At 39.5% G+C, this 72,089-nt stretch overlaps 2 protein-coding genes and 3 long non-coding RNA genes across 5 annotated transcripts; 2 read left to right on the top strand and 3 right to left on the bottom strand.

The window, feature by feature from the left end:
- Nucleotides 1–18,372: 18,372 nt before the first annotated feature.
- LOC127085287 (uncharacterized) lies at nt 18,373–19,392 on the bottom strand. The gene is made up of 3 exons (XR_007789071.1): nt 19,270–19,392; nt 19,042–19,180; nt 18,373–18,882 (listed from the first exon to the last, which is right to left on the bottom strand). It is a non-coding gene; the product is annotated as an uncharacterized LOC127085287 (long non-coding RNA).
- Nucleotides 19,393–48,766: 29,374 nt separating this feature from the next.
- On the bottom strand, nt 48,767–51,054 carry LOC127085286 (uncharacterized). Its single transcript, XR_007789070.1, has 3 exons — nt 49,664–51,054; nt 49,436–49,574; nt 48,767–49,276 (listed from the first exon to the last, which is right to left on the bottom strand). It is a non-coding gene; the product is annotated as an uncharacterized LOC127085286 (long non-coding RNA).
- Nucleotides 51,055–52,780: 1,726 nt separating this feature from the next.
- Nucleotides 52,781–61,191, bottom strand: LOC127085284 (uncharacterized). The gene is made up of 3 exons (XR_007789068.1): nt 60,627–61,191; nt 59,899–60,078; nt 52,781–59,636 (listed from the first exon to the last, which is right to left on the bottom strand). It is a non-coding gene; the product is annotated as an uncharacterized LOC127085284 (long non-coding RNA).
- A 2,848-nt stretch (nt 61,192–64,039) lies between these two features.
- On the top strand, nt 64,040–64,933 carry LOC127081216 (uncharacterized). The gene has a single exon (XM_051021498.1). It carries the CDS (start codon nt 64,040–64,042, stop codon nt 64,931–64,933), a length of 894 nt encoding a protein of 297 aa, XP_050877455.1.
- Nucleotides 64,934–67,210: 2,277 nt separating this feature from the next.
- Nucleotides 67,211–68,425, top strand: LOC127081215 (uncharacterized). The gene has a single exon (XM_051021497.1). It carries the CDS (start codon nt 67,211–67,213, stop codon nt 68,423–68,425), a length of 1,215 nt encoding a protein of 404 aa, XP_050877454.1.
- Nucleotides 68,426–72,089: the final 3,664 nt, after the last annotated feature.

Genomic DNA, 72,089 nt, shown 5'->3' with positions numbered 1-72,089 from the left:
CTATGGGTTACTGTACCGATTATTTCCCTCCAAAATTGTTGGAAGGTGCGTTGCCAACCCTCAGTATCTGGGACCTTACTTACTAAACCATCCCCATGGGGAAAATGTAGCAGGTCTGCTAATTGGGAAAATGTAAGGGCGTATTCGACGTTAAATAAGCGAAACTGGACAGTCCACCTGGAGCAGTTTATATTGGGTGTGGGACTAAAAATTAATGAGCTTAGGAATTTTAATGTTAGTTGAGCATAAACATGGTCCTTGAGAGATAGAAAATAATTTAAATTTAAAATTTCTAGCATATAGTTAACATTATCTTGAATTCCTAAGGCATATAAACAGTGTTCATCGGCATACCTTGTCGATTCGATCTTTCTGGCGCTTAGAGACGTGTACATCTCCTCTTGTAATTCGCCCGGCTCGCCGTTTCTGAACACTATTTCTTATTCCATCATCTGTGCCACAATGGATTTTACACCCCCTTGTGTAATATAGTGAGAATAGAGCAAGAGAGGAGAGAAATATGTGAATGAGAGTTGTGAATTATTTAGGTAATGTGGGTGGTTTATATAGAGGTGAAGGTGGCTAGAAAATTAATTGGTAGATAAATAGCATTAATCATGTTCAATGCCTTGGTCCACGAGATTTGAAAATTGGTTGAATGGCATTAAGCATTGTCTACATGCAAGGAACATTTCATTAAAGGTGAGTTGAATGGACCAAAGCACACAGTCTGCGCGTGCAGGCTTGTGTAGTGGCCTGCGCCACTTTTGGTGTGTGTGGCGGGCGCCATTAGGGCCCTGTGGCGGGCGCCACAGCCCTCACATGGGCACCATAACTGTGTTTGGCAGGTGCCACATGCAGTGTGATTTCCCATGCGTGTGCTTTTATTTTTTTCTTTAACCATGCAATTTTTAATTTACTAATAAATATAGTGTATGGGAATAGAAAAATATGACACATTGGAATGGAATTTAATCGCAACATTGACGGGTAAAAGAATCGGGTAGACGGGAAAAGATGAAATAATCTGTCTACTGAAATAAAAGGAAATGAAATAATTAAATAAATTCCAATGTATAAAATTAAACAACAATAAAATTCGAACATGAAAATAAAGTAAAAGGAAAGTTAGTAAATCGGTAACTCTATAATAAATCAGCTATTACGGCGACTGCTGGTAGGAGGAGTGAACGAGTAGTATTGCTGGTAAATGTGATCCAGGTTCTCTGTCACTACATCCATAAAGTTATGGAATTCCTTGTGGAGGGTGCTCAACTTGCCTCTCAGATTGGCGACATCTATTTGAACAACTTCGATGGCAGTAGCATGATCGGTGAGAGATGCAGCAGGTATAACAGGGGCATGTGATTCAGCATCAGAGAGATAATTGTCAGGGTGAGCATGGATTTGGGGTGGTGGTCCATTCAAATCATAAAGCCAGTTGTTCCTATCATGTACACTCGTCCTAGGGTCTGGCAGGGTAAACAGGTGTACTGGTTGGTTGTTAATGAAGAATTCAAACACATCCGGACCTAGGTTTCTAATGATACCGGTGTTGACACAAAATCGGATGTTCATAGGTCGTATAACCCTGAATACTGGGTAGTGTAGTCCCATTGCATGCGTTATCATGGCCACTAAGCCTCCCACTGAGATTGGTCCATAATCTTCCTATGATATACGGTATAGATTAGCTATCATGAATGTAGTAGCGTTAACAGGTCGGGCCTGTGATGCACAGTACATTATAAATAGTTCGTCTCTAGACACTAAGGTTTTGTTCTTTTCCTTTCCAAATAGGGTATGAGCTAGGATCTTATGAAAGTAATGAATAGAAGGGTTATGGATGTTCTCTGATTGCATAAGGTCTGGCTCGGGATAGTTGTTTCCAGTGATGCTACCCCAAAAGAGGTCTAATTGATTGTCCATAAGTATGTCTTCCTGGGTAATGGTAAAGGTATCAGGGCCACTAGGACATCCTAGGAATTCAGCCATTTCTCTGTGGGTGTAGCGATAGTCTTTTTCAAACAACCTAAAGGTGATTAGGCCTCTGTTAAATCCCATACCATGGTTTGGTAGGTACACTATGGAGCTTAGGAATTCTAGAGTCAACCTAGTGATGGAACTAAATTTCCTCTTGATAGCAAAGGTGTCCCAGCCTAGTTGGTTGATTAGGAACATGACATTGTCTATTATACCTAATTTGGTCATGGTTAGTTCATCTGGGTATAAGGTTATTGTCATTTCTCTCTGAAATAGAGTCTCAAAATGTCTCCTTTGAGCTCTTCCTCTGAAGACTATATCCATGTAATCTACTTGTTGCATTGTGATAGTCAGTAGCTAGATAAAATCAAGTAGATGATAGCATTAAGTTAGTAATGGTCAATAATACAGAAATGTACCGATTAACTTTGTGAAAAATAAATAAAGAAGAAAAAAAAGAAATGAAGATTAAGCAATAGTAGTAATTATAAATTTATGATGAAATTAAATAGTTAAAGACAGAGTGTGGGTTGTCTCCCACCAAGCGCTTTGTTTATTGTCATAAGCTCGACAAAAATGGGATAGGTGATATTCTTTCGAATGAGCGTGAGGCTCTGTAAACTTAAGATTCACAATGAAATCGTTGTTATCACTGTTGTGGTAATGTTTCAAACGTTGGTCATTTACTCTGAATGGTTCGCTCGTTTTTCCTGTTATTTATATTGCTCCATTCAGAAAGGTATTGGTAATTTCGAAGGGACCAGACCATCTAGAACGAAGTTTTCCGGGAAAGAGTCTGAGGCGGGAATTAAATAGGAGTACTTTGTCGCCTTCCTTAAACTCTTTCCTTAATATGCGGTTGTCATGCCATTTTTTTTGTTCTTTCTTTATAGATTTAGGCATTCTCATACGTATTTAACCTAAGTTCTTCTAGCTCGTGGATATCTAATATTCTCTTCTCGCCTGCGGCAGTATAATTGAGATTAAGGGTCTTAATGGCCCAATATGCTTTATGTTCTAATTCTACCGACAGATGACATGATTTTCAATAAACTAGCTTAAAATGTGTGGTTCCTATTGGGGTCTTATAAGCTGTCCTATATGCCCACAGGGCTTCTGGTAATTTTGAGGACCAATCTTTCTTAGAGGTGGCAACTGTCTTTTCTAAGATTTGTTTGATTTCTCGATTTGAGACTTCTACTTGCCCACTCGTCTGTGGGTGGTAGGTTGTTGCTATGCGGTGTCGAACTCCATATTTCACTAATAGCTTTTCAAAGATTTTTGAAATAAAATGGGAGCCACCATCACTGATGACAAGTCTCGGTACTCCGAATCTAGGGAATATTATTCGCTTAAAGAATCTAATTACCACTCGTGTCTCGTTCGTTGGAGAGGCTATGGCCTCAATACATTTCGATACGTAATCAACCGCAACAAGGATGTATTTGTTACCAAAAGAAGATGGGAAAGGTCCGATAAAATCGATTCCCCAAACATCGAAGACTTCTACTTCCAAAATGCCTTTAAGCGGCATTTCATCGCGTCTAGATATGTTGCTAGTGCGTTGACACTGGTCGCAATTTGTGATCGCGATGTGGACATCTTTCCACGGAGTGGGCCAAAAGAGGCCGGCTTGCAAGATCTTAGCGCAAGTCTTTGAGGTGCTTGCGTGTCCTCCATAAGGAGCAGAATGACCGTGGGAAATTACGTTTTCTACCTCATCTTCTGGGACACATCGACGGAAAATGTCGTCGGTGCCTCTCTTGAAAAGTAGAGGCTCATCCCAATAGTAGTGTTTAAGATCGTGGAAGAATTTTTTCTTTTGTTGGTAGGTCATGTCTGGCGGAAGCACCCTAACTGCTAAGTAGGTGACGAAGTCAGCATACCATGGTAGTGTGGTTTGGGTGTAGACCACTTCCATTACTTCGTTTTTTTTAGTATCCTTATGGGTTAACGCATCTTTAGCTGTACGACTTTCCAATTGGGCTATGAGTCTTTCATACGGAAAGTCATCGTTTATAGGTACTTGTTCAGGTTCAACACCTTCCATTCTGGACAAGTGATCGACCATGATGTTTTCCGTGCCTCTTTTATCCTTGATTTCTAGGTCAAACTCTTGTAATAATAAGATCCACCTTAGGAGTCTTGGTTTGGCATCTTTTTTGTTTAACAGGTACCTAATTACAGCATGACCGGTATAGATAATTATATTTGCTTCTACTAGGTAGGAATGGAATTTATCCATAGCGAACACTATGGCTAAAAGTTCCTTTTCTGTGGTGGCATAGTTCATCTGTGCAGGGTTTAGGGTTCTACTTGCATAGTATATAGCATGAAGTTTCTTGTCCCTTCTTTGTCCTAAGACTGTGCCTACAACATAGTCACTAGCGTCACACATGATTTCAAACGGCAATCTCCAATCGGGCGGTTGCATGATAGGTGCGGTAATAAGATCCGTTTTCAGTTGTTCAAACGCGGCTAGGAATTTGTCGTCAAAGATGAATTCAGCGTCTTTCATCAATAGACCAGTCAGTGGTTTTGTGATTTTTGAGAAATCCTTAATGAATCGCCGATAGAAACCGGGGTGTCCTAAGAAGCTTCGTATTTCTCTTATGGTTTTCGGAGGCTGGAGGTTTTCTATGAATTCTATTTTGGCCTTGTCGACTTCAATCCCCTTGTCGGATACTATGTGTCCGAGCACGATTCCTTGTCGGACCATGAAATAGCATTTTTCCCAATTTAGCACGAGGTTCACTTTTACGCATCTTTCGAGGATGAATCCTCGGTCAAATTTTTCACTTTTCCTTGATTCCCATGGCTACTTATTAATCCATCTCTCATATCCATCACCTTTTCTTCTTTTTCATCTGCGAGGTGGTTTATCCTTCTGAACTTGTGGTGGTGGTTCTGGCTCTATCTTGAGAGCTAGCTTTTCAGGTTTAGGTTCAGTTTTTTCATCCACCACCTCAAAGTCTAATTTGCCCCTTTTTATACTAATGAGTTCCCTAGTTTCATGGTCTTCTAATTTTCTCTTCTTGTTCATGGTCTAAAATAAAGGTGCATTGGTGTGGATATTTTCCAATAGCTCCTCATATCTTTCGGATTTGGGGTCTACCTTGACTTCCACAGACCTTCACAAGAAAGGGATTTGTGATTTATAAGGAGGAGGGATAACACACAGTTCTTCCTTCTCTACCTCTTTGACAACCTCCCTCTCGGGTGGTGTCGGTGGTTCTTTCTCAATCTCTACTCTCTTCTCACCTGAATCCTCCTCATTATCACTCTCCTTAGAATTTTTGATAGATCTTTCACTAGTGATTGTTACAACATCCGCATGTTTCTCAGGGAATGGTCCTAGAGGTGTCTGCGCAAGCAGGGAGATTTGAGTCTCCAATGCCTCGTTGTGAGTGACGAGGGACTCGACCATTGTGTTCAGTTGTGTAAGGGTTTCATTGGTATAGAGACTTTGTTTTCTAAGTTCTTCATTCTGAAGAGTTTGTGTAGCCACAAAGCGTTCCATCATATATTCTATCCTAGAGTGAGTTTGCGTCTCAATGAAATCCTCCATTAATATTTCCAGGTTGGATTTATAGGAATCTTGCGATTCCTCAAAATACTGGGAGTGATAATCATAGAGAAAATTTAGGTGATACATAGTAATAGAGAGTGTCTTTGTCTATATTGGGCAACACTAGAGTTATGATATCGACTAAATTAGTTCCTGTCAACGGCGCCAAAAACTTTATCGCGACTTTGGTAAGTCTATGTGAATCGTGACTGCAAGTGCACAGTCCTATCGGGTGGTTTTAAAGATTATCGAACCCATAATGACTAATAATCGAACGTATCATGGTCTGAGGTTACTATGTAAATCTAAGGCGAATGATTGTTCTAAGATTGGAGGGATGAAAAAAATAACTATAGAATAGAATAGAGATAAAGATATAAGATATAGGGGATATCGATATGTAATACATCAATCCTCGGGGATTCGATAGATAGTTGGTGTAATCTTATTGGTTAAAATATTCTTCAGTAGAAATTATTTATAAAAAGGACTTAGCCTCACACTCTCATTTTATTGACTTCGACCATACTCCTAAACCAGAATGCTTGGCTCTCGCGGTCTCATTTTGAATTTAAAAGTACTTTTTGAATATAGATAAAGTCTAATTAATCCTAAAGCGCTCTCGCTGTATTTAGGATCAATGCCTAGTTTCAGCTATCTGGTTAAAATATCAAACTCTCGTTTTTATTGACCGTAACCTTAGTTTGTTTTGTACTCTCGTACGAAAAACACTTTCATTAAATTAAGAAACTAAAACCGGAAAAATAAGTCTTAATAAAAACTAACACCAATTATTTATAGAATCCCGTCGTTTTGAAGGTCTTTACATACCGATCCCTAAGGGTTTAGCCGGACATAACGGTGACAGACATGGCAATTAGGGAATTAAACATACAGTAAGGCATAAATAAATAAAACAGTAAACAATAATAAACCTGGATTACAATTTAAGAACTGGAATTGAATCTTGAATCTTCGATTAAAATAATTCCGACAGGCTTTGGCAATGAATACCTCTTACAAATTGAATCCCAAATGCGTGAAAAATAATAAACCGCAATAGTCCCCGATGTGGAGAAACTATCACTTTTACAGTGGTAAGAAACTGCCTAGAAAACTAAAAGAAAAATAAAGCAGAACAAAAATTAATCGTAAACTAAAAACTGGAAGAAGAGAAGGTTTGTTGATAGTCTGAATGGTCTCTTTTTATATCCTTTTCACATTCCTCAAATGTAGCAAGAGTGGTGGAAACTGTGGCTAAAAAGGGGGTGAAAAAGTAGGGATAGTTGGGAGAATTGGTTGTGGCGGTTGCCACAACCCTAAATCCATGATGAATGGCGAGCGCCACTCTTGTAGCAACTGCCACCCCACTTTTCAAGGGCTAGTGGTGGGTGCCACCTCTCTTGTGTCCCAATGTTGCGAGCGCCACATCCTTTGGGTAATGGGCACCACAAGCCCATGTGCTTCGGTGGCCCATTATCCCATTGGATGGTTCATTTTCTTCTCTTTTCTTGCCTTTTTCTTTCCTTTTTTCTATTTCCCATTTTTTTTGCGGTAAACCTTTTATTCGATGAATACCTGCAAATAAACATAAAATATTGTGTAATAAATAGTGTTAATCGAGTAAAAAGCAGTGCATATATGGCCAAAAATACGATACGTTTTCGCGTTATCAGTTAGTCTGGTGAATCCAGCAGGTTGAAGGTTAAAGATAATGATGATAAGGTTCTTTGATTAATCAAGAAGAGTGAGTTGAATGTTGTGGTGCAGCTGCTCCAAACACCATCCATGATTTTTGTCTTATGTTTATTGATGAACTCCAAAGCGCACCGAGAGGCGTTGCAAAAGGTGCTTGAGAAGGCATATGTGGAACATGTTGTCACAATGGATCAGTTTGATCATATTGTCGCCAATATCACTTCTTGCAATAATTTGAGTTTCTGTAGTGAAGAGCTTCCTGAGGAAGGCAGAAATCACAACTTAACCCTCCATATATCAATGAATTGTAAAGAAGATGCTTTGTCCAATGTTTTGGTAGATACTGGTTCATCATTACATGTTTTACCCAAATCTACTTTGGCAAGGTTATCATATCAGGGTGCACCCATGAGGTACAACGGTGTGGTTGTGAAAGCGTTTGACGGTTCCCGTAAAACTGTCATCGGAGAAGTGGACCTTCCAATTAAGATTGGTCTGAGTGAGTTTCAGATTACTTTTCAAGTAATGGACATTCACCTGAACTACATTTGTTTACTGGGAAGGCCATAGATTCACGAGGTTGGTGTTGTGACGTCTACTCTGCATCAGAAACTCAAATTCGTTAAAAATGGTAAGCTCATCATTGTGGGAGGAGAGAAAGCGATGTTGGTAAGCCATCTCTCGTATTTCACTTATGTTGAAGTTGAAGAAGAGGTTGGAACTCCATTCCAAGCTTTGTCTATAGCTAATGAGGTTCAGAAGACTGGGGCATCCATATCTTCTCTGAGAGATGCAAGGGAAGTTGTTCAGGCTGGTGGCACTGATAAGTGGGGTCATGTCATAGAAGTCGTTGAGAACAAGAACAGGGATGGTCTAGGATTTCTGCAAGGGCCATTCAAAGGAGATGTCAAGTCTATGCAACAAGTTTTCCACAGTGGAGGGTTCATTCATGAAGAAGAAGAACACTCAGCTGGTATCGTTGAAGATGAAAACGAAAGGAACAACATCAACTTTGTGACACACGGATAGACTTGCAACAATTGAGTTGCTATCGACATTCCTATTATAGTTCATCGTTCAAAGTAATATGTCTTATTGTTATTAAAAATCCTTCTCCTATGCCTAAGGGAGAAGTGAAACATTATTGGGTATTTTTCAAATTATCATCAATAAAATGCAATTTTATTCATCCACATTTTATGTTGTCTTTACTTTTTGCTTTTTCTGAAAATGGTAATCACAAAAAACATAAATAAGCAATAATTTTTCCCATACCTGCATAATATTTGTTTGCACTTCGGATTTCTAAAATTAAAATATCAAAATATTATGCAGGTTGTTTCTCAAACCAATTGAATATAATGATCCTACTCCCTCTCCAAACTTTGTTTCCCTGTGTTTAAAGCTGAGGAAGATAATGATGAAGACGTGTCTGATGAGTTGTCCTGTTTGCTTGAGCACGAGGAAAGAACCATCTAGCCGTTTGAAGAGCATATTGAATTGGTCAACTTGGGTTTCGGAGATGATGTCAAGGAAGTCAAGATTAGGTCATAACTTCGTCCAAATGTTAAGAGGTTGGTTGAGCTTCTCCGAGAATATGTGGATGTGTTTGCTTGGTCTTATCAAGATATGTCAGAACTTGCTACTGATATTATGGAGCATAGATTGCCGTTGAAGCCAGAATGCCCGCCAGTCAAGCAAAAATTGAGAAGAACTCATCTTCATATGGAAGTGAAGATCAAGGAGGAAGTGCAGAAGCAGATTGATGATGGTTTCCTTGCTACCTCTGAGTATTCATAGTGGGTGGCCTGTATTGTGCTTGTTCCTAAGAAAGATGGAAAAGTTCAGATGTGTGTTGATTATAGAGATTTCAATAAAGCTAGTCCGAAAGATTATTTTCCTCTTCCACACATTGATATGTTGGTAGACAATACAACTAAATTCAAAGTCTTCTCTTTTATGGACGGATTTTCTGGTTAAAATCAGATTAAGATGGCACCCAAAGATATGGAGAAGACCACATTCACTACACCTTGGGGAACATTCTTCTATAGAGTGATGCCTTTCGGTAAAAAATGTTGGTGCAACGTACCAAAGAGCTATGACCACTCTTTTCCATGATATGATGCATAAAGAGATCGAGGTCTATGTTGATGATATGATTGCTAAGTCAAGGACTGAAGAAGAGCATGTTGAGGATTTATTGAAGCTATTCCAACATTTGAGGAAATATAAACTCCGCTTGAATCCCAATAAGTGTACATTTGGTGTTCTCTCTGGTAAGTTGTTGGGCTTTATTGTCAGCGGAAAGGGTATTGAAGTAGATCCTACCAAGGTCAAAGTAATACAAGAGATGTCTGCATCCAAAACTGAGAAGCAAGTCAGAGGTTTTCTCGGCCGATTGAACTATATTTCAAGATTTATATCGCATATGACTGCCACATGTGCGCCTATATTCAAGCTCCTTCAAAAATATCAATCTCGTGATTGGACCTAGGATTGCTAGAAAGCTTTTCACAGTATCAAAGAATATCTGCTTGAACCTCTGATTCTGTCTCTTCCTATTGAAGGAAGACCTTTGATCATATACTTGACCGTGCTTGAAGAAAGTATGGGTTGTGTGTAAGACCCCAATTTTGACCCTAAGGTCCCTCATGTTATTCTCATCATATGCATTAGTATTGGGATCACACCTTGGCATTCTCTTTACCCCCTCATTCATTAGGTTTGCATTGGGAGAGATCACCAAGCACATTTGATTGTATCATACTTCATTTTTCATTATTTACTAACCAAAATGCCAAAAATGTGTCATTGTATAGTTTAACTCTTTTGTAGATAGTGTGCATGTTCACCTATGCTCTATCAAGCTCATATCTAGGGTTTAAGACCCTCAATGCAAGGAGCTCAATCAAGAATTTCTTTACTTTGGCTCTAAGTTTCATATATGGACCCCCATGATCTTAACATGTTATTTTATCAAGAAATCATCAAGAGTTTGAAGTTGGTTTGCCTTGGAAACCCTAATTCATCTAGGTATCTTATGTGACTTCTTCAACAAGTTTCCTCAACAATTGATCAAATATTTAAAGGGATACTTCACATTATATCATCTTATGCATATATGACCCTCCATGAGTCCCAAAAGTCAAGATAATGTCAAGCTAGCAAGTTGGTTCATGGTGGTTGACCAGAGAAAGTTAACTGGTCAAAACTGGGGTTCCCTAGACCCTATCTCCTACAATTTTTGACATATGAAAATGAATCCAAGATAAACGTTACTCTGAATGACATTCCAAACAACTTTCTTGTTAAGTTATAGAGCTAATTTTGCTTGGAAAGTCATTTTTTATGGTGAAAGATTATAGGTCATTCTTTCTAAACCCTAGCTTGGAAGTCAACTTCCCAAGACCATAACTTGCTCAAGTATTATGAGATAAAATCCATTCAAATTCAAGATGTCTACTTCAACTTTGATGTTTTGAGGAAGTGAAAATTCAACTTGCAAATGCATATTCCAAGAGGAAACATTATAGGTCATTTTGGACCAATGCCATTGAACAAGTGATTTTCCTCAACTTCTAAAATGCATAACTCCTTCATTCCAAATCCAAATGAGGTCAAATTTGTGACCAAATTTAATATGTTTTAAAGATATACAACTTTTATGAAGGAACTTTTCTCATTTGAAGTCCATAGAAAAAGTTATTTAAGGTGGAAGAAGTGAACATTTGACTTGGGACTTAGAATATTTTCAAATATGTTTGATTTCCCAAACTTCCACCTCAAAATTCATCATTATCCAAGCTTCAAATGAAAAAGTGTTCAACATGAAAGTTATTCCTCTTGATCTCACCTTTCCAAAACAGCCAATATCATCTCATTTGGACCAAAATTGAAGGACTTGCGCATGGCTTCATTATGGAAAGTGTTTTGGCAAGATTGAACTTCACATGCTCATTTCCATTTGCATGCTTGCACACAATGATTTCAGCAGATCTTGTACACGATTTGGAAGTGGATTGCATCACTCTTGAGGCCCAAATGATTTCCCATGCACCCATGCAAGTGAATTACTATTTTTGTCCAATTTTCAAATGGTGCAAATATCAAACACTTTGCCTATTTAAACAAGCTTAAGGCTTCAGGTTCATCATCAACACCTTGCTCAAGCTTTGTTAGACCTCTGCAAACCCTAACTTCCATAGAATTTTATGAGATTTCTCTTGAAATCGAGCTTGAACTTCACCTTCTGTTTGGAAGTTCAAACTCCAGAAATTCACTTCCATTTTCAGTTCATTTGGTTTCTGCAAGCAAGAGGAGGAGAAAGCAATCAAATCCAGATCAAGATCAAGTCAAATTGGATCAACTAGAAGGTGAATTTTCATAAACTTCAACTGTTCGATTCTCTCTTATTTCTCCACTATTCTTGTTGATTTTTGGTTGTCTTAAGTCCTACCAATGTAGGCAACAAGATTGAGTTGCTTTGAGGTCAAATCGAAGCAACTCAGTTCATGATCCTCAAAATTCAACTCCCTGTATCTTCTCATATACTTGGAGTTAGACAAAATTGAGGCCAGATTCGAGCTCCTGAGCATTTTTTCTTTAAATCCATGTCTTTCATTTTCATTTTGGGGATGGTTGAAGGTGGACCAGCCCGGTGAGGTCCACCGGAGAAGAAGACCGGAGCTTTGGCTCCGACGATGTGTTGGCAAGCTTCTCAACCACATGATCCATTTAAATTGTTTTACTCCTGAGCGTTGTTTGTGATTACCACGCGTGATGCTCAGTTGACTAAAGACCACATGGAACGCGCGCTTTAGACCATCTGATATGCCACCTCAATTAATGAGAGAGATCAGATGGTCCACGTATTTTTGAATTTCTGAATTTTCATTTTAATTGCTTTATTTTCATTAATTCATATTAATTTCATTATTGATCCAAAAATTATGGGACTTTCACCAAATATTTTCAAATATTTTCCTCTTTCATTTTCTGAATTAAAATCATTTTTTGGAACAATATTGATATTTTTCATGATTTTATTGTTTTTATGCATATTTTAAATTGTTTAAAAATACTTCTAACTTTTTAAAAATAGTGAAAATATTTCTCCAAGGTCCTTTGACCTGTGATAAATCTCTTGGCCATTTATTTGGTGTTTTGAAGAGGTTTTAGGTTTTTGATAAAACAAAATTTAATTTAATGCATTTTTAATTGATCTTTTTTATTTGTTTAAGTGAAATAATTTATGTTGAGCCATTTTTATTGACTTGTGGAGTTTGACTATTGTGTTTGGGCCTTGGTCAAGGTTAATTTGACTTTTGTCGTATTAAAATCATTGGATTTAGGGGATTGATGAAATGTACATTTCATCTCCCAAAATGAATGAATGATTTTAATTTGATTAAATTCCTCCCATGACCAATTTGTCTTTGTCTCCTTTCCCCTCCCTCTTCATATTCAATCCCTTTCTATCCCACTCCTCTCATTGGCCAATGACATCTCAATATCCTAAGGCTAATTGGTTCATGAACCAATACAAGTATGGATGAGATTAGGTCCACCCTTTGATCATTTTATTTTTGTGTGTGGTATGTTTTAGGAGTATGGTTCATTATACCATATCTCTAACATGCATTAACACCAAAAAATTTATTGCCCAAACTCAGATAGTTGTGACTTCTACATAAGTCCAAGTACGATTGCTTAACATAGCACTAAATCTTGACACAAAAGGCATAGCATTCTAGTAAGTGAGATTGTAAGTCTCCCCCTTTCATGGTATTGTATGGAAACTTGGCCTTTTTTCTTTCCTTTGGAAGATGTCTTGGTTCAAGGATTCATGCTTGTGAATAGAGGGTTGAGTGTTCTCCAAAGAATGACTTAAACAATTGAAAAGCAAAGTTCCACTAACTTCTAATCCACTAACTATTTGACTAACTTTTAATTTCAAGCCATTTACTTTTATGCACTTCAAGTTCAAGCCATTTATCATTTGTCATTATACATATCATTTAACTTGTTTATTTTAATGTCATTTTCACTTTGCTCACTTGAGACATATATTGTGATTATATTGTGATTGTATATACTTGTTTTGTATTTTATTTGTGTTTGTGGTCTTAGGACCTTAAAGTACATAATAAACAACTAAAACCCTAAAAAATATTTGTGTGGACTGTTGGATTTGATCTAAGACTTGGACTTAGAATTAGGCAACATTCCCTATGCAAAAGGACTTGGCCAATGCCAACGTTTCTGAAACCAAGTCATTATGAAGTGACCTTTCATCTGATGCAAGTATTGGGATCCACTAGAGTTCATCTGCTATATGGTCTTGATGCAAATGTTATTTTGAACTTGTGTCTAATGCCTTATTCTGAGCCATTCAAGGAGTATATCATCTGATACATGGGGAAGATTATGAAGAAGATTATGAAGTTTCTAGCTTGGATGTGGCTATCTTTATTTGATGCCTTGCTCTTCATCTTGCTACTTGTGTATTGATATTGCTTGATCCTAAAGTCCAAAGGGAAAAGTGGGTTTCTATATGACATTCTCGTCTATTAGATTACATCCCATTGTCCAGATCTTTTCAAATCTTAACTTTTAAATTTTTGCTTAGGATTAGTCTCTTCATCTCCTCCCACTTCTTAAACTTCAAATATCTCCCTCTTTTCAAAAACCTTCTTTGCTTGTGATTTCTAATTTTAGACTTTATTGAAAATTAGAAACTTTGGCCTTATGTCGTTGCATTTTTAACTCTTTTCTTAAATCAAACTTGCAAATGAATTTAACCATATTAGACTTAAAATTTCAAAAGACAAAAATAACTAACACTCATTCAAACTCTTTTAGGCCTTTTGTGCCTCTTTGAAACTTAATTTTTTGTTAAAAAGCAATCCACTCATTTTGAAATTGATACCACGAACTACGAGGTTTTGATCCCTCATTTTTAAGTTGGTACGTAGGCACAAGTCCGAAGGTCTTGTCAAACACAAAAATATAATTAATGAATGCTTTTCTCATCCCCTCACTCTATTTATTGCAAATATGATTTTATACTAAAACACATGCACACATAAAAAGGGCTCCCTTGGAGTACCTAGGACACTTTGGGTGCTAACACCTTCCCTCCGTGTAACCAACCCCCTTACCTGTGATCTATAGCATTTTATTAGTTTTGATTTGAAGACTTCTTATCTTTGGGTTTTGTTCGTACTTTTCCCTTTTCCTTTGGAAACAATAAAAGTGCGGTGGCGACTCTGGTTTTATTGACGTTAAGTTTATCCATAGCTTAATGGTCATGAATTTACCGCTACAGAAATTAAGTGGCGACTCTGCTAGGGAGTAGTCCTCAGTGGGTTTAGCCTACTTTTTATGTGTATATAATTGTATATTTGATGTTTGTATATTTGTATGTGTGATATAATCTACTTGTTGTGCTTGGTGATCTCTAAGTGGTGAGATAAGTTCTAACCCGAACTTGAGTGCGATTAAGATAGGAGGATGGTATAGTCATGTTCGACTTGTGTGGAGTAGTCCTTAACAAGTTGGCTTGAGACCCATCTACTCAGTGGAGACCCTTTTGGAGCTATTAATGTCACACAAGCTATTTGTGGTTAGGCAATACTTTCTCTGATATGGGGTCCGAGAAGCTGAGAACCGTAGAACATTTAACCCAACTTGGCTAGTTAGGACGTAGTGTGGAGACTGTTTAGGTGTAGACTTGATAACAGTTGTGACGCGATACTACACTCAGACGAGTTTCTCTTGAGAATATTATGGGTTGATGAGTCAATCATCCCAACCTATAATATCTGATAGATGGAATTATGCCTCTGGGAACTCTTTAGAACATTATCTACAGGTTTTTATACTTAGTACACTCCTTTGGGATGGTTCTTAACCCGACTCCATGCTCGTGACTCACAGTAAATCCTTGATTCTTGGTTGATCCAATCAAGTCTTGTCAATATCAATGGAACTTGGGTGTTGATAAGTTGAAAACCAATATCCACCAAAATGGATGATTGATCTTGACAATGACTTGATTCATACCATTACCTTTGTTTGTTTACCTTGTGTGTGATCCCTTATTTGTGATTGTTGCTTTCATGCATTCATGCGCATCATGACATTCATCACACGAAAATAACTTCAAGGAACTGAGGTTTTATTTGCAAATATTTTCAGACCATGGATTATGGACGAAGGAACACTAAGAAGTACAGTTTCAGATGTCCTGATTTGGAAGAGCTAAGGAAGTTATCATCTTTGGTATTAGATCCCTTGGACTTCAAGCAAAGTCATGGGAAGCTTCTATCTATATTATCTGCTGATGTGGTGGAAGGGCTCATGAGTGTGTTGGTTCAGTTTTATGATCCTCTCTACCGTTGCTTCACTTTTCCCGATTATCAGCTTGTGTCTATGTTGGAAGAGTATGCCCATCTCTTGGGAATACCTGTTTCTAGCAAGGTGCCTTTTAGTGGATTAGAGGAGATTCCCAGATCTCATCTTATAGCTGAAGCTCTTTATCTGAAGAAGTTTGAGATTGAGGCTCATTGGGTGAAGAAAGGAGGATTATTTGGGTTGCCTTCTAAATTCCTTATTGGGAAAGCTATTGCTTTTGCTCAAGCCGGTAGTGTGGATGCTTTTGAAGCTATCTTTGTGTTGCTCATCTATGGTTTGGCTTTGTTCCCTAACATTGACGGTTTTATTGATGTTAACGCCATTAGAATCTTCTTGATTGGGAATCATGTGCCTACTTTGTTGGGTGATATGTATTTATCTTTGAATTTGAGGAATTCTAAAGGTGGTGGGACTATTGTGTGTTCTGTTCCTCTTTTGTACAAGTGGTTTATTTCGCACTTGCCTCGGACGCCTTCTTTTATGGAGAATAAACAATATCTACGGATGTCTCAGAGACTTATGTCTCTCACTAATGATGATATAGTTTGGTACGGTTCTTCATTGAGTAGTTTGGATATTATTGATAGCTGTGGTAAATTCTCTAATGTGCCTCTCATTGGTACACAAGGAGGAATTAACTACAACCCTGCTTTAGCTCATCGTCAACTTGGGTTCCCCTTGAGAGACAAACCTAATAACACTAACTTAGAAGGTCTTTTCTATCAAGAGGGTAAAGATCCCCAACATTTAAAGCAAAAGATGGTACATGCTTGGCATAATGTGCATAGGAAAGGAAGATCAGAGCTTGGTCTGTGCAACTGTGTAGCTTTGGAAGCTTACACTACTTGGGTGAAGAAGAGAGCTTTCGAATTGAAGATGCCATATGCTTGTGAGATACCTATGTATATGGTTGTGGCTGAGCCATTAACTCTCCCTAACCAAGATGTAGAGGAGTTGGAAGACGCACTCGCCAAGATGAAGCAAGAGAAGGATATGTGGGAAGAACGGTTCCATGCTTTGAGCCGAAAGCATGAGGAGTTGCAGCTTGAGTCTAAGGACAAAGACGTGCTTATTGAACTTCTTGAAGACCGAGCAGTAAAGAGATAGAGATATCTAATGGGTCCATCTTCCTCTAGTATACCTCAGCCTTCCGGTGCTTGGAAGAAGATTGTTGATCAACTTGTCCTTGAGAAGGCTCGGATGAAGACCTCTTTTGAATCCAAGATCCGACGCATCTGAAGGAAGTACGCACCTGCAGCCAGATCATCTGACACTGTTGTTAGGAGATCCTTAGGATGATTAGTTTCCTTTTCTCTTGTATTTATATTTTGGTTTCTGAAATTGTACTCGGTGTAATCCTTCCAAATTATATGAATAAAAGATATTTTTATGGTTAATCAAATTGTTGTTGTTATATATTTGCAAATAAAATAGTATGTTCCTTGAAAATAAAACAATCAAAACATTGCATTTCATGCATCATTTGCATAGCAGGTTTTTCTTCCGCCAGATGTCTTATTGGTTATTCTTTTGTGCTTCAGTGAAGCTGACTCACCGATACAACACTCGCGCCAATCAACCGAAAACCATGGAACATTTGGAACAAGAGAATAGAGAGTTGAAGGACGAGATTGCCCGCTTGACTGCCATGATGGAGTCTGTTTTAGCTGCTCAGAGTCAGTCTTCTCCAACACCTGCAACTCCTCTGTCATACCCCAATTTTGTCCAGGCATATTTAAATTTTCACAGAATTGTTTTCATTTTATTTTTGCATCATATGCATAACAAATCATATATTCCAAATTCATACCAAATTCCTTCATTTACAAAAATTTCATTCAACTGACAATTAGATTACATTCCGTTGTCTATGTATAAAAAAGGTGCAAAATTTGGAAATTTTGATAAACTGTTGACTTTTGTTAACCGTTGACTTTTGGTCAACGGTGGACCATAGTCAATCATGTGGCTAAAAAAAGCCATTCCTGGTCATTCTCATGTTCTTTTCCAAATCACCTTAAACCAGACAATTTCATTATGTTGGACCTTGATCAATAAATCATTAGCCCACTGTTTTTTACACTACCATACATAAGACAATGTAAATCGTGTTCATTCCAAAAGCCAATTTACATTACATCAACCATTGAAAACCATTACATAAACCCTGTCCATTCTCATTACAACCAAAAACCAACTCACATGCTGAAATACACAAATACAATGAACAAAGTACATAACCTAAGCATCGTTACAACATATACAAAACTACACCGCAAATTCACCACGAGCCGTGAGTGTGAAACCACCATCAAGGCAGTTCTTGTCAAACCTTAATCCGCCGCAGAATCCGGTACTTTTCCTGTGTGGCTGCTAACAGAATGCAATAGAATCCCCCTGCGTTTTTCTTTCCATAGTCAGCATTGAGCATAACCTGTTGGAAAAACCAAAACAGCAGGATGCACCAAAATTAAGCGGTGACCTATCAGTGGAACGAACCAAAGGCATGGCAGTACACCCCTGTCATGAAAGCCGTCATATCCATTTCATGGATTAAACAAATAAGCCGGCATTATGTACCATGAACCAAACAACACAGGAAGGTTTGTTAAGCTACTTCACAGGCAAATGTCCAGAACCGGCATTATGTAACATGCACCAATCTACGAGATTGAAATTCATTCTAAATGTCCAAAACCAAAAAGTAATTGTTACCATGACAAAATTTCATTCAAATGCTAACACAATAGCTAATAATATCACATGTTCATACAATACAGCATGTTCATACAAACACAGCAACATTCCAAAACCGCAGAGTGGCCAAGCAAATAGCATAACGGTATAGTAAACCAGAATTGCTAACGGTAGTGTTCCAAGCAAAGCCGCAACATTGAGTTGGCTGCAAATGAAGACATCACAATGACGCCAAATGGTAGCCAATGCAACTCGAAGATAAAGGCATTTGTAAATCGAATAAAGAGTTTCAACGGTGTCCCCCATATGATTCCCCAAAGCTCCAAAGCTGTGACCAAAATAGCAATGACGGAAACAACAGAAACATGAATCAGCAGCAATTCACGGCATTTAAATCGATACATCGTCATCTTCAGTATTGTGCCTGCTGCACAAGAGGAAATAAAGCAAAGCCGATATTTGAGCCATCTCCGGGTTTGCAAATCACTCTCTAATCGCATTGCCGACATGTATACAACCTGCAAGGGAAAAACAAAGCATTGGCATTATAAGATAAATCCATTACATGAGCTTCCAAATGGCTATGCTGCGTATTTTCCATGACCAACTTGTAGCAGGAAACTAAACCATGATAAAGACATGACGCACGGATTAGGACGGCAAGACCTGTCACAAACCTGCTGCAGGACCTGATATACAAGCCAATGGGTGAGGAAATCTTCAGCAAGACAGCAGGATCGATAAAATTAGCAGGCCTAACTGTAAAACCCAACCTGCAACGTGAAGAACTAGGCAATGCATCAGCCGTAACGAGACCTGCGGTAGCCACATACCACGAATAAACCAAGGTACCTATTGTCAACTAATAAGTCACGCATTAAAGGAAGGTTCACACAAGTCCCAACCTGTGATCTAAAGACATGTTGGCATTACAAAAGAAATTACTCGAGATCTAAGCAGCATGCCCGTTAACCACGACAACTCCTTGTACGCTTTGTTTCCATATCCTAAGGAGCATATTGCAGCCTGCAGAAATTGAGAAAAACTAATCACGTGTGCATGAATCGCAAGTTACTGAATGAGAATCCAAGGATGAAGCTGCTACAGCAGCGAAAAAACAGAGTCAAAACAGAAGAAGCACAAGCCTTTTCAGCCAAGGAAATGCAACAATAAACAATACACAATGCAAGTTCAAGACAGGACGGTAAAAAATAGGATTTTTAACCACAATACATGAGTATTCCACATCAGTAAAATAGAGCTAATACAGGACCACACTTTTTGGTGGATTTCGCTACAGACAAATTGAGGAAATGACTCACATACCTTGGTCCCCACCAAATCCAGCCCAAAAATTCCTCTCTAACGGAATGATTCTGAATAGATTTGCCAGCTCATGAAGGATAAGGACGTATAAACCTCGTACCACCTCTATAAGAAGGGAGTGAAATCCACTGAAAAGGGATCCGAATTTCTGCGCCGTTACTCTGGAGAAATCATTCCAAAACCCTCATTAAAAAGCTCCATTTTGAACTTGTTGAGATTTTCACACCGAAGCTCAACAAGCTCGAGCTAAGCCCCTGTCAAAACCGAAACAAACCCAAATCGTTAAAGAGGAAGCGAAGAAGACGGAAAGTTCGAGAGGAAGAAAGGACCTTGAAGGACGCTAAGGATCATTTACCTCACCTTGCCGGAGTTGAAACGTCGGACTAGCTCCGATTTGGTATTTAATATTTCCCTTTGCGTGATTTGATGTAACCGCCTTGTTTATACCGCCTCATAGAACGCAAACCCCATGATTATTGCATAAAATTGTTGTTACCATGGTTTTGATTTTAAGCTGAAAACTCAGGTTTCTGATTGTGTTTGTTTTCCGAATCTGGCTCTTTGGATTTTGCTGTTTGTTTAGATTTGGGTTTAGGAACGATTGTTTGGTTAGGAGTTTTGATGTTGGTTTTAAGTACTCGCGACGGCGCCGCCCTGGTTGTATAGAGGTGCCGTCGTGGATTTATGTCGCTACTACCCTGTTTGCTTCAATGTTGAGGCTGAACAGAGGAAGAAAAAAACAAGGTTAAGAGAAGAGAATAAGCAGATTCGGTAAAGACTGAGAAAATATAGAGGATTTATCAAATACTATGGAAATTCCTTTTTTTTTTTTTTTTTAGGTTATTAATGAACATTAGCATTGGATTTTTAAAAGGTTTTACGTTTGTCTTCTCAAAGCCCATTATTCTTCCATTTAATGCTCATGAAGAGTATACTTGGAATATGGAAAAGCATTTTGAATCCTCATTGAACCGTTGCATTTTTAAAGGAGTATTAAAAGCCATTATTGATCTGTTGGCGTCTCTGTTTACCGCCCCAAGTGTTATGCATGCTATATTGCCACGTCGTGTTGGTTGGCCCACAATTTGGCCACTTGTTCCGCATGAGAGAGGTAGAGGCGCCGCCTCCCTCAATTCCCATTCTCCATTCTGAGCGCTAGAGCTTCCTAGGCAGAAAGGGTTTGGGCCTTTGGGCCCGACCTGAATGGATGAATAGATTGGCCATTATTGGGGCCTTGACCTACTATAGGGGTCCATTTCTAAGGGTACCTCTTCAGACTTTACACTGCTATCTTTTTCTTTATTTATTTACTAATTTATTTTCCATTTTTATATATTATCTAAGTAATCATATAGTATTTGTAATAATAATGTATTGGAAACAATTGTTTTTTCCTTTCCCAATATGACTTTGATCTTGTGCTTAATTTATCTATTTTTTTTTTAGAGTATGATATCTAAGAGAGTAATGAATTTATTGTTAGTAACAAATGAGCAAGTCATGATATATATTACCTTGGCTCAAAGCCAAATGATCTTCTTAAAATCCGATTAATTCTAAAAAATTTCAACATATTTAATTAATATACTCTCCAAAAATTATTCAAAATTAATCTTGAATGAAAAGGATAATAGTAAGCTTCCGCTTCACTATCTCTCGATTACCCGAATAATTGGCGTACGCCATATTGCTCGGATTTTCGTCATTCAATTAAAATCCTAAAAATCCATAAAATTAATATATTCCCCAAATTAATTAATTAAATTCTAAAAGTTTTTTTTATAATTAATATTTAAATAAAAAGGAGATTAATAAGCTTCCGCTTTATTATCTCTCGATTATTCGAATAATTGGCGTACGCCATATTGCTCGAATTTTTGTCATTTAATTAACACCTTAAAATCTCTATAAAATTAAAATTACTTTCTCAAATTAATTGCAAATTCTAAAAACCTTATTTTAAATTAATTTTGAATGAAAAGGAGATTAATGAGCATCCGCTTTATTATCTCTCGATTATTCGAATAATTGGCGTACGCCACATTACTCGAGTTTTCGTCATTTAAATTAAAACTCTAAAACTCTATTAAATTAATAGCTTCCTCAAGTTAATTATAAAATCTTAAAAGTTTCATTATTTAAATTAATGTTGAATGAAAAGGAGAATAGTAAGCTTCCGCTTTACTACCTCTCGACTATTCGAATAATTGGCGTACGCCATATTGCTCGAATTGTCGTCATTTAATTAAAACCTTAAAAAACTCTATAAAATTAAAATCATTTTCCCAATTTAACTATTCTAATATTCTCTTAAAATCATTTACAAATTATTATTTCTCAAATTAATTACAAATCCTAAAAGCATTATTTAAATTAATTTTGAATGAAAAGGAGAATAGTAAGCTTCCGCTTTACTACCTCTCGACTATTCGAATAATTGGCGTACGCCATATTGCTCGAATTGTCGTCATTTAATTAAAACCCTAAAAATTATATAAAATTAAAATCATTTCCCCAACTTAATTATTCTAAAAGTCTCTATTTTAAATAATTAATGTTTAAATGAAAAGGAGATTAATGAGCATCCGCTCCATTATCTCTCGATTATTCGAATAATTGGCGTACGCCATATTGCTCGAATTTTTGTCATTTAATTAAAACCCCAAAACTCCTTAAAACTAAAATTACTCCCTCAATTAATTATGAATTCTAAAAGCTTTATTTTAATAATTAATCTTTGAATGAAAAGGAGAATAGTGAGCATCCGCTTCATTATCTCTCGATTATTCGAATAATTGGCGTACGCCACATTGCTCGAATCTTCGTCATCAAATTAAAACACAATCGAATAAATTCAAAACACTTTCACAAATCAAATTTAATTCTTCGCCCCCGTGCGACCAACAACTTAAAAAAAATTCTTTTCAAAAGAACACTGTTAATCCTTTCTAATGCGCACAACAAACCAACGCTTAAGCCTCCGCCGAGAGTAGACAAGCCAGCGTTTAGCCTTTAGGACGCGATCTACACAGTCGTTCATTAAAAGACACCAACAAAACCGTAGTTTCCCGAACTACGATTGCTAGAGCTCCTCCATGAATATAACGATGTGTTTGCATGGTCATACCAAGATATGCCCGGATTAGACACTGATATCGTAACCCACAAGCTTCCCCTTAAAGAAGAATGCTCTGCCGTCAAGCAAAAGCTAAGAAGAACTCGACCGGATATGGCTCTCAAGATCAGAGAGGAGGTGAGAAAGCAGTTTGACGCAGGTTTCCTGGAAGTCGCTAAGTACCCACAATGGGTTGCCAATATTGTACCGGTACCAAAGAAAGATGGGAAAGTCCGCATGTGCGTAGATTACCGAGACTTAAATAGAGCTAGTCCCAAAGACGATTTCCCATTACCTCACATCGATGTATTGGTAGATAACACAGCCCAGTTCTCTGTATTTTCCTTCATGGATGGCTTCTCCGGATACAACCAAATTAAAATGGATCCCGAGGACATGGAGAAGACCACGTTCATTACCCCTTGGGGCACCTTTTGTTACAAGGTAATGCCGTTTGGGTTAAAGAACGCTGGGGCAACATATCAACGTGCTATGGTGACCCTCTTTCATGACATGATTCATAAAGAGATCGAAGTATATGTTGACGACATGATTGCCAAATCCCAGACAGAAGAGGAACATATCACTAATCTGGAGAAACTGTTTGCTCGATTGAGGAAGTTTAGGTTGAGACTCAATCCTAACAAATGCACATTTGGGGTTCGATCTGGGAAGCTTTTAGGCTTTATTGTAAGCCAAAAGGGAATTGAAGTAGATCCTGACAAAGTTCGAGCCATTCAGAACATGCCATCACCAAGGACTGAGAAGGAAGTCCGTGGTTTCTTGGGAAGACTGAGTTACATCGCCCGGTTTATCTCTCATCTTACTGCCACATGTAAACCAATATTCAAGCTTTTAAGGAAGAATCAAAGCGTGGAGTGGAACGATGACTGCCAAATAGCCTTCGACAAAATCAAAGAATACTTACAAGAGCCACCGATCCTGATGCCCCCTGCAGAAGGGAGACCCCTCATCATGTACTTAACAGTGCTCGACGAGTCCATGGGTTGTGTATTGGGACAACAAGATGAGACTGGTAGAAAGGAACATGCCATATATTATCTGAGCAAGAAGTTTAATGATTGCGAGACCAGATATTCCTTACTCGAGAAGACTTGTTGTGCACTCGCATGGGCCGCCAAACGTCTCAGACAGTACATGCTGACTCACACGACTTGGTTGGTATCTAAAATGGATCCCATCAAGTACATATTCGAGAAACCAGCTCTTACCGGTAGGATTGCTCGATGGCAGATGTTGTTATTAGAATATGATATTCAATATTTTGCACAAAAGGCAATCAAAGGAAGCGTACTGGCAGACCATCTTGCTCACCAACCGTTAGAGGATTACCAACCTTTGAAGTTTGACTTCCCAGATGAAGACATCATGGTTGTCAAGGATGATGAAGACTCTGAACAAGAGGAGAATCTCGAGCCAAAAGCAGGTTGGACTCTCATGTTCGATGGCGCCTCAAATGCAATAGGCCATGGAATTGGGGCAGTGTTGATGTCTCCCAAGAATTTCCATCTACCATTCACTGCAAAGCTCTGTTTTACCTGTACAAATAACATGGCTGAGTATGAAGCTTGCATACTAGGGTTGGAAGAAGCCATTGAGTTGAAGATTAAGGTGCTAGAAGTATTTGGGGATTCCGCCCTGGTGATACATCAGATTAGAGGTGATTGGGAAACAAGACATGCCAACTTAATTCCATATCGGGATTACGTGCTGAGGTTACTCCCAAAATTCGACAAAATCACTTTCTCTCACATTCCTCGGGAAGAGAATCAGATGGCAGATGCGTTAGCAACCTTGGCTTCCATGTACAAGTTAATATGGCCCAACCATCAGCCTCACATTGAAATTAGGCGTTTTGATGAACCCGCGCATTGCTTGACGACAGCAGAAGAGCCAGATGGTAAACCCTGGTTCTTTGACATTAAACGATATCTAGAGAAGCAGGAATACCCGGCAGAGGCCTCTAGCCTTGACAAAAGGACCCTCCGGAGACTGGCATCGAAGTTCCTCTTGAATGGGGAGGTATTGTACAAGCAGAATTATGACATGGTTTTGTTGAGGTGTGTGGACAAACACGAAGCTAATCAGCTTATGAAGGACATACATGAAGGGTCTTTCGGCACACATGCAAATGGGCACTCCATGGCGAAGAAGATCCTTATGGCAGGTTACTACTGGTTAACGATGGAAGCTGACTGTTATCATTACACCAGAGCATGCCACAAATGCCAGATTTATGCTGACAAAATACATGTACCGCCTACCCCGCTGAATGTTATAGCATCACCCTGGCCTTTCTCTATGTGGGGCATTGACATGATCGGGATGATAGAACCCAAAGCATCTAATGGGCATAGGTTTATCTTGGTGGCCATAGACTACTTTACCAAGTGGGTGGAAGCCGTATCTTATGCGAATGTCACAAAGCACGTAGTCGCCCGTTTCTTAAAGAACAACATCATATGCCGATATGGGGTTCCCAACAAAATCATCACTGATAATGGGTCCAATCTCAACAACAAGACCATGAAGGAATTATGCACAACGTTCAAGATCGAGCATCACAACTCGTCACCATATCGACCTAAGATGAATGGGGCTGTTGAAGCTGCGAACAAAAATATCAAGAAGATCATCCAGAAGATGGTAGTCACGTATAAGGATTGGCATGAGATGCTACCTTTTGCGTTACATGGTTATCGTACGTCGGTACGAACTTCAACAGGGGCAACCCCATACTCCTTGGTATACGGCATGGAAGCGGTTCTTCCCATGGAAGTGGAGATTCCCTCGATGAGAGTCTTAATGGAGGCTAAGTTAGACGAGGCAGAATGGGTTCAATCAAGGTACGACGAGCTCAACCTTATTGAGGAGAAACGCTTGAAAGCGTTAGGTCACGGTCAACTCTATCAGAGGCGTCTTAAGAAGGCATTTGATAAGAAAGTTCGTCCCAGGGTGTTTCAAGAGGGTGATTTGGTGCTAAAGAAAATCTTGCCCATTCACAAGGACTCTAGGGGGAAGTGGACACCGAATTATGAAGGTCCATTTGTGGTGGTTAGAGCCTTTTCCGGAGGCGCTCTAATCCTGGCAACTATGGATGGTGATGAATTGCCACTTCCCACCAATGCTGATGCTGTTAAAAAGTACTTTGCCTAGAAAAGTGGAATGATAAAAGGCCGCTAAATCGAAAACCTGAAAAGGCGATTTAGGCAAAAAATGGCTATCCCGGTGGATCGAAAACCCGAAAGGGCGATCCAGGCAAAAATTAGGGATAAAAAATAAAAAAAATTGACCCGCTGAGTTGAAAACCCGAAAGGGCGGCTCAGGCAAAAATGGGTATCCCGGTGGATCGAAAACCTGAAAGGGCGATCCAGGCAAAAATTAGGGATTAATTCCAAGGCAAAGAACTGTACTTTCAGGCATCTAGCATGTCCCTCGAAGACAAAAGAATCAATCCACCCGACTTTTTTCAAAGGCAAGGTGCTCGGACTATCAAAGACATAAGGATCATAGCAGTGTGGAGACTCAATAGGAACTCAGTTTTATTGCCACTTTGTTTCTATACACAACAATTACCTCATTAAGGAATTGCATCTTTATGTACAATCGCCCATTCAAGGGTCAAATCAATAAAAGAGAAATTTTCTCGACAAAAGTTGTGCCCAAATTATTTTGCATTTTTATCTGTTTGTTTGCAAAGCACCTTTATTTTTGATAAACATCACTCTTAAATATTTTGGAGAAAATAAAAACACATAATTGAATAAAGTAATAAAATTGCTTTTGAAATAATAAAAGGATGAACCTCTTAGTTTCCAAGTTTGCTCTTGTTGTTCATAGAGGTATAGGACTGTGTGCAGGCACCTATGTCCATTCCAATTCGCTAATCAGCACCTCTCAAAGATATACTCATGGTACAGCCAAACCGGGGCAAGTCTCTAATGCATTTCCAGCAGAAACATTAAATCGTAGTTGGAGTATCGCGTGTTGAGAAGTCTGAACCCTTCAGTGGTTTAGGGCACCCCCAGACATATTCCCAAAATCACCCAATGGGGCATCAAATTTTGATCTCCATCATAACCAAAAGTCCACACCGCTGGCACCATCACCCAAAGCAAAAAACGCCCTAATCAGGGCATATTCCAAATACCCAATTGCATTCCCACATGCATCAACATGCATCCATTACATACATGATTTTCCTACCAAATAGGAAAATTCACCCAGAAGAAATCATACCAATCATTGGCATACATATGCATAGCCTTACACGGTCCGCATTCCTATATGCACAGTTAAATATCCCCAGCAAATGCATAATGCATACACCTCAGGCATCCTCCCATGCATGGCATTTCCACCCAAAGTGGAACATCATACAAAAATCAAACATAATATGATAAGGATCTAAGGTCATTCATGTCTATCCTAGATTTTCCTCATTTCCCAAATACAGTTATTACCCTACGTACGCTCAAGGAATCATTTCCTGGCCAGTCATTTCTCTCAACTTCATGGTTGATAGTGATATTCCCAGCATTTTCTTTGCTACCACTGCTCCCCAAGCAGAAGTTACCATAAAGGTCTCTTGTGAGCTTCTTCCCTACAGAGCTTCTTCATCAGATTTCCTCCAAAAGGAATCTTTTCTAAAAATATCCCCCCAACAGACTTTCATTCTTTGAGATATTACTTCATTTATATGGAGAATCTCATTTTATTTACTGTTTGAGATACTGTCTCATCAATATGAGGAGTCTCATTCTAGTTTTTCTTTTGAGATACTGCTCTAGTATCCTCGGAGAGTCTCAGATTCAATTAAGGTATCATTCCCTTGTTCGGAATATCTTAATTCTATCATATGAGATGCTACTTCGACTCGATACAGAGAATCTCATCTTTCGCTGTTTGAGATGCTGTCTCATCAATATGAGGAGTCTCATTCTAGTTTTTCTTTTGAGATACTGCTCTAGTATCCTCGAAGAGTCTCAGATTCAATTAAGGTATCATTCCCTTGTTCGGAATATCTTAATTCTATCATATGAGATGCTGCTTCGACTCGATACAGAGAATCTCATCTTTCGCTGTTTGAGATGCTGTCTCATCAATATGAGGAGTCTCATTCTAGTTTTTCTTTTGAGATACTGCTCTAGTATCCTCGAAGAGTCTCAGATTCAATTAAGGTATCATTCCTTTGTTAGGAATATCTTAATTCTATCATATGAGATGCTGCTTCGACTCGATACAGAGAATCTCATCTTTCGCTGTTTGAGATGCTGTCTCATCAATATGAGGAGTCTCATTCTAGTTTTTCTTTTGAGATACTGCTCTAGTATCCTCGAAGAGTCTCAGATTCAATTAAGGTATCATTCCCTTGTTCGGAATATCTTAATTCTATCATATGAGATGCTGCTTCGACTCGATACAGAGAATCTCATCTTTCGCTGTTTGAGATGCTGTCTCATCAATATGAGGAGTCTCATTCTAGTTTTTCTTTTGAGATACTGCTCTAGTATCCTCGGAGAGTCTCAGATTCAATTAAGGTATCATTCCCTTGTTCGGAATATCTTAATTCTATCATATGAGATGCTGCTTCGATTCGATACAGAGAATCTCATCTTTCGCTGTTTGAGATGCTGTCTCATCAATATGAGGAGTCTCATTCTAGTTTTTTCTTTTGAGATACTGCTCTAGGTATCCTCGGAGAATCTTAGATACGGTTGAGGTATCATTCCCTTGTCGGAATATCTCAATTATATCATATAAGGTACTGCTTCGTTGATCCTCAGAGAATCTCGTGCGTTCAAATCGAGACATTGTTCTGCTAATTATCAGAAAATCTTAGATACAGTTGAGGTATCATTCCATTACTGGAATATCTCGATTATGACATCCAAGATACTGTTCTGATGATTCCCAGATAGTCTCGACTGTTTCATTTACCTCATTTTACCTTTCTTACTGTATTTCCCACTGCATTTTTCTTTCTGCATTTCTCCATTGCATTTCAAAGGACAAAATTCGGGTCTTTTAGTATTTAATTATCTTCCACCACGAATGTACGAAGCCTGTTGACATTCATACTTTCTGGTTCAAGGTAATTAAATAGGGGCAGCTGTCATACCCCAATTTTGTCCAGGCATATTTAAATTTTCACAGAATTGTTTTCATTTTATTTTTGCATCATATGCATAACAAATCATATATTCCAAATTCATACCAAATTCCTTCATTTACAAAAATTTCATTCAACTGACAATTAGATTACATTCCGTTGTCTATGTATAAAAAAGGTGCAAAATTTGGAAATTTTGATAAACTGTTGACTTTTGTTAACCGTTGACTTTTGGTCAACGGTGGACCATAGTCAATCATGTGGCTAAAAAAAGCCATTCCTGGTCATTCTCATGTTCTTTTCCAAATCACCTTAAACCAGACAATTTCATTATGTTGGACCTTGATCAATAAATCATTAGCCCACTGTTTTTTACACTACCATACATAAGACAATGTAAATCGTGTTCATTCCAAAAGCCAATTTACATTACATCAACCATTGAAAACCATTACATAAACCCTGTCCATTCTCATTACAACCAAAAACCAACTCACATGCTGAAATACACAAATACAATGAACAAAGTACATAACCTAAGCATCGTTACAACATATACAAAACTACACCGCAAATTCACCACGAGCCGTGAGTGTGAAACCACCATCAAGGCAGTTCTTGTCAAACCTTAATCCGCCGCAGAATCCGGTACTTTTCCTGTGTGGCTGCTAACAGAATGCAATAGAATCCCCCTGCGTTTTTCTTTCCATAGTCAGCATTGAGCATAACCTGTTGGAAAAACCAAAACAGCAGGATGCACCAAAATTAAGCGGTGACCTATCAGTGGAACGAACCAAAGGCATGGCAGTACACCCCTGTCATGAAAGCCGTCATATCCATTTCATGGATTAAACAAATAAGCCGGCATTATGTACCATGAACCAAACAACACAGGAAGGTTTGTTAAGCTACTTCACAGGCAAATGTCCAGAACCGGCATTATGTAACATGCACCAATCTACGAGATTGAAATTCATTCTAAATGTCCAAAACCAAAAAGTAATTGTTACCATGACAAAATTTCATTCAAATGCTAACACAATAGCTAATAATATCACATGTTCATACAATACAGCATGTTCATACAAACACAGCAACATTCCAAAACCGCAGAGTGGCCAAGCAAATAGCATAACGGTATAGTAAACCAGAATTGCTAACGGTAGTGTTCCAAGCAAAGCCGCAACATTGAGTTGGCTGCAAATGAAGACATCACAATGACGCCAAATGGTAGCCAATGCAACTCGAAGATAAAGGCATTTGTAAATCGAATAAAGAGTTTCAACGGTGTCCCCCATATGATTCCCCAAAGCTCCAAAGCTGTGACCAAAATAGCAATGACGGAAACAACAGAAACATGAATCAGCAGCAATTCACGGCATTTAAATCGATACATCGTCATCTTCAGTATTGTGCCTGCTGCACAAGAGGAAATAAAGCAAAGCCGATATTTGAGCCATCTCCGGGTTTGCAAATCACTCTCTAATCGCATTGCCGACATGTATACAACCTGCAAGGGAAAAACAAATCATTGGCATTATAAGATAAATCCATTACATGAGCTTCCAAATGGCTATGCTGCGTATTTTCCATGACCAACTTGTAGCAGGAAACTAAACCATGATAAAGACATGACGCACGGATTAGGACGGCAAGACCTGTCACAAACCTGCTGCAGGACCTGATATACAAGCCAATGGGTGAGGAAATCTTCAGCAAGACAGCAGGATCGATAAAATTAGCAGGCCTAACTGTAAAACCCAACCTGCAACGTGAAGAACTAGGCAATGCATCAGCCGTAACGAGACCTGCGGTAGCCACATACCACGAATAAACCAAGGTACCTATTGTCAACTAATAAGTCACGCATTAAAGGAAGGTTCACACAAGTCCCAACCTGTGATCTAAAGACATGTTGGCATTACAAAAGAAATTACTCGAGATCTAAGCAGCATGCCCGTTAACCACGACAACTCCTTGTACGCTTTGTTTCCATATCCTAAGGAGCATATTGCAGCCTGCAGAAATTGAGAAAAACTAATCACGTGTGCATGAATCGCAAGTTACTGAATGAGAGTCCAAGGATGAAGCTGCTACAGCAGCGAAAAAACAGAGTCAAAACAGAAGAAGCACAAGCCTTTTCAGCCAAGGAAATGCAACAATAAACAATACACAATGCAAGTTCAAGACAGGACGGTAAAAAATAGGATTTTTAACCACAATACATGAGTATTCCACATCAGTAAAATAGAGCTAATACAGGACCACACTTTTTGGTGGATTTCGCTACAGACAAATTGAGGAAATGACTCACATACCTTGGTCCCCACCAAATCCAGCCCAAAAATTCCTCTCTAACGGAATGATTCTGAATAGATTTGCCAGCTCATGAAGGATAAGGACGTATAAACCTCGTACCACCTCTATAAGAAGGGAGTGAAATCCACTGAAAAGGGATCCGAATTTCTGCGCCGTTACTCTGGAGAAATCATTCCAAAACCCTCATTAAAAAGCTCCATTTTGAACTTGTTGAGATTTTCACACCGAAGCTCAACAAGCTCGAGCTAAGCCCCTGTCAAAACCGAAACAAACCCAAATCGTTAAAGAGGAAGCGAAGAAGACGGAAAGTTCGAGAGGAAGAAAGGACCTTGAAGGACGCTAAGGATCATTTACCTCACCTTGCCGGAGTTGAAACGTCGGACTAGCTCCGATTTGGTATTTAATATTTCCCTTTGCGTGATTTGATGTAACCGCCTTGTTTATACCGCCTCATAGAACGCAAACCCCATGATTATTGCATAAAATTGTTGTTACCATGGTTTTGATTTTAAGCTGAAAACTCAGGTTTCTGATTGTGTTTGTTTTCCGAATCTGGCTCTTTGGATTTTGCTGTTTGTTTAGATTTGGGTTTAGGAACGATTGTTTGGTTAGGAGTTTTGATGTTGGTTTTAAGTACTCGCGACGGCGCCGCCCTGGTTGTATAGAGGTGCCGTCGTGGATTTATGTCGCTACTACCCTGTTTGCTTCAATGTTGAGGCTGAACAGAGGAAGAAAAAAACAAGGTTAAGAGAAGAGAATAAGCAGATTCGGTAAAGACTGAGAAAATATAGAGGATTTATCAAATACTATGGAAATTCCTTTTTTTTTTTTTTTTTTAGGTTATTAATGAACATTAGCATTGGATTTTTAAAAGGTTTTACGTTTGTCTTCTCAAAGCCCATTATTCTTCCATTTAATGCTCATGAAGAGTATACTTGGAATATGGAAAAGCATTTTGAATCCTCATTGAACCGTTGCATTTTTAAAGGAGTATTAAAAGCCATTATTGATCTGTTGGCGTCTCTGTTTACCGCCCCAAGTGTTATGCATGCTATATTGCCACGTCGTGTTGGTTGGCCCACAATTTGGCCACTTGTTCCGCATGAGAGAGGTAGAGGCGCCGCCTCCCTCAATTCCCATTCTCCATTCTGAGCGCTAGAGCTTCCTAGGCAGAAAGGGTTTGGGCCTTTGGGCCCGACCTGAATGGATGAATAGATTGGCCATTATTGGGGCCTTGACCTACTATAGGGGTCCATTTCTAAGGGTACCTCTTCAGACTTTACACTGCTATCTTTTTCTTTATTTATTTACTAATTTATTTTCCATTTTTATATATTATCTAAGTAATCATATAGTATTTGTAATAATAATGTATTGGAAACAATTGTTTTTTCCTTTCCCAATATGACTTTGATCTTGTGCTTAATTTATCTATTTTTTTTTTAGAGTATGATATCTAAGAGAGTAATGAATTTATTGTTAGTAACAAATGAGCAAGTCATGATATATATTACCTTGGCTCAAAGCCAAATGATCTTCTTAAAATCCGATTAATTCTAAAAAATTTCAACATATTTAATTAATATACTCTCCAAAAATTATTCAAAATTAATCTTGAATGAAAAGGATAATAGTAAGCTTCCGCTTCACTATCTCTCGATTACCCGAATAATTGGCGTACGCCATATTGCTCGGATTTTCGTCATTCAATTAAAATCCTAAAAATCCATAAAATTAATATATTCCCCAAATTAATTAATTAAATTCTAAAAGTTTTTTTTATAATTAATATTTAAATAAAAAGGAGATTAATAAGCTTCCGCTTTATTATCTCTCGATTATTCGAATAATTGGCGTACGCCATATTGCTCGAATTTTTGTCATTTAATTAACACCTTAAAATCTCTATAAAATTAAAATTACTTTCTCAAATTAATTGCAAATTCTAAAAACCTTATTTTAAATTAATTTTGAATGAAAAGGAGATTAATGAGCATCCGCTTTATTATCTCTCGATTATTCGAATAATTGGCGTACGCCACATTACTCGAGTTTTCGTCATTTAAATTAAAACTCTAAAACTCTATTAAATTAATAGCTTCCTCAAGTTAATTATAAAATCTTAAAAGTTTCATTATTTAAATTAATGTTGAATGAAAAGGAGAATAGTAAGCTTCCGCTTTACTACCTCTCGACTATTCGAATAATTGGCGTACGCCATATTGCTCGAATTGTCGTCATTTAATTAAAACCTTAAAAAACTCTATAAAATTAAAATCATTTTCCCAATTTAACTATTCTAATATTCTCTTAAAATCATTTACAAATTATTATTTCTCAAATTAATTACAAATCCTAAAAGCATTATTTAAATTAATTTTGAATGAAAAGGAGAATAGTAAGCTTCCGCTTTACTACCTCTCGACTATTCGAATAATTGGCGTACGCCATATTGCTCGAATTGTCGTCATTTAATTAAAACCCTAAAAATTATATAAAATTAAAATCATTTCCCCAACTTAATTATTCTAAAAGTCTCTATTTAAATAATTAATGTTTAAATGAAAAGGAGATTAATGAGCATCCGCTCCATTATCTCTCGATTATTCGAATAATTGGCGTACGCCATATTGCTCGAATTTTTGTCATTTAATTAAAACCCCAAAACTCCTTAAAACTAAAATTACTCCCTCAATTAATTATGAATTCTAAAAGCTTTATTTTAATAATTAATCTTTGAATGAAAAGGAGAATAGTGAGCATCCGCTTCATTATCTCTCGATTATTCGAATAATTGGCGTACGCCACATTGCTCGAATCTTCGTCATCAAATTAAAACACAATCGAATAAATTCAAAACACTTTCACAAATCAAATTTAATTCTTCGCCCCCGTGCGACCAACAACTTAAAAAAATTCTTTTCAAAAGAACACTGTTAATCCTTTCTAATGCGCACAACAAACCAACGCTTAAGCCTCCGCCGAGAGTAGACAAGCCAGCGTTTAGCCTTTAGGACGCGATCTACACAGTCGTTCATTAAAAGACACCAACAAAACCGTAGTTTCCCGAACTACGATTGCTCTGATTTCCTTATTACACCATAAGGATACGTAGGCAGGAGATTGCTGTATCTTCGCGAGCACACTAATAAAAAACCTCTCTTTTCCCCTTCATGAGGTCTTCATCCATCTCTATTATCAACTCTAATTACTCAAAGAAAGCAAATAACATTTAACTAACATTCAAATAGCAAATTAGACTAAAAGGTTCCCGTTGAGTACAACGGACGTGAGGGGTGCTAATACCTTCCCCTTGCGTAATCGACTCCCGAACCCGAATATGGTTGCGACGACCATTATTCTATTTTTCAAAGGTTTTATCGATATTTTCCTATTCCTTCATTGGAGTAAATAAAGTTCGGTGGCGACTCTGTTCGAACATAATTTTTCCGCGACCATCGCGAGGAATCGTATTTTTCGAGATGCGACAGATGGCGACTCCACTGGGGACTTGCTCCAAGCAAGAGAGAGTCAAGCCTAACTTAGTCAATTTGCTATGAATGTTAAAATACCGCTTTTTATTTGCTTATGTATATCTTGATGTATTATTTATGCTATGTAATTTATTCTGCTTTGTGTTGGGTGATCTATGGTGTTTGATATATGTTGTGAGATAAGCTCCGTACCCGAGCTTTGAGAAGAACTTAGAACCCGGAGTTGTGTAGTATTGAACCGGGGGGTGTACACCTCATTGGGACAATACGAGAACTCCACCTAGAGTAGATCTGTTCAGAGTTTCCATCATAATATGGCTAGCCCATCATTGCGAGGAAACGTTGAACATGGTCCATGACTCTGGGAACCTCATCTTAAACTGAAGTCTGTCTTCATGATTGGCGATCGTGTAGTATTGAACCGAAGGGTGTACACCCTGTTCGAACAATACGAGGATCCCACTTAGAGTAGACCGATTCAGAACTTCCATTTCAATGTGGCTAGCCCATTATTGCGATGGAAGACTGAACTTGGTCCATGACTCTAAGTTCTTATCATGAAAATGGATAACCTTAGGAGCAATCCTTGATGTGTGGGGTAAAAGACATAGAACCGTTGTTAAGTTGAACCTTGTGATATATGTGAAACCTGGATCCTGTCATTGCATAAACATCATGTTGCATTCATTATGAGCATAGCAAAATCATTTACACACTTTTTATTTTCAGGGAATTTCAAAATTTTCAGTTAATTAAGCATTCAAGAACAAATGGAGTCAGGAAAGAAAAAAACATTCCAAATCAAAGCTAAGGTACCGTGTGTGAAGAAGTTCATTGCATTCAGAGATGGGTTGACTAATATCCGTCGAGACGCATTCACACTCAAATATGGGAAGATTCTACACTTGTTGTCTGTACCGGTGCAGAAAGAAGCTATTACCGCACTAGCCCAGTTTTATGATCCACCACTCAGAAGTTTCCTCTTTAGAGATTTCCAGTTGGCCCCGACTTTGGAAGAATTCGGAAGAATATTGGACTCTCCTAAGCAGAAGAAGGGACCATACAGGGGGCTAGGTCAAATCCCTAAACCCGAAGAGTTGGCAGAAGTACTAGACATCCCAGTCAAAGATCTAACCCCTAACATCAAAATTTGGGGGAAGGTGCAAGGAATTCCACAAGAGTACCTGGAGAAAACTGCTCAAAGCTTTGCCAAAGCCCAGAAGTGGGAAGCCCATGATACTATTATGGCTTTACTTATTTTTGGATTGGTGTTATTTCCTAACATGGAGAAGTTAATTGATGTAGCAGCTATTAGCGTGTTTTGGGCCGTCAAGGTTAAGAATGAAGATCCAGTACCCGCACTCCTAGCAGATGTTTATCACACCTTGCACTTACGCTTTGAGAAGGAGGGAGGACTGATGTTATGTTGCATACCACTCCTTTACCAATGGCTTGTCTCTCATGTGTTCAAAGAGGTTGATACAATTGAAAATATGGATGGATATGAGTGGTCTCAAAAGCTAGTAGGACTCACTGAAAATACCATTATTTGGTATCCTCATGGCTTGAATGTGGGAGATACAATTACTAGTTGTGGAGAATTTCTGAACGTACCATTAATAGGATCAAAAGGATGCATTAACTACAATCCTATTTTAGCGATGAGGCAGTTGGGTTACCCTATCACCTATAAGCCGGATGACCAGTTGTTAGAAGGTTTTGTGTTCCATGATATGGACGATCCCGTTATGCTGAGAAGGGTTATCCGAGCCTGGGAGAAAGTTCGCTATAGAGGACAAGACAAAGGAAAGGGTGTCATAGGGGATAGAGAACCCTATCATCAATGGGTCACCAGAAGAAGTCTAGAGATCAAGCTTCCATTCATCCTCGATCCTCCAACTCAACCTTCACCACCAGAACCCATCCCTGTCTCCAGGGAAGAAGTGGAAGCGTTGAGAGCTACTATAGCAAGACTTGGACGAGAAAATGAAGAGCTACAGACCAGCTTCCAACGAGTTTCAAATGAGAGGAATGAAATAAAGTGGGAACTAGAGAGGAAGAAGGCCCAGCTTGAAGCGACTGAGGAAAAGGTTGACAAGGAAGAACATAAGAGAAAGAAAGTGAAGGTAGGCATGGAACAAGCTGATCACTGCCTAGAAACCATTAAAGAGCAGTTGAGACAAGTTGAGAAAGAATGCCAAAAGAATAGGCGATGGTGGCTACGAGCTACAGAAGAGAAAAAAGAAGTTAGAGAGATATTGGAGGCTAAAATACAAGATCTCACTATCTCCCTCCATAATGCTGAGACCCAAGCCGAGCACGAGCTCCGACTTAAGGAAAGATCCCTTGAAGCTTCTCGAGTCACACCTACGACTTGGGCCGACAAATGTCAAGAAGCAAAAGATGCTAGAGAGGTTGCTCAACATTGGAAGGACAGATTTGAGGCATTCAATCAAGACAGTGTGATATGGCTAAGGGAAAGAGAGCAAGTCATTGAGGATTACGATACCTTTAGGAGAACTATCAATTTCTTGCAAGCGGACAAAGTTGGGTACCGTGCAAAGCTCAACGGTTTGGTACAATTCTGCAACTGGACGACCCAAGAAATGCCTTGGAGGTTGAGAGAGGCAGTGGAAGGATTGGACCAACATGGCACACATCCCGCTGTAATCCATTTTGTTATGATGTGTCAGGGGATGGTGAAGAGGTTCAAGCTTGAATTAGAAGAACTCATAACTCGAAAGACTGTTGTATGATTCGGTTGTTTTTCTTATATTCAGTTTAGTATTTGAGCTGTATCGATTTGGGCGGTTATGCCTTTGTACTCCGTACTTTAAACATCTGAATGAAGGAGGATGATCCTCATTTTTATTTACTGACTTTATGTTTTCTTCGAATGCTTAATATAACTACAACTGTGATGAAAATTCCTGAAAATGAAATATGCATAACATTCGCATCTTCATGCATCACGCTTCATAAAAACAAAACAAAAAAACAAAAAAACTTACCCAACCTTTTGCCCTCTATCCAGTAACGCTGACTAATCAACACCGGTACGAGACGCGAAGCAACTACAAAATGACATTAGAGCAAGTGGAGGCCAACCAAGCTACCATGAGGTCGGACATCAATACGATCCAAGAGAAGATGGAGCAACTGCTGGAAACAATGCTCGCCATCGCCCAGAGAGAGAGGGTTGTTGATGCAGAAAATGAGGCTAGAAGGAATGATAACCCATCAAGTTTGGTCCACCCAGATGAGAGCTACACCCACGCCAAGAAGAGTCTGGTTCATATACCAATAGGAAGCAAAGGAGAGGGGGATCGTGCAGAGCCTTCTGAGGCGCCTGCTCATTATGGGTCCGAAATAGGCGATGACCCATACGAAGCTTTCTATGTGCCTGATCATCCGAAGCCTAAGACACTTCCAGACCCATCTGCAGATAGGCTTCGTGCCTTGGAAAAGAAGATCAAAGCTATTGAAGGGAATAATATCTTCGGTGCCTCTGCCATGAACATGCGCTTAGTATCAAATTTGGTCATTCCGGCTAAATTTAAAACTCCTGATTTCGAGAAATACAAAGGCCAGACTTGCCCAAGAAGTCACCTAGTGATGTATTTCAGGAAAATGGCTGCTCATACCGAAAACGACAAACTGCTCATACACTGTTTCCAAGATAGTTTGAGTGGAGCGTCTCTAAGATGGTACATGAGCTTAGAGCAAGGGCGGATTCAAAGCTGGGAAGATTTGGCTGACGCATTTCTCCGTCAGTACAAATATAATTTGGATATGGCACCCGACCGAATGCAGTTGCAAGGGATGGCAATGAAAGAAAATGAGTCCTTTAAAGAATACGCCTAACGATGGAGAGAGTTGGCTGCTCAGGTAGAGCCACCATTGTCTGAAAAGGAAATGACTGGAATATTTGTGGACACGTTGAAGGACCCATTTTTTGATAGATTAGTGAGCAGCGCAGCATCCGATTTTGCACATCTGGTCACAATCAGAGACCGCATAGAAAAGGGTCTGAGGGATGGAAAGATTTCAGGAGCCGTGGCAACCTCTAGCGCACCGAAAAAGTATTCTGGAGGCTTTCAGAAGAAAAGAGAGGGTGAAACGAACGCTGTATCTAGAGGCTATAAGGGGAAGCAACAGGCTTCATATGGCCAAGTCGCTGCCGTGGTACCCATACCCTATCAACAACCCATACAACAACAACCAATGTATCAACCACATCATCAACAACCTCGTCAACAACAGAACGCAGCACCACCAAGACAATTCAAGCCAAAGCCTCCAAGAAGGCAACTTGACCCTCTACCAGTACCTTATAGCCAAATATTCCCATATTTGCAAAAGGAGGGCCTTCTGACATTGAGGGAGCTGAAACCGGCTGTTTTTCCATATCCACCCGGATACGACGCTAATGCCCATTGTGAATTTCACATGGGAGCGCCCGGCCATACTCTGGAGAATTGTTTTGCATTCCAAAATAGGGTACAAGACCTGATTGAAGCAAAAGTTGTTACTTTCACTCCAAGACGCCCGAACGTGAACACTAATCCCATGCCAACACATGGAGATGCTTCCGTCAGTGCCATTGAGGAGAGTGATCAAGGAGAACTGATTCTTAAGGTTGAAGAGATTCAAACCCCTATCACCATGATAGGGGCACAACTGCTAAAAAGTGGTCTAGTCCCAGAGGAGCTAGTCAATGATGAGAATGATAAAGGGTTGAGGAATTTTATACAACAAATGTTGGATCGAGGCGAATTACAGATAAATCGCCGCGTTAAGAACAAGGGAAAGGAGGAGATAGCCGTCGTGGTGGACATCCCCTATGATGAGGTTAACGTGGACATCCCTTTTGATGAGGTTAACGTGGACATCCCTTTTGATGAGGTTAATGTGGCCATCCCTTATGATGAGGTTAAGGTGGAAATCCCTATAAACCCATTGGTGATAGAGTTTCCAGCACCGTTTGCGTATAAAGATGAGAAGGCGGTACCATGGATATATCAACCCAGAGCTTTTAAGCAAGGGCAGGAAGACCGACCCGTGGTAATCAATGAACCAAACGTCACCTCAATTGTGGGGCCAGCCGGAATGACGCGCAGTGGCCGAGTGTTCGCGCCAAGGGCTGTTGATGCTTCTACAAAAGCCAAAGGGAAAGAAATTGCTACTACAGTCCAAATCCCTGTCCCAAATCAAGAAATGCAAGAAATGCATCTGTCACCTAAAGCTGCGGTCACTCGTGAGGAGGCTGAGGAATTTCTAAGGATAATCAAGAAAAGTGATTATAAAGTGGTAGACCAGTTGAATCAAACACCTTCAAAAATCTCCATGTTATCTCTGTTGCTTAACTCAGAAGCACACAGGAATTCATTATTGAAAGTGTTAAGCGCAGCACATATCACGAAAGACATAACAACAGAACAGTTTGACGATGTGATAGCTTGCGTAACCACTGGAAATTTTTTGGGGTTTAATGATGATGAGTTGCCAGTTGAGGGAAAGAACCATAACAAGGCCCTACATATCTCCTTGAAATGCATAGACACTATACTATCAAGGGTATTAGTAGACACAGGTTCCTCACTGAACGTCATGCCAAAAACCACTTTGATAAAGCTGCCGATGGAGGGGATGAATATGAAGCCCAGTACCCTGATTGTAAAAGCATTCGATGGCTCAAGACGAGCAGTGATAGGAGAGGTTGACCTACCAATCAAAATAGGCCCAACTTTCTTCAATATCACATTCCAAGTTATGGACATACATCCCGGTTATAGTTGCCTACTTGGAAGACCATGGATCCACTCTGCAGGTGCCGTCACCTCCACCTTTACACCAAAAGCTAAAATTCATTACCAATGACAAGATGATTGTGATTGGAGGGGAGGAGGATATCTTGGTTAGCCACTTAACATCTTTCCGATACATCGAAGTGGATGGCGAGATAACCGAGACACCATTCCAGTCCTTGGAAGTGGTAAATATGATGGCTGTCCAAAAGACATTGGAGACTCCGAAGTCAGGACCGTCCATGGCCTCGTGGCAAGGAGCTAAGGCTGTGATGGAAAGTGAAAGTGCTCAAGACTGGGGCAAAGTGGTGGAAGTGAACCAGAAGCGAGACAAGTTTGGGTTAGGATATGACCCATCGTCAATTGAAGCCGGTAACCAACATGATAAGGAGCATATCCCTCTTGTAAAGGAAACGTTCACCAGCGCTGGCCACATTTTTGGCAACCAGGTGGCAATGATCAATGTTGAAGATCATGAGGAGGAGGTGTCTAGCTGGATACGACAAGCCGCGCCTAATGAAGAGCTGACAAACTGGAAGGCTGTGGAAGTCCCTCAATTTTTTCAAAAGTAATTTTATTATTTTAGACAAAACCCTGTGCTCTGCCCAAGGCACAGTGGCGTGTTGTAGGGCCTCCTTTATCTTTTTTTTAAGAGTTTTTATATCAATAATAAATGGAGATTTGCATTCAATTTTTTGTTCCTTTCCTTTCGTTTTTCTGTTAAAAAAAAATGGCATCAATTTTTAATGCACGCACTTTCTAAAAATAAACTGCATAAATCATAACATGCAGAGACACTACCGAGACCATTGATAACGACACTGCTAGGGTCTGGCATGACTTTGATTGTCCAATCTACCAAGCTGAAGATGAAGTGGGGGAAGATTGCGAACTCCCTGAAGAGTTGGCCAGATTACTCAGACAAGAAGAGAAGGTCATTCAACCACACCAGGAGGACGTCGAAGTTATCAACCTGGGATCAGAAGAAGACAAAAGAGAAGTAAGGGTAGGCGCCGCGCTTCAAGATGCAGTGAAGACTAGATTGATAGAGCTCCTCCATGAATATAACGATGTGTTTGCATGGTCATACCAAGATATGCCCGGATTAGACACTGATATCGTAACCCACAAGCTTCCCCTTAAAGAAGAATGCTCTGCCGTCAAGCAAAAGCTAAGAAGAACTCGACCGGATATGGCTCTCAAGATCAGAGAGGAGGTGAGAAAGCAGTTTGACGCTGGTTTCCTGGAAGTCGCTAAGTACCCACAATGGGTTGCCAATATTGTACCGGTACCAAAGAAAGATGGGAAAGTCCGCATGTGCGTAGATTACCGAGACTTAAATAGAGCTAGTCCCAAAGACGATTTCCCATTACCTCACATCGATGTATTGGTAGATAACACAGCCCAGTTCTCTGTATTTTCCTTCATGGATGGCTTCTCCGGATACAACCAAATTAAAATGGATCCCGAGGACATGGAGAAGACCACGTTCATTACCCCTTGGGGCACCTTTTGTTACAAGGTAATGCCGTTTGGGTTAAAGAACGCTGGGGCAACATATCAACGTGCTATGGTGACCCTCTTTCATGACATGATTCATAAAGAGATCGAAGTATATGTTGACGACATGATTGCCAAATCCCAGACAGAAGAGGAACATATCACTAATCTGGAGAAACTGTTTGCTCGATTGAGGAAGTTTAGGTTGAGACTCAATCCTAACAAATGCACATTTGGGGTTCGATCTGGGAAGCTTTTAGGCTTTATTGTAAGCCAAAAGGGAATTGAAGTAGATCCTGACAAAGTTCGAGCCATTCAGAACATGCCTCACCAAGGACTGAGAAGGAAGTCCGTGGTTTCTTGGGAAGACTGAATTACATCGCCCGGTTTATCTCTCATCTTACTGCCACATGTAAACCAATATTCAAGCTTTTAAGGAAGAATCAAAGCGTGGAGTGGAATGATGACTGCCAAATAGCCTTCGACAAAATCAAAGAATACTTACAAGAGCCACCGATCCTGATGCCCCCTGCAGAAGGGAGACCCCTCATCATGTACTTAACAGTGCTCGACGAGTCCATGGGTTGTGTATTGGGACAACAAGATGAGACTGGTAGAAAGGAACATGCCATATATTATCTGAGCAAGAAGTTTAATGATTGCGAGACCAGATATTCCTTACTCGAGAAGACTTGTTGTGCACTCGCATGGGCCGCCAAACGTCTCAGACAGTACATGCTGACTCACACGACTTGGTTGGTATCTAAAATGGATCCCATCAAGTACATATTCGAGAAACCAGCTCTTACCGGTAGGATTGCTCGATGGCAGATGTTGTTATCAGAATACGATATTCAATATGTTGCACAAAAGGCAATCAAAGGAAGCGTACTGGCAGACCATCTTGCTCACCAACCGTTAGAGGATTACCAACCTTTGAAGTTTGACTTCCCAGATGAAGACATCATGGTTGTCAAGGATGATGAAGACTCTGAACAATAGGAGAATCTCGAGCCAAAAGCAGGTTGGACTCTCATGTTCGATGGCGCCTCAAATGCAATAGGCCATGGAATTGGGGCAGTGTTGATGTCTCCCAAGAATTTCCATCTACCATTCACTGCAAAGCTCTGTTTTACCTGTACAAATAACATGGCTGAGTATGAAGCTTGCATACTAGGGTTGGAAGAAGCCATTGAGTTGAAGATTAAGGTGCTAGAAGTATTTGGGGATTCCGCCCTGGTGATACATCAGATTAGAGGTGATTGGGAAACAAGACATGCCAACTTAATTCCATATCGGGATTACGTGCTGAAGTTACTCCCAAAATTCGACAAAATCACTTTCTCTCACATTCCTCGGGAAGAGAATCAGATGGCAGATGCGTTAGCAACCTTGGCTTCCATGTACAAGTTAATATGGCCCAACCATCAGCCTCACATTGAAATTAGGCGTTTTGATGAACCCGCGCATTGCTTGACGACAGCAGAAGAGCCAGATGGTAAACCCTGGTTCTTTGACATTAAACGATATCTAGAGAAGCAGGAATACCCGGCAGAGGCCTCTAGCCTTGACAAAAGGACCCTCCGGAGACTGGCATCGAAGTTCCTCTTGAATGGGGAGGTATTGTACAAGCAGAATTATGACATGGTTTTGTTGAGGTGTGTGGACAAACACGAAGCTAATCAGCTTATGAAGGACATACATGAAGGGTCTTTCGGCACACATGCAAATGGGCACTCCATGGCGAAGAAGATCCTTATGGCAGGTTACTACTGGTTAACGATGGAAGCTGACTGTTATCATTACACCAGAGCATGCCACAAATGCCAGATTTATGCTGACAAAATACATGTACCGCCTACCCCGCTGAATGTTATAGCATCACCCTGGCCTTTCTCTATGTGGGGCATTGACATGATCGGGATGATAGAACCCAAAGCATCTAATGGGCATAGGTTTATCTTGGTGGCCATAGACTACTTTACCAAGTGGGTGGAAGCCGCATCTTATGCGAATGTCACAAAGCACGTAGTCGCCCGTTTCTTAAAGAACAACATCATATGCCGATATGGGGTTCCCAACAAAATCATCACTGATAATGGGTCCAATCTCAACAACAAGACCATGAAGGAATTATGCACAACGTTCAAGATCGAGCATCACAACTCGTCACCATATCGACCTAAGATGAATGGGGCTGTTGAAGCTGCGAACAAAAATATCAAGAAGATCATCCAGAAGATGGTAGTCACGTATAAGGATTGGCATGAGATGCTACCTTTTGCGTTACATGGTTATCGTACGTCGGTACGAACTTCAACAGGGGCAACCCCATACTCCTTGGTATACGGCATGGAAGCGGTTCTTCCCATGGAAGTGGAGATTCCCTCGATGAGAGTCTTAATGGAGGCTAAGTTAGACGAGGCAGAATGGGTTCAATCAAGGTACGACGAGCTCAACCTTATTGAGGAGAAACGCTTGAAAGCGTTAGGTCACGGTCAACTCTATCAGAGGCGTCTTAAGAAGGCATTTGATAAGAAAGTTCGTCCCAGGGTGTTTCAAGAGGGTGATTTGGTGCTAAAGAAAATCTTGCCCATTCACAAGGACTCTAGGGGGAAGTGGACACCGAATTATGAAGGTCCATTTGTGGTGGTTAGAGCCTTTTCCGGAGGCGCTCTAATCCTGGCAACTATGGATGGTGATGAATTGCCACTTCCCACCAATGCTGATGCTGTTAAAAAGTACTTTGCCTAGAAAAGTGGAATGATAAAAGGCCGCTAAATCGAAAACCTGAAAAGGCGATTTAGGCAAAAAATGGCTATCCCGGTGGATCGAAAACCCGAAAGGGCGATCCAGGCAAAAATTAGGGATAAAAAAAAAAAAATTGACCCGCTGAGTTGAAAACCCGAAAGGGCGGCTCAGGCAAAAATGGGTATCCCGGTGGATCGAAAACCTGAAAGGGCGATCCAGGCAAAAATTAGGGATTAATTCCAAGGCAAAGAACTGTACTTTCAGGCATCTAGCATGTCCCTCGAAGACAAAAGAATCAATCCACCCGACTTTTTTCAAAGGCAAGGTGCTCGAACTATCAAAGACATAAGGATCATAGCAGTGTGGAGACTCAATAGGAACTCAGTTTTATTGCCACTTTGTTTCTATACACAACAATTACCTCATTAAGGAATTGCATCTTTATGTACAATCGCCCATTCAAGGGTCAAATCAATAAAAGAGAAATTTTCTCGACAAAAGTTGTGCCCAAATTATTTTGCATTTTTATCTGTTTGTTTGCAAAGCACCTTTATTTTTGATAAACATCACTCTTAAATATTTTGGAGAAAATAAAAACACATAATTGAATAAAGTAATAAAATTGCTTTTGAAATAATAAAAGGATGAACCTCTTAGTTTCCAAGTTTGCTCTTGTTGTTCATAGAGGTATAGGACTGTGTGCAGGCACCTATGTCCATTCCAATTCGCTAATCAGCACCTCTCAAAGATATACTCATGGTACAGCCAAACCGGGGCAAGTCTCTAATGCATTTCCAGCAGAAACATTAAATCGTAGTTGGAGTATCGCGTGTTGAGAAGTCTGAACCCTTCAGTGGTTTAGGGCACCCCCAGACATATTCCCAAAATCACCCAATGGGGCATCAAATTTTGATCTCCATCATAACCAAAAGTCCACACCGCTGGCACCATCACCCAAAGCAAAAAACGCCCTAATCAGGGCATATTCCAATTACCCAATTGCATTCCCACATGCATCAACATGCATCCATTACATACATGATTTTCCTACCAAATAGGAAAATTCACCCAGAAGAAATCATACCAATCATTGGCATACATATGCATAGCCTTACACGGTCCGCATTCCTATATGCACAGTTAAATATCCCCAGCAAATGCATAATGCATACACCTCAGGCATCCTCCCATGCATGGCATTTCCATCCAAAGTGGAACATCATACAAAAATCAAACATAATATGATAAGGATCTAAGGTCATTCATGTCTATCCTAGATTTTCCTCATTTCCCAAATACAGTTATTACCCTACGTACGCTCAAGGAATCATTTCCTGGCCAGTCATTTCTCTCAACTTCATGGTTGATAGTGATATTCCCAGCATTTTCTTTGCTACCACTGCTCCCCAAGCAGAAGTTACCATAAAGGTCTCTTGTGAGCTTCTTCCCTACAGAGCTTCTTCGTCAGATTTCCTCCAAAAGGAATCTTTTCTAAAAATATCCCCCCAACAGACTTTCATTCTTTGAGATATTACTTCATTTATATGGAGAATCTCATTTTATTTACTGTTTGAGATACTGTCTCATCAATATGAGGAGTCTCATTCTAGTTTTTCTTTTGAGATACTGCTCTAGTATCCTCGGAGAGTCTCAGATTCAATTAAGGTATCATTCCCTTGTTCGGAATATCTTAATTCTATCATATGAGATGCTACTTCGACTCGATACAGAGAATCTCATCTTTCGCTGTTTGAGATGCTGTCTCATCAATATGAGGAGTCTCATTCTAGTTTTTCTTTTGAGATACTGCTCTAGTATCCTCGAAGAGTCTCAGATTCAATTAAGGTATCATTCCCTTGTTCGGAATATCTTAATTCTATCATATGAGATGCTGCTTCGACTCGATACAGAGAATCTCATCTTTCGCTATTTGAGATGCTGTCTCATCAATATGAGGAGTCTCATTCTAGTTTTTCTTTTGAGATACTGCTCTAGTATCCTCGAAGAGTCTCAGATTCAATTAAGGTATCATTCCTTTGTTAGGAATATCTTAATTCTATCATATGAGATGCTGCTTCGACTCGATACAGAGAATCTCATCTTTCGCTGTTTGAGATGATGTCTCATCAATATGAGGAGTCTCATTCTAGTTTTTCTTTTGAGATACTGCTCTAGTATCCTCGAAGAGTCTCAGATTCAATTAAGGTATCATTCCCTTGTTCGGAATATCTTAATTCTATCATATGAGATGCTGCTTCGACTCGATACAGAGAATCTCATCTTTCGCTGTTTGAGATGCTGTCTCATCAATATGAGGAGTCTCATTCTAGTTTTTCTTTTGAGATACTGCTCTAGTATCCTCGGAGAGTCTCAGATTCAATTAAGGTATCATTCCCTTGTTCGGAATATCTTAATTCTATCATATGAGATGCTGCTTCGATTCGATACAGAGAATCTCATCTTTCGCTGTTTGAGATGCTGTCTCATCAATATGAGGAGTCTCATTCTAGTTTTTTCTTTTGAGATACTGCTCTAGGTATCCTCGGAGAATCTTAGATACGGTTGAGGTATCATTCCCTTGTCGGAATATCTCAATTATATCATATAAGGTACTGCTTCGTTGATCCTCAGAGAATCTCGTGCGTTCAAATCGAGACATTGTTCTGCTAATTATCAGAAAATCTTAGATACAGTTGAGGTATCATTCCATTACTGGAATATCTCGATTATGACATCCAAGATACTGTTCTGACGATTCCCAGATAGTCTCGACTGTTTCATTTACCTCATTTTACCTTTCTTACTGTATTTCCCACTGCATTTTTCTTTCTGCATTTCTCCATTGCATTTCAAAGGACAAAATTCGGGTCTTTTAGTATTTAATTATCTTCCACCACGAATGTACGAAGCCTGTTGACATTCATACTTTCTGGTTCAAGGTAATTAAATAGGGGCAGCTGTCATACCCCAATTTTGTCCAGGCATATTTAAATTTTCACAGAATTGTTTTCATTTTATTTTTGCATCATATGCATAACAAATCATATATTCCAAATTCATACCAAATTCCTTCATTTACAAAAATTTCATTCAACTGACAATTAGATTACATTCCGTTGTCTATGTATAAAAAAGGTGCAAAATTTGGAAATTTTGATAAACTGTTGACTTTTGTTAACCGTTGACTTTTGGTCAACGGTGGACCATAGTCAATCATGTGGCTAAAAAAAGCCATTCCTGGTCATTCTCATGTTCTTTTCCAAATCACCTTAAACCAGACAATTTCATTATGTTGGACCTTGATCAATAAATCATTAGCCCACTGTTTTTTACACTACCATACATAAGACAATGTAAATCGTGTTCATTCCAAAAGCCAATTTACATTACATCAACCATTGAAAACCATTACATAAACCCTGTCCATTCTCATTACAACCAAAAACCAACTCACATGCTGAAATACACAAATACAATGAACAAAGTACATAACCTAAGCATCGTTACAACATATACAAAACTACACCGCAAATTCACCACGAGCCGTGAGTGTGAAACCACCATCAAGGCAGTTCTTGTCAAACCTTAATCCGCCGCAGAATCCGGTACTTTTCCTGTGTGGCTGCTAACAGAATGCAATAGAATCCCCCTGCGTTTTTCTTTCCATAGTCAGCATTGAGCATAACCTGTTGGAAAAACCAAAACAGCAGGATGCACCAAAATTAAGCGGTGACCTATCAGTGGAACGAACCAAAGGCATGGCAGTACACCCCTGTCATGAAAGCCGTCATATCCATTTCATGGATTAAACAAATAAGCCGGCATTATGTACCATGAACCAAACAACACAGGAAGGTTTGTTAAGCTACTTCACAGGCAAATGTCCAGAACCGGCATTATGTAACATGCACCAATCTACGAGATTGAAATTCATTCTAAATGTCCAAAACCAAAAAGTAATTGTTACCATGACAAAATTTCATTCAAATGCTAACACAATAGCTAATAATATCACATGTTCATACAATACAGCATGTTCATACAAACACAGCAACATTCCAAAACCGCAGAGTGGCCAAGCAAATAGCATAACGGTATAGTAAACCAGAATTGCTAACGGTAGTGTTCCAAGCAAAGCCGCAACATTGAGTTGGCTGCAAATGAAGACATCACAATGACGCCAAATGGTAGCCAATGCAACTCGAAGATAAAGGCATTTGTAAATCGAATAAAGAGTTTCAACGGTGTCCCCCATATGATTCCCCAAAGCTCCAAAGCTGTGACCAAAATAGCAATGATGGAAACAACAGAAACATGAATCAGCAGCAATTCACGGCATTTAAATCGATACATCGTCATCTTCAGTATTGTGCCTGCTGCACAAGAGGAAATAAAGCAAAGCCGATATTTGAGCCATCTCCGGGTTTGCAAATCACTCTCTAATCGCATTGCCGACATGTATACAACCTGCAAGGGAAAAACAAATCATTGGCATTATAAGATAAATCCATTACATGAGCTTCCAAATGGCTATGCTGCGTATTTTCCATGACCAACTTGTAGCAGGAAACTAAACCATGATAAAGACATGACGCACGGATTAGGACGGCAAGACCTGTCACAAACCTGCTGCAGGACCTGATATACAAGCCAATGGGTGAGGAAATCTTCAGCAAGACAGCAGGATCGATAAAATTAGCAGGCCTAACTGTAAAACCCAACCTGCAACGTGAAGAACTAGGCAATGCATCAGCCGTAACGAGACCTGCGGTAGCCACATACCACGAATAAACCAAGGTACCTATTGTCAACTAATAAGTCAGGCATTAAAGGAAGGTTCACACAAGTCCCAACCTGTGATCTAAAGACATGTTGGCATTACAAAAGAAATTACTCGAGATCTAAGCAGCATGCCCGTTAACCACGACAACTCCTTGTACGCTTTGTTTCCATATCCTAAGGAGCATATTGCAGCCTGCAGAAATTGAGAAAAACTAATCACGTGTGCATGAATCGCAAGTTACTGAATGAGAGTCCAAGGATGAAGCTGCTACAGCAGCGAAAAAACAGAGTCAAAACAGAAGAAGCACAAGCCTTTTCAGCCAAGGAAATGCAACAATAAACAATACACAATGCAAGTTCAAGACAGGACGGTAAAAAATAGGATTTTTAACCACAATACATGAGTATTCCACATCAGTAAAATAGAGCTAATACAGGACCACACTTTTTGGTGGATTTCGCTACAGACAAATTGAGGAAATGACTCACATACCTTGGTCCCCACCAAATCCAGCCCAAAAATTCCTCTCTAACGGAATGATTCTGAATAGATTTGTCAGCTCATGAAGGATAAGGACGTATAAACCTCGTACCACCTCTATAAGAAGGGAGTGAAATCCACTGAAAAGGGATCCGAATTTTTGCGCCGTTACTCTGGAGAAATCATTCCAAAACCCTCATTAAAAAGCTCCATTTTGAACTTGTTGAGATTTTCACACCGAAGCTCAACAAGCTCGAGCTAAGCCCCTGTCAAAACCGAAACAAACCCAAATCGTTAAAGAGGAAGCGAAGAAGACGGAAAGTTCGAGAGGAAGAAAGGACCTTGAAGGACGCTAAGGATCATTTACCTCACCTTGCCGGAGTTGAAACGTCGGACTAGCTCCGATTTGGTATTTAATATTTCCCTTTGCGTGATTTGATGTAACCGCCTTGTTTATACCGCCTCATAGAACGCAAACCCCATGATTATTGCATAAAATTGTTGTTACCATGGTTTTGATTTTAAGCTGAAAACTCAGGTTTCTGATTGTGTTTGTTTTCCGAATCTGGCTCTTTGGATTTTGCTGTTTGTTTAGATTTGGGTTTAGGAACGATTGTTTGGTTAGGAGTTTTGATGTTGGTTTTAAGTACTCGCGACGGCGCCGCCCTGGTTGTATAGAGGTGCCGTCGTGGATTTATGTCGCTACTACCCTGTTTGCTTCAATGTTGAGGCTGAACAGAGGAAGAAAAAAACAAGGTTAAGAGAAGAGAATAAGCAGATTCGGTAAAGACTGAGAAAATATAGAGGATTTATCAAATACTATGGAAATTCCTTTTTTTTTTTTTTTTTAGGTTATTAATGAACATTAGCATTGGATTTTTAAAAGGTTTTACGTTTGTCTTCTCAAAGCCCATTATTCTTCCATTTAATGCTCATGAAGAGTATACTTGGAATATGGAAAAGCATTTTGAATCCTCATTGAACCGTTGCATTTTTAAAGGAGTATTAAAAGCCATTATTGATCTGTTGGCGTCTCTGTTTACCGCCCCAAGTGTTATGCATGCTATATTGCCACGTCGTGTTGGTTGGCCCACAATTTGGCCACTTGTTCCGCATGAGAGAGGTAGAGGCGCCGCCTCCCTCAATTCCCATTCTCCATTCTGAGCGCTAGAGCTTCCTAGGCAGAAAGGGTTTGGGCCTTTGGGCCCGACCTGAATGGATGAATAGATTGGCCATTATTGGGGCCTTGACCTACTATAGGGGTCCATTTCTAAGGGTACCTCTTCAGACTTTACACTGCTATCTTTTTCTTTATTTATTTACTAATTTATTTTCCATTTTTATATATTATCTAAGTAATCATATAGTATTTGTAATAATAATGTATTGGAAACAATTGTTTTTTCCTTTCCCAATATGACTTTGATCTTGTGCTTAATTTATCTATTTTTTTTTTAGAGTATGATATCTAAGAGAGTAATGAATTTATTGTTAGTAACAAATGAGCAAGTCATGATATATATTACCTTGGCTCAAAGCCAAATGATCTTCTTAAAATCCGATTAATTCTAAAAAATTTCAACATATTTAATTAATATACTCTCCAAAAATTATTCAAAATTAATCTTGAATGAAAAGGATAATAGTAAGCTTCCGCTTCACTATCTCTCGATTACCCGAATAATTGGCGTACGCCATATTGCTCGGATTTTCGTCATTCAATTAAAATCCTAAAAATCCATAAAATTAATATATTCCCCAAATTAATTAATTAAATTCTAAAAGTTTTTTTTATAATTAATATTTAAATAAAAAGGAGATTAATAAGCTTCCGCTTTATTATCTCTCGATTATTCGAATAATTGGCGTACGCCATATTGCTCGAATTTTTGTCATTTAATTAACACCTTAAAATCTCTATAAAATTAAAATTACTTTCTCAAATTAATTGCAAATTCTAAAAACCTTATTTTAAATTAATTTTGAATGAAAAGGAGATTAATGAGCATCCGCTTTATTATCTCTCGATTATTCGAATAATTGGCGTACGCCACATTACTCGAGTTTTCGTCATTTAAATTAAAACTCTAAAACTCTATTAAATTAATAGCTTCCTCAAGTTAATTATAAAATCTTAAAAGTTTCATTATTTAAATTAATGTTGAATGAAAAGGAGAATAGTAAGCTTCCGCTTTACTACCTCTCGACTATTCGAATAATTGGCGTACGCCATATTGCTCGAATTGTCGTCATTTAATTAAAACCTTAAAAAACTCTATAAAATTAAAATCATTTTCCCAATTTAACTATTCTAATATTCTCTTAAAATCATTTACAAATTATTATTTCTCAAATTAATTACAAATCCTAAAAGCATTATTTAAATTAATTTTGAATGAAAAGGAGAATAGTAAGCTTCCGCTTTACTACCTCTCGACTATTCGAATAATTGGCGTACGCCATATTGCTCGAATTGTCGTCATTTAATTAAAACCCTAAAAATTATATAAAATTAAAATCATTTCCCCAACTTAATTATTCTAAAAGTCTCTATTTTAAATAATTAATGTTTAAATGAAAAGGAGATTAATGAGCATCCGCTCCATTATCTCTCGATTATTCGAATAATTGGCGTACGCCATATTGCTCGAATTTTTGTCATTTAATTAAAACCCCAAAACTCCTTAAAACTAAAATTACTCCCTCAATTAATTATGAATTCTAAAAGCTTTATTTTAATAATTAATCTTTGAATGAAAAGGAGAATAGTGAGCATCCGCTTCATTATCTCTCGATTATTCGAATAATTGGCGTACGCCACATTGCTCGAATCTTCGTCATCAAATTAAAACACAATCGAATAAATTCAAAACACTTTCACAAATCAAATTTAATTCTTCGCCCCCGTGCGACCAACAACTTAAAAAAAATTATTTTCAAAAGAACACTGTTAATCCTTTCTAATGCGCACAACAAACCAACGCTTAAGCCTCCGCCGAGAGTAGACAAGCCAGCGTTTAGCCTTTAGGACGCGATCTACACAGTCGTTCATTAAAAGACACCAACAAAACCGTAGTTTCCCGAACTACGATTGCTCTGATTTCCTTATTACACCATAAGGATACGTAGGCAGGAGATTGCTGTATCTTCGCGAGCACACTAATAAAAAACCTCTCTTTTCCCCTTCATGAGGTCTTCATCCATCTCTATTATCAACTCTAATTACTCAAAGAAAGCAAATAACATTTAACTAACATTCAAATAGCAAATTAGACTAAAAGGTTCCCGTTGAGTACAACGGACGTGAGGGGTGCTAATACCTTCCCCTTGCGTAATCGACTCCCGAACCCGAATATGGTTGCGACGACCATTATTCTATTTTTCAAAGGTTTTATCGATATTTTCCTATTCCTTCATTGGAGTAAATAAAGTTCGGTGGCGACTCTGTTCGAACATAATTTTTCCGCGACCATCGCGAGGAATCGTATTTTTCGAGATGCGACATCCTCCTCAGAGGTCTGTTATTTCAGAGGTTGTTACTTCAATCGTGCATGCTACTCAATTTGCTCCTACTTTTGCTTCCATGTCGGCATCTAGCCCGGTTATGTAAGTTCCGCCTCTAGTTGTTCACACTCTGCCTCGTGTTAAGGACACCATCTACCATTCTGAGCCGTCTGAGAGCCCTGATGTTTATGAGAAGATGGATGAGATGAAAGACCAATTCCTTGAGTTACGAAAGGCATTGAAGACCTTGAGGGGAAAATATTTGTTTGGTAAAAGTGTTGTTGAACTTTGCTTGGTTCCCAATGTCAAAATCTCAATGAAGTTCAAAGTCCCTGATTTTGAAAAGTATAAGGGAAATACATGTCCACTTAGCCATCTCGTCATGTATGCCAGGAAAATGTTAACACAAACTGATAATGATCAGTTATTGATTCACTATTTACAAGACAGTCTGACTAGTGTTGCTCTGAGGTGGTACATGGGATTGGATAGTGCAAGTGTTTGCACGTTCAATGACTTGGGTGAAGCTTTTGTGAAACAGTACAAGTACAACATGGACATGGAGCCAGATAGAGACCAATTGAGGTCGATGTCTCAGAAGGACAAGGAGACATTCAAAGAATACGCCCAGAGGTGGAGAGAGCTTGCTTCTCAGATCAATCCTCCGTTGGAAGAGAAAGAGATTACCAAGATCTTCCTTAAGGCCCTAAGTTCATTTTATTACGAACGTATGATTGCTAGTGTCCTCGGTGACTTTACTGAAATGGTAAACATGGGGATGAGGTTAGAAGAGGGTGTCCGAGAAGGACGTTTGTCTAAGGAAGAGGTATTATCAATCAAGAAATATGGGAGCAGTTTCGCTAGGAAGAAGGAAGGCGAAACTAATGCAGTATTAGTGGGGAGGCAGAGGAGGCCTCATGTTAGAAGAAGTCAGCAACCACGTCAACATCATCATCAAGTATCATTCGTTATTCCAGTGTTTTTAAATAATTAATCCATGCCAGTTCAACACTAACATCAACAATAGTCGCAACAAAGAATAAACAACTACAACAACAACTCCAACAATAATCAACAACAACAACAAAATTTCGAGAGGAAGAATGTCGCTTTCGACCCTATTCCTATGACCTATTCTGAATTATACTCGTTCTTGGTTCTCAAGAACCTTCTCCAACCAAGAAATCCGCTGCAAATTCCAGAACCACTTCCATGGTGGTAAAAGCCAGAACTCCGTTGTGCCTTTCGTCAAGGAGTTCCCGACCACGATATTGAAAATTGATATCCGTTGAAGTACGAGGTCCAGAAGTTAGTGAAAAGTGGGATGGTGTCCTTTGAGGACCGTGCGCCAAACGTGAAAGCTAACACATTGCCTTCTCATGGTAATTCCTCTGTTAATATGGTAGATGGATGTCCGGGAAGTTTCTGAGTCTTTGATGTGCGACGTATTCGTCGGTCCTTGGTAGAAATGCATAAAACCCTGTGTACCATTAGTGATTGTGAGCATGACCATGCCGGTTGTGCGATTTGCAGTATAAACCCCCGTGGGTGTTCAGTTGTCAAGAGAGATATCCAGAAGTTGATGGATGAGAATGTAATCGAGATTCAACAGTCAAGGGATATAGATGATGTGAACGTGATAGTGCTAGTGTTTAAGACCCTTGAGCGAGTGGTGATCCAATTTGATAATAGCAACAGCAACAGCATCAACATCGGTATCTCCGTTAGTAATACGATTGGCGGGCCCAGTCCCATATGTGTCCGATAAAGTTGTTCCACATCAATATAACGCTACTATGTTAGAAAATGGTCAAGAGATTCCGTTGCCTACGACTAATTCCGTTGTGAACATTGTTGATGTTACAAAGGTGACCCGTAGTGGTCGTGTTTTTGGTCCCGTTTTCCCAAAAGATGTAGAAGATGTTGGTAAGAAGGTTGAGGTACCTGTAGCAAATCGAGTTAATGCTCAAAAGTGTCAGTCTGGTGAGTCCAACAATTTGAAGCCTAGTGATAATGATGAGGTACTAAGATTGATAAACAAAAGTGAATTTAATGTGGTGGAGCAGTTGCTCCAAACTCGTTCCAAAATTTTAGTGTTGTCTCTGCTCATGAATTCTGAAGCACACAGAGAAGCATTGCAAAGAGTATTGGAGCAAGCTTATGTAGAGCATGATGTAACTGTGGAACAATTCGATCATATTGTGGCTAACATCACTTCCTGCAACAACCTGAGCTTTTGTGATGAAGAACTTCCCGAGGAAGGCAGAAATCATAACCTAGCGCTACATATATCGATGAATTGTAAGGAGGATGCATTGTCAAATGTGTTGGTTGATACCGGTTCTTCATTTAATGTACTCCCCAAGTCAACTTTGTCCAGATTATCATATCAAGGAGCTCCGATGAGATACAGTGGCGTGATCGTCAAAGCTTTTGATGGGTCTCGCAAGACTGTTATTGGTGAGGTGGACCTTCCGATGAAGATAGGTCCGAGTGATTTCCAAATTACTTTCCAAGTAATGGATATCCACTTGGCCTATCGTTGCTTGTTAGGAAGGCCATGGATACATGAGGCGGGAGCTGTGACATCCACTCTGCATTAGAAATTGAAATTTGTGAAGAATGGTAAGCTCGTCATTGTGGGTGGAGAGAAAGCACTATTAATGAGTCATTTGTCGTCTTTCTCATATGTGGAAGTTGAGGATGAGATTGGAACTCTGTTCCAAAGCTCTATCTATTGCTGAAAAGAAGAAAGTTGGGACACTTATGTCCTCTTTTAAAGACGCTCAGAAGATTTTTGAAGATGGTAGTTCTGATCAGTGGGGCCGGATGGTAGAGGTCGCCAAGAATAAGAATCGGGCTGGTTTAGGTTTCCAGCAAGGGTCGTCTATGATCAAAGTTGAAGATGTGCAACCTAGTTTCCGTAAGAGAGGGTTCATTCATGGTAATGAACAAGACTCAGATGCAGTGATCGAGGATGACGAAGATGAAGATTGCACCAATTTTGTGACGCATGGAAAAGCTTGCAACAATTGGATTGATGTCGATGTTCTTGTTATTGTTCATCGCTCTAAGTAATTGCTTTTATAATTTTTTGAAAATCCTTCTCCTATGCCTAAGGGAGAAGTGAACATTGGTGGGCATATTTCAAATTGATCATCAATAAAATACAATTCTTTTCATCCACATCTATGATCTTTTGTTTTTACTTTTTGCTTTTCTGAAAATGGTAATCACAAAAAACATAAATAAATAAAAATTGTCCATCTGCATAATATTTGGTCACAACTCACTTCTCTAAAATCAAAATATCAAATCATTATGCAGGTTGGTGTCTAAACCCATTGAATACAATGATCCTACTCCTTCTCCAAACTTTGAATTCCCTGTGTTTGAGGCTGAGGAAGAAAGTGATGAAGAGTTGTTGATGAATTGTCTCGCCTACTTGAGCACGAGGAAAAAGTCATTCAGTCATTCGAAGAGCAGATTGAGTTAGTCAACTTGGGTTCCGAAGATGATGTGAAGGAAGTCAAGATTGGGTCTCAACTGTGTCCAGAGGCTAAGAAGGGGTTGATTGATCTTCTTCGAGAGTATTCAGATGTGTTTGCTTGGTCTTATCAAGACATGTCTGGTTTGGATTCTGAGATTGTGGAGCATAGATTGTCGTTGAAGCCAGAATGCCCGCCAGTCAAGCAGAAGTTGAGGAGGACTCATCCTGATATGGCAGTAAAGATCAAAGAAGAAGTGCAAAAGCAAATTAACGTTGGTTTCCTTGTTACCGCTGAGTATCCGCAGTGGGTGGCCAACATTGTGCCTGTTCCAAAGAAGGATGGAAAAGTCCGTATGTGTGTTGATTATAGAGATTTGAACAAAGCTAGTCTAAAAGATGATTTTCCTCTGCCACACATTGATATGTTGGTAGAGAATACAACTAAATTCAAAGTTTTTTCGTTTATGGACGGATTTTCTGGTTATAACCAGATTAAGATGGCACCTGAAGATATGGAGAAAACCACATTCATTACACCCTGGGGAACATTCTGTTATAGAGTGATGCCTTTCGGTTTAAAGAATGCTAGTGCAACATACCAGAGAGCAATGACCACTCTTTTTCATGATATGATGCATAAAGAAATCAAAGTTTATGTTGATGATATGATTGCCAAATCAAGTAACGAAGAAGAACATGTCGAGCATTTATTGAAGTTATTCCATCGTTTGAGGAAGTATAAGATCCGCTTGAATCCCAATAAGTGTACATTTGGTGTTCATTCTAGTAAGTTGTTGGGCTTTATTGTCAGTGAAAAGGGTATTGAAGTTGGTCCTGCTAAGGTCAAAGTAATACAAGAGATGCTTGCGCCCAAAACTGAGAAGCAAGTCAGAGGTTTTCTCAGCCGCTTGAACTACATCTCAAGATTCATTTCGCATATGACTGCCACATGTGCACCTTTATTCAAGCTTCTTCGGAAAGATCAGTCTTGTGATTGGACCGAGGATTTCCAGAAAGCTTTTGACAGTATCAAAGAGTATCTGCTTGAGCCTCCAAATTTGTCTCCGCCTATTGGAGAAAGGTCGTTGATCATGTACTTGACCGTGCTTGATGAACGTATGGGTTGTGTTCTTGGTCAGCAAGATGAAATTGGAAAGAAAGAATATGTTATTTACTACCTCAGTAAGAAATTCACCAACTTTGAGACTCGGTATTCTATGCTTGAGAAGACTTGTTGTGCATTGGCTTGGGCTGCTATGCGTCTGCGTCAGTATGTGTTGGATCATACTACTTGGTTGATATCCAAAACGGATCCAATCAAGTACATTTTTGAGAAGCCTGCTTTAACTGGGAGGATTGCCCATTGGTAGATGTTGTTATCAGAGTATGATATTGAATACCGATCTCAAAAAGCGATTAAAGGTAGTGTCTTGGCTGACCATTTAGCTCGCCAACCCATTGAAGATCACCAGTCAGTGCAGTATGACTTTCCTGATGAAGAGATTTTGTAACTGAAAATAAAAGATTGTGACGAACCATTGCTTGAAGAAGGGACAGAACCGGGTTCCCATTGGGGCATGGTATTTGATGGAGCTGTTAATTAGTATCGTAATGGCATTGGGGCAGTGATTATTACTCCTCAAGGAACACATTTTCCATTTACATCTAGATTGACTTTCAAGTGTACAAATAATTGTCATACCCCATTTTTTTCCGGGAAATTTTCAAAAAAAAACTTTCGTTAGTATCCATAACATGAGGGCACGATGTACAGAGTCAGAATTTGTGGGTCTTATCAGGAGTTTTCTTTGTTACTACCTTAGCTTGTGAAGCAAAGCCATGATCCAAGGGGGGCCTTACCTGACTCTCCATTGCTCCTGGCTATTGGTTTCGCCTGCTTGATCAAGAGTTCACTCAACATTCATTTAGTCATAACTCTTAGTTTTGATCTAGACTTTTGTTTCTGATTGGTTGCATTTTCTATGAAGTACGTACTAAAAGATCAAAGATTCATTTAACCCATCTGGCTTGTTAAGGTTGGTTCATAAGCCTGATAGGTCCATAGTTTTGTTTCTTTGATGAGGATTTATTTAAGGCATCGTGTGTCCTTGATTCACTGCTTGTTTAGGATTATCGTTGGTACAAAGTCACGGGATTGGTGGTCCATTCAAGATTATAGCTTGGGGCAGTAGCCATGTTCATATGATTAGTTCGAGCCAGGGTCAAAATTATCATACACCTAGTCAAGGCCAAATGTTCATTTCACTTTCCAAAAGCCACCATTAACCTATACTCGAACTACAATCCTCCTGATAAAAGTCTCTGTTCTCAGTGTTGAGGCTGCCAGAGGAAAGTAGACTTTCGGTAAACATCACGACGCACTAGCTGGTATCGCCATATCATACGCTAACCGATGTTGAGAAGAAGATTTTGCTCAAAAAGTACATTGTCCAAAAACGCAGCTTCCTAGAATCTGGATGACGGATCATATTGCAAAAGCATCATGGATTAAAAAGTGGACAAGTTGACGGGATTATCCGGCCAAGTGAAAGTACTAGCATACGCATAACCTACAAGACCGGGTGCAAACCATTAGCAAGTTTTATTATGGTATTATATCCATAAATCTAATAGCACTACCCGTGGATGTTAGTTTGTTACAAGCAAGAATTGATGATGTACAAGATAATCCATAAATCCTAATAACATCACATTTGGTTTGGAGAGTTTCTCACTTTAAATTAGTATCAACACACAACAAATCGAGATGCAAATACGTGATTGAGCACGGTCAAATGACTCGATAACATAACTCAAGTCACTACACATTACCAACAAAAGTGGCCTGATGAAGACGAAGGATGAACACAGCAAGTTGCGCCGGCTGCAAAACAGGAACCTGCGGCGTAACGATCACGGACAGTGTTCTGTATTTGAGACCATGATAGGATGACACTAAGCAGGATATTTCGAAAAGTTTAGGATGCTACCACAACTTGGGAAGGGTTGGACCTACAAATCATCAAAACCCATGGTTTATTAACTATCATCACTTCCTGAAGTGTTAAACAAAAACTAAGAGGCATGATACAAATCCAGCCATTCAGTAAAAGCTTAATAAAGGAGTCAACAAAAATAAGCCACATCTTTGGAGGATTACGCTACAGATAAAATAGATTGGATCTAAACAAAAACACAAATCAAAGGTTTGTGATCGATCCCCACAAAATCTGAGGGAAAAATTCTCTCTAACGGATTGATCATATCCAAGATTTTCCAGCTCATGAAAGATAAAGACGGAAGAGCCTCGTACAAAGACTCTATATAAAGACCATTTGATCATTAAAGCAGGGATCCTTTCGCCAAGCACCGTTACCCTGCCAAAATCTCGTACCGACCCATACCCAAAGCTCAAAATACAGAAGGTTACTCAGAGTTTATCCCTAAAACTCTGAGTAAGTCGGGCTAAGCCCTTACTAAACAAAGGCACGCACCATATCGGTAAAGAGGAATAGAAACGGAGAGGATTCGAAGTACACGAAGCAAAGTGGATAGCTTACCAGGTATACTCGTGGCCAATGGATATGCGTCAATAGTTGTGCGAATCATCTTCTCTGTTTGTTTCAAACGTCATAGCATTTGCATAGATTTGTTGCTTCTATTTTGATTTGTCAATTTCTTGGTTATTGGTGGTGGATATAAAAAGTGGCATTAGAAGCTTTTATACCTTGGTTACCTGAACCTCACATCCGTTATGGAGAGAATAGGGTGCGGAGGAATCAGATCGGGATTTAGAAACAGGATAGGTTGGCGTTCGATGTTGTTTTGGGAATTAGGTAGTTAAATTTTTGTGAATCGAAGGCTACGTAAGGGTGAACATCGAAGAGTGGGGTTCATCGCCTTCTTTCTTCTTTTTGCTTTCTTATTTTTTTTTAGCTTAAAAGTTCAGGGTGTGTGTTTAAGGTGGAAGGAAGGATCTGTTGCAATGCATATGTTGATTTAAGTTTTTTTATTCCCCATAAAGTCCATTAAATTTGGTCATTGGATTGATAAGACCTGGGTTGGACAAAGCATGTACAATTTATATTTTCAAAGTTTAGCTTTATTGGCATTAACGCTATTTTAATGGCCAACGGTGGAGAATCCCAAAAGGGCCACATGATCCTTTCTGATGTTCCATTGTATGACTTTCCCTTGCCTTGCCACGTGGGTGCTTTAAGAAGATGAAAGGGCACAAGCTGCCCTTAGGTCTCTTCGTCTAGTTCGCTGGATGCGGCTCTTGTTGGGCTAGGGAGAGGTTGGGCTTAGGGCCCACGATGACTCTTTTTTTTTTCTTTTTTTTGTTATTATTGCGAGAAGTGTTTGGGCCTTAGGGCCCATTCTGAATCTTTGAGGTTTTTTAAGGCCTCCTTCGGGCTTCTACAGTTTGGTACTTTGGGACTTCACCTCTTTTATTTCCCATACACCCTGATTCATCTCATTTGGTTTAGGTGTTATTTTTAAATACTTTAATTTAATGTCAAGGTAACTATGATTAAAAAATAACGACGGTAAAAATGTTTATAAGCTTTATTCCTATATGTTTTTTGTTAGAACACTATAATTAATCAAATAGGAGATTAAGTATTAATATTAGTAAATATTTCCTTTCCTAAAATGAGGTTAATCTTGTTCCAATACCAAATAGGCTTTCTCAAGACATGTTAACCCTAATTCACCGTGTTTAATTAATATTCTCTAAAAAAAATATTTTAAATTAATTTTTGGATGAAAAGGAGAATAGTAAGCTTTCGTTTCACTATCTCTCGATTATTCGGATAATTGGCGTTCGCCATATTGCCCGAATTTTCGTCATTCAAATTAAAACCCTAAAACTCCATAAAATAAAAATCACTTCTCCAAATTAATTAAATTCTAAAAGCTTGGTATTAATAATTAATTCTTGGATGAAAAGGAGAATAGTGAGCATCCGCTTCACTATCTCTCGATTGTTCGAATAATTGGCGTTCGCCATATTGCTTGGATTTTCGTCATTCAAATAAAATCTTAAAAAGCCTACAAGGCACAAATCATCTTTCTAAATTAATGTAATACTAAAAATAGATTTAATTTTAAACTTGGGATGAAAAAGAATATAGAAAGCATCCACTTCATTATTTCTCAATTACTCGAACGATTGGCGTACACCATATTGCTCTAATTCTTGTCATCCGATTAAAACTTTAATCGTACAAATTCAAATTATTTTCCCAAATAAAATATAATTTCAAAAACTTTTTTTTTATAAAACCTTGGACGAAAAAGATAGGAGGCGTTCGCCTCACCATCTCTCGAATAATTGAATGATTGGCGCTAGCCATATTGCTCAAATTATCGACTTTTGGTTAAAACACATTAAATAAATTTGGATAAGAGAATAGGTGGCGCACACCTCATTATTTCTAGAATAAGCAAGTGGGAGGCGCACGCCTCACTACCGTGCATATTCAATTTTCACAAATAAGCTTTCAATAATAATTCAAATAAAATGGAGTAGAAGGCGTTCGCCTTATTATTCTTCGAAAGAATTGAACGATTGGTGTGCACCACATTGCTCAATCTTTTGTCGTTCTTTTAAAAATATCTAACACATCAATTCAACTTGTCACCCCCGTGTGACCAAAACTCTTTTCAAAAAGAAAACTGTTTAATCCCTTTTAACGCGCACAATAAACTAGTGCTTAAGCCTCCACCGAGAGTAGACAAACCAATGTTTAGCCTTTAGAACGTGATCTAAACAGCTGTTCATTAAAAGACACCAACCAATCGTAGTTCCCCAAACTACGAATGCTCTAATTTCCTTATTGCACCATAAGGATACGTAGGCACGAGATTGCGAGATCTTGGCAAGCATATTAATAAAAAACCTCCCTTTTCCCCCTTCTGAGGTTTCCATCCACCTCTTTTCAATATTTTCATAACTCGAAAAAAACAAACAACATTAACTAACATTCAAATAGCAAATTAAACTAAAAGGTTCCCGTTGAGTACAACGGACGTGAGGGGTGCTAATACCTCCGCCTTGCGTAATCGACTCCCGAACTCGAATATGGTTGCGACGACCATTATTCTATTTTTCAAAGGTTTTATCGATATTTTCCTATTCCTTCATTGGGATAAATAAAGTTCGATGGCGACTCTGTTCGAACAAATTTTTTTCGCTACCATCGCGAGGAATCGTATTTTTCAAGATGCGACAGATGGCAACTCTGTTGGGGACTAGCTATGCTCCAAGCAAGAGAGTCAAGCCTAACTTAGTTCAATTTGTGATAAATGTTAAATTACTGTTTTTCTTCATTATTTGCTTCTGTGTCTCCTGACGTATTATTTATGCTATGTAATTTATTCTGCTATTATGTTGGGTGATCTATGGTGTTTGACACATGTTGTGAGTTAAGCTCTGTACCCGAGCTTTGAGAAGAACTTAGAACCTGAAGTTGTGTAGTCTTGAACTAAGGGGTATACACCTCGTTGGGACAATACGAAGACTCCACCTAGAGTAGATCTGTTCGGAATTTCCATCATAATATGGCTAGCCCATTATTGCGAGGAAACTTTGAACATGGTCCATGACTCTGGGAACCTCATCTTAAACTGAAGTCCGTCTTCATGATTGGCGATCGTGTAGTATTGAACCGAAGGGTCTACACCCTGTTCGAACAATACGAGGATCCCACTTAGAGTAGACTGAACTTGGCCCATGACTCTAAGTTCTTGTCATGAAAACGGATAACCCTAGGAGCAATCCTTTGTGTATGGGGTAAAGGACATAGAACCATCGTATAAGTTGAACCTTGTGATATATGTGAAACTTGGATCCCTGTCATTGCATAAACATCATATTGTGTTCATTATGAGCATAACAAAATCATTTACACACTTTTTATTTTCAGGGAATTTCAAAATTTTCAGTTAATTAAGCATTCAGGAACAAATGGAGCTAGGAAAGAGAAAAACAATCCAAATCAAAGCCAAAGTACCGTGTGTGAAGGGGTTCATTGCATTCAGAGATGGGTTGAATAATATCCGTCGAGACGCATTCACACTCGGATATGGGAAGATTCTACACTTGTTGTCCGTATCGGTACAAAAGGATGCTATTACCGCACTAACCCAGTTTTATGATCCACCACTCAGACGTTTCCTCTTTAGAGATTTCCAATTGGCCCCGACTTTGGAAGAATTCGGAAGAGACTCTCCCAAACAGAAGAAGGGACCTTATAGGGGACTGGGTCAAATCCCAAAACCCAAAGAGCTGGCAGAAGTTTTAGACATTCTGGTCGAAGATCTAACCCCTAACATCAAAATTTGGGGGAAGGTACAAGGAATTCCTCAAGAATACTTGGAGAAGATTGCTCAAAGCTTTGCTAAAGCCCAAAAGTGGGAAGCCCATGATACTATTATGGCTTTACTTATTTTTGGATTGGTGTTATTTCCTAATATGGAGATGTTGATTGATGCAGCAGCTATTAGCGTGTTTTGGGCCGTCAAGGTTAAGAATGAAGATCCAGTGCCCGCGCTCCTGGTAGATGTTTATCACACATTGCACTTACGCTTCGAGAAGAAGGGAGGGTTGATGTTATGTTGCATACCGCTTCTTTACCAATGGTTTGTCTCTCATGTGTTCAAAGATGTTGATATGATTGAGGGGATTGATGGATACGAGTGGTCTCAAAAGCTAGTAGGACTCACTGAAAATACCATTATTTGGTATCCTCATGGTTTGAATGTGGGAGACACAATTACTAGTTGTGGAGAATTTCCGAATGTTCCATTAATAGGGTCAAAAGGCTGCATTAATTACAATCTGGTTTTAGCAATGAGATAGTTGGGTTATCCTACCACATACAAACCAGATGATCAGTTGTTAGAATATTTTGTGTTTCATGATATGGAGGATCTTGTTATACTAAGAAGGGTTATCCAAGCTTGGGAAAAAGTTCGCTTCAGAGGACAAGACAAAGGAAAGGGGGTCATAGGGGATAGAGAACCTTATTATCAATGGGTCACAAGGAGAAGTCAAGAGATCAAGCTACCATTCACCCTCGATCCTCCTACTTAACCTCCACCACCAGAGCCTACCCCTGTCTCTATTGAAGATGTGGAAGCATTGAAAGCTACTATAGCAAGACTCTGACGAGAAAATGAAGAGCTACATATCAGCTTCCAGCAAGTTTCAAATGAAAGAAATGAAATAAAGTGGGAACTAGAGAGGAAGAAGGCTCAGCTAGAAGCGACTGAGGAAAAGGTCGATAAGGAAGAACACAAGAGAAAGAAGGTGAAAGTAGGCATGGAGCAAGCTGACCAATGCCTAGAAACCATTAAAGAGCAGTTGAAACAAGTTGAGAAAGAGTGCCAAAAGAATAAGAGATGGTGGCTACGAGCAACAGAAGAGAAAAAAGAAGTTAGAGAGACATTGGAGGCTAAGATACATGATCTCACTATATCTCTTCACAATATTGAGACCCGAGCTGAGCACGAGCGTCGACTTAAGGAAAGAACCCTCGAAGCTTCTCGAGTCACGCCTACAATTTGGGCCGAGAAATGTTAAGAGGCAAAAGATGCTAGAGAAATTGCTCAACATTGGAAATATGGATTTGAGGCATTCCATCAAGACAGTGTGATATGGCTTAGGGAAAGAGAGCAAGTCATCGAAGATTACGATACCTTCAAAAGAACTATCAATTTCTTGCAAGAGGACAAAGATGGGTACCGTACAAATCTCAACAGTTTGGTAGAATTCTGCAACTGGACGACCCAAGAAATGCCTTGGAGGTTGAGAGAGGCAGTGGAAGGATTGGACCAACACGACACGCATCCCGATGTAATCAATTTTGTTATGATGTGTGAGGGGATGGTGAAAACGTTCAAGTTCGAATTAGAAGAACTCATAACCCGAAAGACTGTTGTGTGATTTTTCTATTTTTCTTGCATTGAGTTTATGCTTTCGCAAAAGTTTAATATTGGAGTTGTATTGATTTGGGCGTTTATGACTTTGTATCCCGTACTTTGACCATCTGAATGAATGAAGATGATCCTCGTTTTTATTTCCTGACTTTGTGTTTTCTTCGAATACTTAATAAAAATTACAACCGCTATGAAAACTCCCTGGAAATAAATAAATAAATAAATAAGAAAAAGGACATTTTTTCATTTGCATGCATCTACCCCATCACATATTTCATTTCAAAAAAAACTTACCCAACCTTTTTACCCTCTACCAGTAATGCTGACTAACCGACACCAATACGAGACACGGAGTAACTATAAGATGACATTAGAGCAAGTTAAGGCTAATCAAGTTACCATGAGGACAGACATCACTGTAATCCAAGAGAAGATGGATCAACTGTTAGAAACGATGCTAGCAATCGCCCAAAGAGAGAGGGTTGTGGATGCAGAAACTAGGGTGAGGAAGAATGATAGCACATCAGGATTGGTCCAACAAGACGAATGTTTCACTCACGCTAAGAAGAGTCTGGTTCATATATCGGTGGGAAACAAAGGGGATGGAGATCGTGCAAGGCCTTTTGATGCGTCTGCTTATTATGGGTCTGAAATGGGAGATGACCTTTACGACGCTTTCTATGTGCCTGATCAACCAAAGCCTAAGATACTTCCAGATCCTGCTGCGGATAGGCTTCGCGCCTTGGAAAAAAAGATCAAAGCTATAGAGGGGAATAATATCTTCGGTGCCGCTGCCATGAATATGGGTTAGGTATCAAATTTGGTCATCCCGACTAAATTTAAAACTCCTGATTTCGAGAAATACAAAGGCCAGACTTGTCCAAGAAGTCACCTGGTAATGTACTTCAGGAAAATGGCTGCCCATACTGAAAACGACAAGCTGCTTATACACTGTTTCCAAGACAGTTTAAGTGGAGCGTCTTTAAGGTGGTACATGAGCTTAGAGCAAGGGCGGATTCAAAGTTGGGAATATTTGGCTGACGCATTTCTCCATCAATACAAATATAAACTAGATATGGCGCCCGACCGAATGCAGTTATAAGGGATGACCATGAAGGAAAAGGACTCATTTAAAGAATACGCCCAACGATGGAGAGAGTTGGCTGCTCAGGTAGAGCCACCATTGTCTGAAAAAGAAATGACTGGAATATTTATGGACACACGGAAGGACCCTTTCTTTGATAGATTGGTGAGTAGTGCAGTGTCCGACTTTGCGCATCTGGTGACAATCGGAGATCGCATAGAAAAAGGGTTAAGAGATGGAAAGATTCAAGGAGTTGTGGCAGCCTCCAGCGCACCGAAAAAGTATACTGGAGGCTTCCAAAAGAAAAGAGAAGGTGATACGAACGCTATATCCAAAGGCTACAAGGGGAAGCAACAGGCTTCATATGGCCAAGTCGCCGCCGTGGTACCCATACCCTATCAACAACCAATACAGCAACAAGAAGTGTATCAACAACAGCATCAACAACATCGTCAACAACAAAATACCGCTCCACCAAGGCAATTCAGGCTAAGACCCCCGAGAAGGCAACTTGACCCTTTACCGGTGCCTTATAGCCAAATATTCTCGTACTTGCAAAAGGAGGGACTCTTGATGTTAAGGGAACTAAAACCGACTGTTTTTCCATATCCACCTGGATATGATGCTAACGCCCATTGTGAGTTTCACATGGGAGTGCCCGGCTATACCCTGGAGAATTGTTTTGCATTTCAAAATCGGGTACAAGACCTGATTGAAGCAAAGGTTGTCACCTTCACTCCGAGACGCCCGAACGTGAACACTAATCCTATGCCAACATATAGAGGTGCTTCCGTTAGTGACATTGAGGAGAGTGATCAAGGTGAATTGATTCTCAAAGTAGAAGAAATTCAAACTCTTATCACCATGATAGGAACACAACTACTAAAGAGTGGTATAATCCCGGTGGAGCTAGTTGATGAAGGAAATGATAAAAGGTTAAAGAATTTTATACAACAAATGTTGGACCAAGGCGAGTTACAGATCGAGCGTCGGGTCAAAAGCAGGAATGAGGAAGAAATAGCAGTGGTGGACATCCCTTATGATGAGGTTAATGTGGAAATCCCTATAAGCCCATTGGTAATAGAACTTCCAGCACCGTTCGCATATGAAGACGAGAAGGCGGTACCGTGGATATATCAGCCCAGAGCTTTTAAGCAAGGGCAGGAAGACCGACCCATGGTGATCAATGAACCAAACGTCATCTTGATTATGGGGCCAGCTGGAATGACGCGTAGTTGTCGAGTGTTCGCGCCAAGGACTGTTGATGCTTCTGTAAAAGCTAAAGGGAAGGAAATTTTTGCTCCTGTCCAAATCCCCGTCCCTAATTAAGAAATGCGAGAAATGCATCTTTCTCCTAAAGCTGCAGTCACTCGTGAAGAGGCCGAGGAATTTTTGAGGATAATCAAGAAGAGTGATTATAAAGTGGTGGACCAATTGAATTGAACACCTTCAAAGATCTCCATGTTATCTTTGTTGCTCAGCTCAGAAGCACACAGAAACTCGTTGATTAAAGTGTTAAGCGATGCGCATATCACGAAAGATATAACGGTGGAATAGTTTGAAGATGTGATAGCTTGTGTAACCACTGGATATTTTTTGGGTTTCAACGATGACGAACTGCCGGTCGAGGGAAAGAACCATAACAAAGCCCTACATATCTCCTAGAAATGCATAGACACTATACTGTCAAGGGTATTAGTAGACACGGGTTCCTCGTTGAACGTCATGCCAAAAACCACTTTGGTAAAGCTACCAATGGAAGGGATGAATATGAAGCCCAACACTCTGATCATAAAGGCGTTTGATGGCTCAAGGCGAGCAGTGATAGGGGAGATTGACCTGCCGGTTAAAATAGGCCCGACCGTCTTCACTATCACATTCCATGTTATGGACATACATCCCGGATATAGTTGCCTACTTGGGAGACCATGGATTCACTATGCAGGCACCGTCACTTCCACTATACATCAGAAGCTAAAATTCATCACAAATGACAAGATGATTGTGATTGGAGGAGAGGAGGATATCTTGGTTAGCCACTTAACGTCTTTCTGGTATATCGAGGTGGATGGCGAGATCACCGAGACCTCATTCCAATCCTTGGAGGTGGTAAACGTAATGGTCGTTCAACAGATGTCGGAAACACCAAAATCAGGACCATCCATGGCCTCGTGGAAAGGGGCTAAAGCTGTTATGGAGAGTGAAAATGCTCAAGACTGGGGCAAGGTGGTGGAAGTGCGAGAGAAACTTGGACAAGTTTGGTTTAGGGTATGACCCGTCATCGAGTGAAGTTGGTAACCAACATGGCCAAGAGCGGATTCCTTCTGTGGAAGAAACGTTCACCAACGCTGGCCACATTTTTGGCAACCAGGTGGCAATGATCAATGATGAAGTTCGCGAAGAGGGGGTGTCTAGCGGGATACGACAAGCCGCGCCCAATGAAGAATTGAAGAACTGGAAGGCCGTGGAAATCCCCCAACTTTTCCAAAAGTAATTTTATTATTTTAAACAAAACTCAGTGCTCTGCCCAAGGCACAGTGGCGTGTTGTAGGGCCTCCTTTATCTTTTCAAGAGTTTCTGAATATCATTAATAAAATGGAGATTTGCATTCAAATTTTTGTTCCTTTCCTTTCATTTTGTATTACAATAAAATGGCATTAATTCTTATGCATGCACTTTCTAAATAAACTGCATATATCATAACATGCATAGACACCACCGAGACCATTGATAACGACACTGCTAGGGTCTGGCATGATTTTGACTGTCCGATTTACCAAGCTGAAGACGAAGTGGGGGAAGATTTTGAACTCCCTGAAGAGTTGGCCAGATTACTCAGACAAGAAGAAAAGGTCATTCAACCACACCAGGAGGACGTCGAAGTTATCAACCTGGGAACAGAAGAAGATAAGAAAGAAGTAAGGGTAGGCGCCACACTTCAAGATGCAGTGAAGACAAGGTTGATAGAGGTCATACCAAGATATACCCGGATTAGACACTGACATCGTGACCCACAAGCTTCCCCTTAACGAAGAATACTCTACCGTCAAACAAAAGCTAAGAAGAACTCGATCGGATATGGCTCTCAAGATCAGAGAAGAGGTGAGAAAGCAGTTTAACGCCGGTTTCCTGGAAGTCGCTAAGTACCCACAATAGGTTGCCAACATTGTACCGATACCGAAGAAAGATGGGAAAGTCTGCATGTGCGTCGACTACCGAGACCTAAACAGAGCTAGTCCCAAAGACGATTTCCCATTACCACACATTGATGTATTAGTGGATAACACAACTCATTTCTCCGTATTTTCCTTTATGGATGGCTTCTCTGAATACAACCAAATTAAAATGGATCCCGGGGACATGGAGAAAACCACGTTCATTACCCCTTGGGGCACCTTTTGTTACAAAGTGATGTCGTTTGGATTAAAGAACGCCAGGGCAACATATAAACGTGTTATGGTGACTCTCTTTCATGACATGATTCATAAAGAGATTGAGGTGTATGTTGACGATATGATTGCAAAATCCCAGACAGAAGAAGAGCACACCACTAACCTGGAGAAACTGTTTGCACGGTTAAGGAAGTTTAGGTTGAGACTTAACCCTAACAAGTGCACATTTGGGGTTCGATCTGGGAAACTTTTAGGCTTTATTGTAAGCCAAAAGGGAATTGAAGTGGACCCTGACAAGGTCCGAGCCATTCAGAACATGCCTGCACCAAGGACTGAGAAGGAAGTTCGTGGGTTCTTGGGAAGACTAAATTACATCGCCAGGTTTATCTCTCACCTTACTGCCACATGCAAACCAATATTCAAACTTCTAAGGAAGAATCAAGGCGTGGAGTGGAATGATGACTTCCAAATAGCCTTCGACAAAATCAAAGAATACTTACAAGAGCCACGGATTCTGATGACCCCTACAGAAGGGAGACCTCTCATCATGTACTTGACAATGCTCGACGAGTCCATGGGTTGTGTATTGGGACAACAGACAACAAGATGAGACTAGTAGAAAATAGCATGCCATATATTATCTGAGCAAGATGTTTAATGATTACGAGACCAGATATTTATTACTCGAAAAGACCTGTTGTGCACTCGCGTGGGCCGTTAAGTGTCTCAGGCAGTACATGCTAACTCATACAACTTGGTTGGTATCTAAAATGGATCCTATCAAGTACATATTCGAGAAACCATCTCTTACCGGTAGAATTGCCCAATGACAGATGTTGTTATCAGAATATGATATTCAATACGTTGCGCAAAAGGCCATCAAAGGAAGCATGCTAGCAGACCATCTTACTCACCAACCGTTAGAGGATTACCAACCTTTGAAGTTTGACTTCCCAGACGAGGACATCATGGTTGTTAAGGATGCTGAAGACTCCGGACTAGAGGAGAGACCTGAGCCAAATACAGGATGGACTCTCATGTTCGAAAAGCTTCAAATGCAATAGGTCATGGAATTGGGGCAGTGCTGATGTCTCCCAAGAATTTCCATATACCGTTCACCGCAAAGCCCTGTTTTACCTGCACAAATAACATGGCCGAGTATGAAGCTTGCATATTGGGGCTGGAAGAAGCTATTGAGTTGAAGATCAAGGTACTATAAGTATTCAAGGATTCTGCTCTAGTGATACTTCAGATCAGAGGTGATTGGGAAACAAGACATGCTAACCTAATCCCATATCGGGATTACGTGCTGAAGTTACTCCCAAAATTTGACAAAATCACTTTCTCTCATATTTTTCGAGAAGAGAATCAGATGGCAGGTGCCTTAGCAACCTTGGCTTCCATGTACAAGTTAATATGGCCTAATCATCATCCTCACATTGAAATTAGGCGTTTTGATGAACCTGCGTATTGCCTGACAACAGTAGAAGAGCCAGATGGTAAACCCTGGTTCTTTGACATCAAATAGTATCTAGAGAAGCAAGAATACCCGCAAGAGGCTTCCAGCCTTGATAAAAGGACCATACGGAGGTTGGCATCAA

The sequence above is a fragment of the Lathyrus oleraceus genome, chromosome 5 (genome assembly GCF_024323335.1).
Source record: "Lathyrus oleraceus cultivar Zhongwan6 chromosome 5, CAAS_Psat_ZW6_1.0, whole genome shotgun sequence".
Classification (NCBI taxonomy): Eukaryota; Viridiplantae; Streptophyta; class Magnoliopsida; order Fabales; family Fabaceae; genus Lathyrus; species Lathyrus oleraceus.
Note: the sequence above shows the minus strand (reverse complement) of the source record. Positions and strands in the feature narration are given on the sequence as shown.

What these genes read in the sequence shown, in the direction of transcription:
- LOC127081216 (XM_051021498.1), top strand. Translation starts at nt 64,040, where the DNA reads ATGGAGCTAGGAAAGAGAAAAACAATCCAAATCAAAGCCAAAGTACCG.
- LOC127081215 (XM_051021497.1), top strand. Translation starts at nt 67,211, where the DNA reads ATGACTGGAATATTTATGGACACACGGAAGGACCCTTTCTTTGATAGA.